Source organism: Adiantum capillus-veneris, chromosome 16, assembly GCF_014529385.1.
Source record: "Adiantum capillus-veneris isolate H3 chromosome 16, ASM1452938v2, whole genome shotgun sequence".
Classification (NCBI taxonomy): domain Eukaryota; kingdom Viridiplantae; phylum Streptophyta; class Polypodiopsida; order Polypodiales; family Pteridaceae; genus Adiantum; species Adiantum capillus-veneris.
The window spans coordinates 141,405,519-141,477,607 of NC_140946.1; the positions used below are offsets into that span (position 1 = coordinate 141,405,519).

Sequence of the window (72,089 nt, forward strand, 5' to 3'; positions counted from 1 at the left end):
GAGCAATCAATGTAACAAAGGACACATGCAACGTGTGACAGGGGTAGCACAATGCAAGACTGAGTTCGCGTGGGAGCACCTTCCATGCAAAGGGTTTTGGGTATTCAAGAGCGAGGAGTAGGAATCTGAGGAGATTCCTACTAATAGATGAAAGTTGAGTGAGTAGTGAGCAGTTGCTTTGTGGTAATTAGACATGGGGTGCAACATTTCCTACATAGTAATAGGTGCTACACATTTTCTCTCTAGTAATTTAGTGTAAGTGATTACTATATAGTAACTCATAGGTTGTAACAATGTTTTCTACATAGTAATAGTTGCTACAGATTTGCTATTAGTAATTTAGTGCAAGTAGATCGATGGATATAAAAATTTTCATTTTCTATATATAAAAATGTGTGTGAGTTAAATACTCCTCTCTCTCTCTCTCTCTCTCTCTCTCTCTCTCTCTCTCTCTCTCTCTATTTCCAACATCGAGTGGGTTCACTTGTTTTCCTTATAGACATGGGTCCAACAAAGTGGATTATGTTTTGGAAGCCCAATTTAATACACTCTATTCAAGACTTTACAGTCAGGCCCATACATATTGGGGTAGCGATAGATCATGCTTTCCTCACCTTTATTCTCTCATTCCAATTCAGCACAGCTTGATTGGCACAGACACCTACACATACCCGATACACTTTTTCTTCAAAGACTGATTCTGTCTACATAGATGGTATCTACAGACGCTTATGCACAGATGATCTAAGGAGACCTTTAGCCGGGGAGCTCACTTATATATTGACAAAGACATAGAATCATACCCACACATTGAGCATGGGCAGCGACAATGTTTTGGGAGCACACTCCAAATAGCTGGTATGATGAGGAGTGCAGAGAGATTTGAGCCTGCCTTCAAAGGGAGGTACTTCTAGAAGTCATTACTCATAGGCAGTCAAAGATTGTTGCTCGACATTTGGTACGACGGAAGAAGAGGGAATTTCTAGCTTGATTAGAGCAGGATTTATGTCAGTTGGTTTTGAGCCAGGTTTCAAGCGAGGCATGGCGACTCTTCCTTGAGCACTCCCCCCCACCGGTCATCACTTCTACGAAGGTAGGGGGTCAATATGCAATATCTCTTTACACAGTCTCAAGGTAGCCACCGATTCCAGATCCACTAGAGCCATGCCCACACACATGTGCTTTCTTCCGTCGAGATGGTAAAGAAATCCATTGACAAGATGAAGACTAGGAGAGTATATGATCACCATGGCCTAGTAGAAGAGCATTTTATACATGCCAGAGATTTGCTTGCAGAGCTTCTAGAAATGATGTTCAACCATGCCATGTGCAAGGTCCTACATGATACTTGGAGTTTGTCCATGACCGTACCTATCTTCAAGTTAGAGGACCCTATGGAGCCTGTGAACTACCCCACTATTATGATTGGACACACATTGGCACGATTGTACAAATCCATCCTTGAGCAACAATTGAGTAGCTAGACAAAGAGAGGGGATGTATGGGCAGCAAGATAGATGGGTTTCAGGAGAGGTTTCTCTACTCTTGATCATATTTTGATACTCAGAGCCATTATTGAGGAGGGGAGATTACGTGCGAGACTTCTCTATTGTTGCTTTGTGGACTTCGCAAAGCCTTCGATACAATGCCTAGAACTAGATTGATGCACATATTGTAGGAGACAGGGGTACCCAAAGAGTTGATAATGGCTCTATACAAGTCACTAGTGGGGCATGTATGCACTCCAGAGGGGAATTTTGATTTGGTTCACTGCACTGTTGGGATGAAACAGGGTTGCCCGCTATCTCCTACACTATTTGACATGTATGTGGATGAGGTTGCTAACTACATTGAGAGGGATGGTGATAGAGGAGCACAGATGGGAGGGACATGGAACTCGCTATTGCTATATGCTAATGATATTGTGCTAATTTTTGACTCCCCGGATGGGATGCAACGTCATCTAGATGCTTTATACACATTGGCCCACAATAGTGGATTGTCTATTAACCTGAGAAAACCAAGGTTATGGTGTTCAACACCACACCACAGTGGGCCATGAGGTGTGCACCTACTTCTACATATAGCCAAGAGATGGTGGAGTATACAGATGCATACACCTATCTTGGGATAGTCTTCAGTGGACCAATGTTTTCATTGAGGAGAGTAGTAGAGACTAGATTGACGAGAGCCTATGTGGAGAATTGGAGAAGATGTGTTCGTAGGTTAAATTTCAAGAACCTCGAACAAAGCAATGCCTTTTTGACACTCTAGTGGCTTCACCTATGCTCTATGGGGTTCAGATTTAGGGACTCAGCCCTTATTGGACCACCATAGCAGATATGGTAGCACTGATGGATGTAGATGTATGGAGAGGCCTCTAGTCTCTATGATCTCTCAAATGATTTGGACTAAGGCCTCAGTGCCACATGAGATTACTCGAGCTGAACTAGATACCAAAAGCACATTAATGCAGCCGGTACAAGGGTTTGTTCAATAGCACTCAAGGGGTTTTTCGGGACTACTTCCTTAACGCTGTTTCAACTTTGTTTGTTGTACTAATTTGTATAGCTCTTGTTTGGTAAGCTTCGAGATTTGGCAGCTACCTTTTTGCAATTTAGCACTTATGAAGCCTCTAAGTATGGCCTTGTGTACAATTCTAGGTTCCATTCACTAATAAGCTTAGCAAATGTGTGGTTATGCGCATAGCCCATTTCATTTTTTCAACTTGTAGAGGAATTAAAAGTAAAAAAAAAAACAAAATCTCCTCTAATTTGTGGAAATTCCCAAAATACTCCTAAAATCAAAACATAAATTCAAATACCCCCAAAATTTTAGTCTCTATGATCTCTTGAATGATTCGGGCTAAGGCCTCAGTGCCACATGAGATTACTTGAGATGAACTAGATACCAAAAGCACATAAATGCAGCCAGTACAAGGGTTTGTTTAATAGCACTCGACTAAGAAAAAAACCAAAATATCCTCTAATTTGTGGAAATCCCAAATACTCTTGAAATTATGAAATAAATTAAATACTTCCAAAATTTTGTCATAAATTCTTAAAATGCCCTTGAAAATTTTCAAAATTTCCCAAAAACCCCTAGTTATGAGATTAAAGACTATTGTCTATCAATACAAGATGCTAAAAAATAGAGTTTGAGTTGGTTATGTACGCTTAGAATTTAGCGTGGCAAATAATATCCACGCTGCCAAGAAACTAGAGCTACTCCCGCCACGCTCGAGCGACTGGAAAAGATGAGAGAGAGAGAGAGAGAGAGAGAGAGAGAGAGAGAGAGAGAGAGAGAGAGAGAGAGAGAGAGAGAGAGAGAGAGAGAGAGAGAGAGAGAGAGAGAGAGAGAGAGAGCTAGTGCTAGCGACGCGGCTGGAGTCCACCGAGAGAGAGAGAGAGAGAGAGAGAGAGAGAGAGAGAGAGAGAGGTTGGCATGCGCGCGTTGCTGAGACCAGACAAAGATCGACAGACGCTGCATGCTGCTTCGACTCAGAGCGCTACAGCCGCCAGCCCTCTTTAGCATCATTCGGAGAGAAGCTGTCCTTGCCCCCTCTGCAACCTCACTCTGATCGAGAGCTCGCTAGTGCAACTGCATTAAGCGCGCCCGGCGTTAATTATCTCCAGGTAGATCGAATCTTTCTGAATCTTTTAAAATTGAATCTTTTAACGCTAATCTTGTAATTTGTGGAAATTCCCAAAAGGCCCCCAATATTTTGTCATAAATTCTAAAAATACCTTTAATATTCTCCAAAATTCGCAAAACAAAACTTGTTTTTTAGATTAAATGTTTCCAAAGATTAAAAAATTCATAGCTTTTGATAAGAAGACTCTTTGTATATCAATACAAGATGATAAAACTAGATTTTGAGTTGGTTATGTAGCCGCATTATTGGAACTTGTCCGTGGCTACTTGGGTGCCTGCGGGCCCTAGTGTTCGGGAAAAAATGTGTTTTAGCTTAATATCGTGCCATTTTCAATTTTAAAAATTGTTGATTGAGGGCAAGGGGAAAGGAGAAATTCTGCTTCAAAATAGAGAAAAATAATGTAAAAACTCTAAAAAAGATCTAAATTTTTAAAATTTCCTCTTGGCAAATTCAAGAAAAAGAATTTTGTATGTTTGGAAAAATGTTTTTTCTGAACAGTGGTGCGGCCCCTAATCTTTATGGAAGTGTCACCCCCTAATGTACATAAGTATTGAAAAATTTGCATAACAATGGAATTTGTTATGAATAAATGTTAACCCTCACGGCACACGGACACCCTATGATCTATAAACGTTGTATTGTTTAGAGTCAGGTACCGGGCTTGTCGGACCAATAGGAACAGGGTAAGGGTGATCGCCGATGACAGGCGCACTCTAACTGGAATATTCAAGGAGTTAGTTGGCTAAGTATGGGCGCCCAAGTGTGAATGGGGTGAGCTCATATAAAAGCCACTAAACCTAATTTTTACTCATTCTCTCATTGTGCAATAGAAGCTGCTCTTGCTCCATCTCCACCTTCTCCTTCACCATCTCCTTGTGTGTGTGTGTGTGTGTGTGTGCGTGTGAGAGAGAGAGAGAGAGTGTGAGAGTGTGTGTGCGATCGAGCGTTGCAGCGGCACGATGACGGCAAGGCGGTCGAGCGCGGCGTAGCGGCGTCTCCCTCTTCTTCGCGGCGCGGGAATCCTTCATTCGCAACTACGCAGGAGGGTGAGTGACACACCATTCTTCCTTGTGAGCTTGTCTGTTGTATGACTGTGTGCTAGGAGCCTTTGTGGCTCGCACACGGCGCATAGCAAGTCCCTAGCCGTGACATTTTTGGCGCTGCTGCCGGGGAGCTGCTGCGCGTGAAGCTCCAATGGCGACCTATAAATTGTATTGAAGCTATTTTTTAGGCAGGAAAGGCGCGGCTTAAGTTTGATTATTGTTGTTATGCAAAAACAGTAGAGAAAGACACAATGTTGTTGACTGCATTCAAGTTTTCTGTGTTCTGTTAAGCTCTGTTTTGCTAGTTCTATTAAGCTCAGATTTCAGCTTACACAGTTAGCATTTCTTGCGTTTTCTGCATTTTCTGGTTTGCACTGCACAGTTCTGTCAAGTTTCAATTTTTTGCATTTTTTGCGTTTTCTGGTTTGTGCACAGTTAGGCGCACAGTTAGTTAATTAAGTAGGTTAGTAATTAGGTGAACCACTGATTAGCAGGTCAATAGGTAGGTGAGACAGTAAATAGTTAGGTGAGGTCAACGCGCACCAAAACGTGTTTCAAATAATTAAAAATAATAATAATAAATTAAAATTTTAAAAAAAAATTCGAAAAATAAAAACGTGAGTGAGGGGGAGGTTAGAAAAACGGACGGGTTGGTTTGTATAAAAGTGAGATCGGGATCGGGATCATTTGACCCAATCCCAATCCCAATCCCAATCCCAAGCCCAAGCCCAGGCCCAGGCTTTGTCTCTGTCTTATGATATAGGGTAGTCTCACTCCTATATATATAGGCTAGACTCACAAGGAGGGAGTGAGGAATGTGGGATAAGTCCTACACTCTCCTCTCCTTCATTGCACACTAGGACTTGCTATTTGGAGCCTAGTTCTCCAGCTAGGAAAAGACTGTTTCGGGCTTTTCTGGAGCAAAATAGAAACAAACGGTGGGCTGTAAAGCACAGCGTGTCCCTCCTAGCGATACGCTCGTTTCCAGCTATCCCACGGCCCATCCCACGACACGCTCTAAAAAATCTAGCAAAAAAACAAACAAAAAACACGCAAAAAACTAGTCACAAGGCCTCCTAGAGCAGCTTTTTGACACCTTAGGGTATCAAAAGCACATGCACTTATGCTCTGGGCGGGTGCTAGAACACGAGCATATTGAGGGTGCCTCTGTTCATACGAACACCCATTACCCACCCACGATAGGCTCTAGAACCTCAACGGGGACACAAGGTAGCACCACCCAAGACCCTAAAATAGCCGCTAGTGATTCCTCCTCCGACTCAGAAATCATGGAAGCATACCCTACCCAAAACACTGAGAGAGAAGGCCATGCACCTCCCGAAGCTCCACAGCCTAGTACTAGTATGTTTAGCCGTTTCATGGAAACATTAGGTAGAGCTACTCGCTCGGAACCTGATGCAAATGAAGCACACGAAGGGGGTGGGGAAGTGGACTCTCCTTTCACATCGCACGTGGACCCCACACCCCCAAAGAGTGTCCATGTGGATATCCTGCCAACTTCTTACCAAGAAGGCCCTGTTGAGCTGCCTCCTTCAGAAGTTCCCTCTAGAGTACCGTTGGTGACAAGTAAAACCACGGGGAGCAACATTGCTTCTACCTCACAAGAAACCGTTAACACGTCGACTCTAGAAGGATTGTTCATTAATGATCATTGGACATACGACCTCCACACTGAGGTGTTGACGGATCTACACTCTGGCCACGCCTACCATGTAGGATGGATAGAGATTGTACGATCCACCTCTAGTGCCACGAGCATCAAAGATCAACAAAAAATGATCTGTAATGTTATCCATGGCATTATTCAATCAGAAAGGCAAAATCGAGGGGTAAATATACTCTCAACTGGCCCCATGAGATTTCTGGATACGAGCAAGGCTCAACAACCTACTCTATCACAAATGGAGACTCCTCTAATGAGTCACATGGACCCATCTTACGTCATTTCACCTGGGGTCTCTATGCAATCTGAGCCTCCGAGCAACAACTTTAGCTTCCCTAACTTGGCTCAACCCTCTATTAAGGAAAACACAGTGCTCACTCCAGGGATAGGCCTGACAGAGAATGTACCGATGACATCTACGGTTAGCGCAGTGCCACTACCTAGTGTCGTAGTACCTAATATGGGGCCTCGACCGTATGTGCCTCCAGCCCCTTATGCACACATGGCCCCCACACCTCCAATTGTACCACTTGTTTATGCTCCTTGAGTGCCGCTCCCTAGCCCTTATCCGAGTGGACCTATGCCCGGTTATGTTCCATATCCTGCATCATCCACACATATGCCAAGACCGGTACCCGTCCCTCTCCCACATATGATTCCAAGAGTACCTCCACCGGCCCTACCTCCTCACATAGGTGACTTGGCAGCGTTTGCTCAAACCATAGGTCAATCTATCGCGGAAAATATGCGTCATGCATCTGATAGAGAGCCCAGAAGTAAGGCAGTACAAATTGCCAAACTCATGCAAAAATTCAATGGGGACGAAGATGCTAGAAAACACATTGAAGTGTTTGAACAAGTCTGTGATTTCTTAGGGGAACGCAACGAACTACATAAGTGCAATGCCTTAAGCTTGACATTAAGTGGGAAGGCTGGAGATTGGTATAGAACCCTAAGGGTGGACGAGAAAACAATCTACCCTACCCTTTGAAGATTGTTTCTAAAGGAGTACATACGAGAAGGTGTGCTTTGGGGTGTAGCATCTCAGCTACAGAAGGCCGAACGTAAGGAAGGAGAGTCAGTAAGGGACTTCATTAGTCGTCTAAAGCACTTAAACTCTCGCTGCCCTGTAAATGAGTGCTTCAACAATAACCAACTGCTTGATTGATTCATTCGAGGATTGAGGAATGAAGGAATCTATAATGGACTAGTGATTAGAGGTATCACAACCTGGGAAGATGTCACTGCCAATGCAATCCAATTAGAGGACAACTTGATGATAGCAGGCATGAGGGTGTCTACTGACACGAGATCCACTAGCTCACAAGCCATTGAGTATGAATCCATGACTGCAAAGCCCATTGCCAATGAGCCAAAGGTATTTGAGACATTCTTGACAGACCTCACCAAGGCAATCCAAGAGTCTCTTAAGGATAATCGACCCCCTCAAAATAGTCACATGTATCCAAGAAGGGAGCAACAATGGTGTTCCATTTGCTTAGGTCCACATAGCACTAGTGAGTGCCCTACGTTTAGAGTAAAATTTAATGGAACTTGCAACGCATGTGGTAGGTATGGTCACCAAGCTAAGGATTGTTTAATGATCAAACGTATGATGGCAAATAGACCACCTGTAGCCTGGACGGATGCGCCTCGAGCTCCTGTATTGATGCCTGCTCCACTGTTGAGCAACTACCGCAACACATGGTCCCTAGATCTCAAAATGTTGTACAAGCTACACCGCTACCACCTCCTGTGCTAGGACCGCAGCCCCCGCATCCAAGAGTCGCCCCTATGAACCAAGTGGGTTGCGAGCCATCTAATGCTTATGCAGATGGCTGTGAGGAGGAAATAGACACTAGTATTGCCTACGGACTTGATACATTGGAAGAGTGTCCTATATACTACATGGAAGATTGTTGGGGGCAAGTCAAGCCGGTTTATCAAGCTGCTGCTCTCGCATCCAGAGGTCAAAATATCAACACCCAGGCTAGGAGGCCACCTCTTCAATGCTACGAGTGTGGTGGACCACATCGGGCAGCGGAGTGCCCTATTAGGCTGCAAAAGAATGCTGCACAGATGCAAATGAATCAAGGGAGCACGTCTGCAATGCCAATACTCACATGTAATCGTTGTGGCATAGATCACTTGATTGCCCAATGCCCCTATAACCCAAATGCGCCTAAAATCACACCCCTAAATTTGGTCGAAATTGCTAGTGTGACATCGCCAATACCACCCGTCGCACCCGCTTATGCGATTACACGGTCCATGCTTCAAGGGCCAGGCCATATCCTCGAAGAGAGAGATACCGCGTCAGTTATCCAAGCAAAGAAAAAAAGACACGAAGGAAGAGGTCGCAGAATACGGGAAATTCAAAGCCAAGTTCCAAAACAAACATAGGAACAGGAGATGACCCCATGTATATGAATGACCTCGAGGATGATTCAGATTCAATCGAGACAATGGAGACTAGAACCAATACCACAAAGGGAAAGACGACAAAGAAAACCGTAACATGGAACCAAATGAAAACCGAATAAGAGAAAACCATAAAGAGCCTCTGAAAACACCACAAGTGTTTCCAAATCCAATCCAAGACCCCCAAGATAAACCGCAGGGGCAAAAAGGGAAGAATCGTAAAAAGAAGATTGGGACGTACCCAAACCCAGTAGACGAGATTGAGCAGGTGAAACATCTAAGAGGTTTAGTGGAGGAGACTCAAAGGAAAGAACCAGAACCCATGCATGTCAAAATTCATGACACAGTGTTTCCCACGCAAGTTCATCCACCCCACATGAACCATAGACCGTTAGCCATATCTAGTATCATCCAAGAAGGGAGTGAGGACGGGACATCAGAAAGTGAGCATACACCTTTCTTGTTGGAAAGGATGTTTAACGAAGGAATACCTGATCCCATTGAGGAATATGAGATTCCATCCTCACCAGTTCCTAGTCAAGGACCTACACCCTGCAAAATGCCAATGAATGTTGCCAAACTAGTGGACTTCATGTCTTCTGAGGTCCGAACCACGATCATAGCAAAGCTGTATGGAGATCCTGAGTTATTCCTTGCACTTCGAGCATTCCTTAACGGAGAGCTACAAACGGGATTACCGCAGTTTGCGCAAACAAATAGGCCTGACTCGATTATGATTGATGAGGAAAATCATGTGCAATCACTTGACTTAGATGGACACGAGTCTGTGATCGAGGTACCCATTAACGAATTAGGGCAGTATTTTGAAGGCGACGAGTCTAATGCGACCCTACCCATCACTACCAAGGGATTAACTATAAAGGGAATTCTTGATGGTGGTGCGGGAGTTAGCATCGTTACAAAAGATTGTTGGGAATCCATGGGAAAACCCCGCCTCAGTGTTACTAACATTGTGGTAAAGATGGCAAATGGTACCATAGCCAAACCTATGGGGATGCTCAAGGATCTTAAGATCAAAGTTCTAGGACACAAGGTACGACATACGTTCATTGTAATGGATTTCTCTAAACACCTTATGTCATATGAAATGATTTTAGGACGACCATTCATGAGGGAAGCACAAATGGTTCATGATTGGTCTAAAAATCATGTCTATTTGCAATTCCAAGACTCTGTCCTTAGAGTGGATTTGGTGACTGGTAAGGTACACCCCTTAGGGAGTAAAACCATTATTGATCATCGCTCTGACACCACAGTTCACTCGGCCCCACTACAATATTGTTACACTTGTAAGAAGGATACAGACATTGGCCAAGATTCTCCTTACATGGATGTGTTACCGGGTATGACGGAATCAGACAACGTAGACTGGGTACACCTAGCTGCAACCATAGATACCTGGGGAAATAGAGGAACCACTTGGGTCACACCAGAGGGGGAAGAGGTACCACAAATTGCACCTCTGAACATGATAAGTGCCATACATGCATCTTCTAAGGGCAAGGCAATTGTAGACCAATCTGACAGTGACACCGATAGCTCAATAGAAGACTTTGACCAACACGACTCAGACACTGACTCCCAGAGTGAAACGGATTCTGAATCTCATGAATTAGAGAGTGGAGCAAGTTCAGAGTCAAAACATTCGGAAGGACCGAGCACATCAACCGATGATAGCTCCTCTGAGAGTGAAGAGGACACCAACGAGGACTCCTTTAGTGAGCCATATCTAAATGCAAATCAAAAGCAGGTCTCAAATAAGAAAAAGAAAAACTTTAAGAGGCGTCGATATCGAGCCAATGTACGTGCTAGGATAAAAAAGAAGAGATCCTCAACAGAATGGCTCAGTTATATAGAAGCATGTGATGCTCATCGAAAATTGGTAGACGATTGGGGTGAATATCTCCAAAATGTTATGTGGTGTAGACCACGACCCCATGACATAGCCCAATTAGAGATCATAGACAAGCCAAAGTTGAGCCGCACTGCAAGGAGGCGTCAAAACCAAGAGTTAGCTCGACAACACAAGAAAGCAGAAATAGAAGCACAGACCAAAGCACAACCAGAATCCACAGACTTGCATCCTGCACCAGAACATTTCAAATCTTACACCACAGGGGAAGCAAAGGTTGTGTACACAAAAGCCCAAAGAATACCTATCGATGGGAATAATGGAATCTATGATGGTCCAGCAATAGTTAAAGAAATAGAATTAGCCGACCCCGGTGAAGAATCAAAACCTGTTTTTATTGCCCAAGACCTCACAGAAGTTGAAGAGGCGGTCCTCAAAGAGCTTCTCAAGGAATTCAAGGACATATTCGCTTGGACATACCATGATATGAAAGGTGTTCCACCTTCTGTGGTCCAACATACAATCCCTATGATTAGCACTGTGAAGCCCGTACAACAAAGACCCTACTCGATGAATCCTAAGTATGCAAAGATCATTCAAGAAGAACTAGAAAAGCTTATCAAATGTGGGTTCATATATCCTATTGAACACTCTGAATGGGTGTCTCCAATAGTTATCGTGCCAAAAAAGAATGGAAACTCAGGGTGTGCGTGGACCTCAAAAAAGTTAATGCAGCTACTAGAAGAGACCATTACCCCCTACCATATTCCGAACACGTACTCGAAAGAGTTGCAGGCAAGGAAGCTTATAGCTTTCTAGATGGGTACTCAGGCTACAACCAAATCACGATAGTGCTAGAGGACCAAGCTAAAACTGCCTTCATCACAGAATTTGGCCTGTTTGCATTTCGTGTGATGGCTTTTGGCTTAACAAATGCCCCTGCTACATTCCAACGATTAATAAACACTGCTTTTAAAGAATATTTGAGAGAGTTTTGTGAAGCTTTCTTAGACGACCTTTGTGTTTACTCTTCTTGGAAAGAACATCTATCATGTTTGCGGAAGGTGTTTGAAAAGTGTAGGTTATATCGTATCTCATTGAACCCGTTCAAATGCCAATTTTGGGTCAAGCATGGAGTTATTTTAGGGCATATAGTATCTAAGAATGGTATCTCAACCAATGAGAGCAAAATTAAAGTGATTCTAGAGTTACCACCACCAACCAATTACAAGGGAGTTCAAAGGTTCATGGGACACGTGGGTTATTATCGACGGTTTATTTATTTTTCGCTGAGATAGCACGTCCTTTGTACAAGCTTCTCATTGAATTTAAATGGACTGAAGAGTGTGACCAGGCCTATGAACAATTGAAGAAAACACTAGCAAGTGCTCCGATTTTAAGGACACCTAACTGGGATGTCATTTTCCATGTGCATATTGATGCATCAAACTTTGCTATTGGGTGTGTTCTCACTCAACCAGGAGAACATAAATTGGACTATCCCATTAGCTTTGCAAGCCATCAATTGAACGATGCTGAAAGGAACTACACCACTACAGAGCGAGAAGGTTTAGCAATGGTTTATGCAGTAAAGAAATTTCACTACTACCTTCGGGCAAACAAGTTTGCATTTTATGTGGATCATCAAGCGTTGTTGTATCTGGTAAACAAGCCATGCTCCACAGGAAGAATCACACGATGGTTGTTAATTCTTCTAGAGTTTGATTTCACGATTGTAGTGAGACCCGGTAAAAGGCACGTCATGGCTGATCATTTGTCTCGCATACCCAATAGTGAAGCCCCTATAGGAGTTGATGATGAATTACCCGATACTTCCCTATTCATAGTTGAGACTATGCCTGAATGGAGTGAGAACATTGTTAACTTTTTAGTTAATGGTTTTCCACCCAAGGAACTTCGTAAGGATATCGCTCGAAGGCTAGTAAAAGAATGTGAACCCTATTGTTTGATTGCCGGAACTCTGTATAGATTAGGCAAGGACGATATTCTTAGGCGTTGTGCCCGCGAGGATGAATATTTGTATATCTTGCAAGAAGCACATATAGGCATAGCAGGAGGACATTTTTCAGGAGACCTGATTGCTAGAAAGGTGCTGCAATCAGGCTATTGGTGGCCAACTTTATTTAAGGATGCATCACTTTTTACAAAAGGGTGTAATGAGTGCCAACGTTACAAGACCACACAGCGCAAAGAGAGAATGCCCTTACATCCTATTAAAGTAACCCAACCATTTGAAAAATGGGGCTTAGACTTTGTAGGTCCAATTAGTCCCACAGCTCGCAACACTCAATCTCGATATATTCTAGTTGCTACGGACTATGTAACAAAGTGGGTTGAAGCTAAGGCTTCACAAAAAGCTGACGCGAGGACAACAACTAAGTTTCTTTTTGAGAACATTATCACAAGATTTGGTTGCCCTTTTGAAATTGTTAGTGATAATGGTACCCATTTTATAAATGAGGTAATAAGAGAGCTTACCACGACCTTTATGATATCCCACCGTAAGTCTACACCTTATTACCCGCAAGCTAATGGACAAGCCGAGAGCACCAACAAGACTCTAATCTCTATTTTAATCAAGACAATAGAAGCTCATCACACTGATTGGGATTTGAAGTTGACATTTGCTCTATGGGCTTATCGTACTGCTTATAAAGTGGCTATTAATTGTACGCCATTCAAAATGGTATACGGCCAAGAAGCGGTTATGCCTTGGGAGTTTGTCATTCCTAGTCTTAGGGTAGCTTCGCAAGAAGGATGGAATGGTAACCCCTTAACCGAGTGTTTGTATATCTTAGAAAAACTAAACGAAGAGAGACAGTTGGCTGTGCAAAATGCTCTTGTGGAAAAGGATAGGAGAAAGAAGTGGTTTGATCGCCATGTGAAGGACAAGGACATCAAAGTTGGTGATAAAGTCCTTATGTATGGAGTACGGAAAGAGAAGAAAAAGTTGAAATATGATGGTAAAGGACCATTTAGAGTATGTGAAATTACCCCACAAGGTACCCTTCGTGTGGAAACTCTTGATGGAGTTGAAACCATTGGATTCCTCAATGGGAGTAAATTCAAAAGATATTATGATCCTTTAAGCCAAGAAGAACTACGGGCCATTCATCAAAAGAAGGCCGCCAAAGCACAAACCGAGTTAAAGAAGATACAAGCTCAAGCTGAGGCTAAGGAGCGACAACAACGTATAAGACAAAAATGAGAGGCTAACCTTGGAGTCACAAATGCATTCCACGTGAAAATTGAAGAGGATTGGTTGGACTCTAACACACCTCTACGATACCCTATTGAGTTAAATAGTGCCTATGGAAAAGTGCTATATAACGCCTTATTGGACACGGGTGCTAAATATAATCTGCTGTCCTATGGGGTGTGGTGTCAGTTAGGGAAGCCACCTCTATCTGAGAGTATTATCCAAGTCAAGGGTGTCAACAAGAAAAAAACTACGATTTTTGGAATCTGGCACACTTCTGTCATTTATGACAATGGAATTGTAGCTCAAGACTTTTTGGTCATGCCTACTGGAACTATGGAGGGTAATATAAACCTAGGACGCATGTGGATGATAGCCACCAAATGCACTATTGATTGGGGGACTGGGGGTGTCACAACGCAAAAACCAACTCTTATCCCTACCACTCAAGCCATAGTCCCTGAGATATTGCCTAAGGAAATAAAACCCAAGACATTGCATGTCCAGGAGGTTGAACCATACGTCCCCATAGCCCAACTCTCTAGATCTTCAACTGATGTAGTTGAAAGAAAGCTTGAGACACACAAGAACCATCCTAATATAACAAAGAAAGCATACAAGTGGGTCCCTAAAGCTTCTTTAGTAACCATGGCTGATGCTAAAAAACGGAAGCCTTGTAAGAAACGTCCCACTCACTCCAAGAAATGTAAGAAAACGTGGCGTTGGATTCCTAAACGACTATTAAAAGCCCAAGGATACTATAAAGGAAATGATCAAATCTGGGTACCTAAATGTAAAATGTGTCCTTCCCTATCGACAAATAACCCATATGAGTCAAACAGTGTAACGCTAAAGCCAACGGCGGACCGTGGGAAGGGAAAGATCACAGAATGCTACACACCTAGTCCAGAGCTAGTTTGGGCTCCAAGGCAAAACCAATTTATCCCACCTAGCTCAGGAAGGGGGGAGTTCCATGAAGCTTCTATCTCCTCATGTAATACATCCATAGAGGTAAAAGCTTCTACACAGCCTCCATCTATAGTAGTGGACCTCCATGAAGCTACAAAAGAATCCACACCTCCCAGTGTTCAAGGAGTACCTGATGAACCACTTCAAGTTCGATCCTGGGAGAGTACCTTACCACCCTTGCAACTTGACGAGGCACCTAGGGTAATAGAAAACTACTGGAAAAAATCCTTACCTATTACCAACTAGAACAATTGGTTTCAAAGGGTGACAAGCTCATTTCAAACGGTATGATCTACCCAAGGAAGGGGGGAGTGTTTGTGGACATCCATCATTCACTTGCTTCCCTCTCAACCTTTCTCCCTAACCTCTTAATCTCCGATCTTAGGGAATGTATATATAAAGCCTTATACTCACAAAAACAAGATAAAAAAGTAAAAGAGCAAGAGTCATAACACAAATCATAAAAACAAATTATGCACAAGAACACGACCCTTGTAATATTTGCACTCTAACCATCATCTATTTGCATGTAGAGATATGGCTAGTACGCTAGAGTCATCCACTCCTACCTTGGGTGAGAGGTACCCTCGTTACTTTTCACAGATATTTCACATAGTCTTTCTAGTGCTTGCATGTGAATGGGATTTGATAGGTACGCTAGCATGTGAGAGGAATTTTGAGGAGTTAGAATGGCTGATACGTCTCTTGACCACGTCTGATCCATACTTAGTAGAGAGCGTTTCTCCCATTGCACAAGCCTACCCTTTTGACCAAGATGACTATAGGCGTCTAGTGACCTTCTTAGTAAACATGGGCACCTATGATGAAGAAGAAAATTTACATGACTACACGGATGGCACATATGGTCTCATGGATGATGACTTTGTTTATCTCGACGACGAGGATAGGGGTTTAGCCTTAGGGTTTCCCCCCAACCTCTACAATATCCTATTTCCTTGACTCTTTAGGGGGAGTGCAAATAATTAGGTTAGGGTTCCTTATGTTTTTTGTTGTGTTCAATAAGTGTTGGTACCTTTTTCCACTAATGTGCCTCCTGGAGGTATTCCTTTTGTTTCCTAGTGTGTACAGGCGCGTGTTGCTATTGATAGGATTTGGACCTTCATGGAACCTTTCTCTCGTTCACACTTCAAATCAAGCGTGACCATCAACACAAACAGGTGTTTTATGTCCATTAGCATTGCCCTTATCTTTTTGCATCCATGTTTGTCTGCTTTGATTGTGATTGGTAGCATAATATTCAGCGCATTTGCTTAGTATCAAACATTTAATTCAATGTAATGTTTTGTCATAATCACTTGTCTAGGTTTAAAAATTAAGTAGTCCGACTAAGCTGGTTTGACCAAGCTAGGTATTAGAAATCTTCTCTTAATACCATGGGGAATGCCTTTCTAATACGCAATGGTTACTTAGGTTCTTAATCCGATTTAGGCAGCATTGTGTGAAATGTACTAGGGCTTTCTAGTGGGCTTAACCCTATTGACCTTTAGCTTAAGTATTATAAAGGGAGTTTACTAATGTGATGAGCCTGGGGAGGGTAATAGTGTTATATGACCCCCCAAAGTTACAAAATTAAAATGCTGAAAATGAACAAACAAAAAATCAAAGTGCCATAATGTAAAATTTTAAGCTGGAAGAGAAATCCCTGCTTAAATTGGTACTTCACTCACATGTATCGCCTATGGTACTAGATCCCTAGAGGTTCCCATTGTGGGCACTTTTCCTTGAAAAGCAAAAAACCCAAGGCATACAAAATAAGCACACACATCAAAATTGAATCAATGTGAAAAGACTTTGGGGGGTCAAAGAAAAGGTAATTAGTCAGGCAATGATTTCATGAGAAATTCCTTTTATCGTAGCTTAACTACAAGGTCTTCTAGGTATAGCCTCTAGTCAGCCCTCGAACATCAAATACTTGGCTCTCGCGATTAAACAACTTAATTGACCAAAAAAAATAAAAATTGAGAAGTTACCCATGGTATTAATAGTCGAGCTCTAGTGCCTTTTGACCGTTAAATTAGCGACCCCGGACATGTTTAATATTTTACCTTTACATCTGTTTATGCATTTGATTATATTGCAATTTAATGTTTATTGCTGACAAATTGTCTAAAATTCTGTTACCAATCAATTTGTCTGTCTAAAATTGCATATGATTTTTAATTGTATATGAGAATGCAATTACTGTGGCAATGTTGTTTGATTTTGCAGTGATTGAAGAAAGCTACGCACATCCATGTCGACTGCTCTTCCATCTCGACGAACGAGTTTCAACTGGATAGCTTCTGAGGACGGAATCTACATCAGGAAGGGGGTCATGTTAACCCTCACGGCACACGGACACCCTATGATCTATAAACGTTGTATTGTTTAGAGTCAGGTACCGGGCTTGTCGGACCAATAGGAACAGGGTAAGGGCGATCGCCGATGACAGGCGCACTCTAACTGGAATATTCAAGGAGTTAGTTGGCTAAGTATGGGCGCCCAAGTGTGAATGGGGTGAGCTCATATAAAAGCCACTAAACCTAATTTTTACTCATTCTCTCATTGTGCAATAGAAGCTGCTCTTGCTCCATCTCCACCTTCTCCTTCACCATCTCCTTGTGTGTGTGTGTGTGTGTGCCTATGAGAGAGAAAGAGAGAGAGAGACAGAGAGAGAGAGAGAGAGAGAGTGAGAGTGTGTGTGCGATCGAGCGTTGCGGCGGCACGACGGCGGCGAGGTGGTTGAGCGCGGCGTAGCGGCATCTCCCTCTTCTTCGCGGCACGGGAATCCTTCATTCGCAACTACGCAGGAGGGTGAGTGACACACCATTCTTCCTTGTGAGCTTGTCTGTTGTATGACTGTGTGCTAGGAGCCTTTGTGGCTCGCACACGGCGCGTAGAAAGTCCCTAGCCGTGACAATAAATTATCCCTAGGCAGGTCACACAAGTTTCCTTGAATGTGTGTCGTTTATGTAGTAGTGTCAATTTGATTATATATGGCACTCAAATTTCTTTAATAGATTGCTCTCATTTGGAGCCATCCATCATAACTAGACACAAGGGTATTCGGGGGGGGAGGGGGGGGGGGGGGGGGGGGGGGGGGGGCACACACACATACACTCATTTGGAGCCATCCATCCAAACTCTTCCACTCACTTGGCTAATTGTTGAAATTGTTTTAATTATGGGACACACACACACACACACACATACAGGGGTATTTTGACACTAGGGTCATCCATCCAAACTACGCCACTCATTTGGATCATTGTTGAAGTTGTTTTAATATATATGACTAAAAAGACTAAGCTATGCAAAATTGTGGGGTGGGGGGAGGAGGAGGAGGAGGAGGAGAGAAGGGAGGGAGAGAGACTCACTGACCTAATTGAAGCCATCCATCCATCCCTATTTGAGTGTCAATTTGATTATAAATGGCACTAAAATTTCTTTAGTAGATGGCAGTTATTTGGGGAGACACACACACACACACACACACACACACACACACACACACACACACACACACACACACACACACACGCGTGTGCGCGTGCGTGGAGAGAGAGAGAGAGAGAGAGAGAGAGAGAGAGAGAGAAGGGTATTTTGAATTTATGCTTTTTGTTTTGTGGTAGCTAGGCAATGGTTGCAAAAAAAGCATCGTATAAGGTGCGTTGGCCAAACTATCCGGTCGATGGCCAAACTATCCTAGCATATATCATGATAGCTTCAAGGCAGAGGAAAATCAAAAGTTCATACAATGGTGCTTGCCCTATGTTCTCAGAACCGCAAGAAACATCCCTTCTGACATGGAGATATTGGGTGTTTTGTTAATAGACATAGCACACTACTTTTACAACTATAGTAGAGATCATGGATGGTCTCTTCATAGTATTGAAGTTGTGATTAAGCTCTTACAATCATGGCGAGTATGAAAAGATGACATGGCGGGTGCAACTTCCTCACCACTTGAGCATGTTTTTGGTGCGTATATGGACCCAATATGCTAGTGTGGTCTATTCATATGTTTCCAATTAATGTTCATATTCTTTCATGTCTTATGAGAAATTTTCCCTACTTACAGTAAATGGTGAGATGTTAGATGATGTCTTGCGGCATGGCCTACATGATCGCTTTTGGTGCTACATATTTGAACGAATGGTCAAAATTTATAGTGGCATCAAGTCCAGTAACCTTAATAATGAGGCAACTTTTGGGCAGTTCTATTTGAGGAGTGTTTTTACAAGAGCATTCCAAGTGATCCAAGAAGACAAGGATGGGCTACTACCCAATGAGCGTTTCATTCAAGAACTCCATGGCTCATTACGTCTATCTTGTGAAGTGAACCATGAAGATCTTAATTGCAACAGTTGTTTTCCTTGGCACATAGATGGATTACTAGTTGTTTCTTCAAGTGGGAAGGCTAGATCCATCTGGGATAAATTCTTGAAGTATGGAGATCATGGGCCTTGTATTGATAATCTCTTAACAAAAGGGATTGCAATACCAAAGAAGAGACGTACATTCAGGGAGCCAAGCATACATGAAGCTACATATCTTAGGTCATTTTGGCATGTTGAGTCTTAGTCGTTTTGTATAAATGACGTTACAGTGTATAAGAAGGTGCTTTTCAGAGGAGAGATCTATGGTATTGGGGACCATGTGGTTGTGAAGGTGGACCAGGATGAAAACCTTAGCAATTGTAGAGGGCATTGGAAGGCAAGAATAACTACAATGTTTTCAATGCAACATAGAAATGAGCACATGTTGTTTTTTGGTGGAGAATATTATAAGCAATGCATTGTTGGTGATGAGACATCAGAGACTTTATTAATTGATAAGATTACATCAATGAGTGTACTTGAGAATAATCCTCTTGCTTCGAATTGGGATTCTATCAAACCCATTCACTCTTTACTCCACAAGTTTGTTCCTTTACAAATACCTAGAAGTCAAAAGTTGATTTCTTATGAGGTAAAGGATTTAAACCCAAGAGAAAACCTTATTGAGGAGGGATCCTATGGAAATCCTCCTTTGTGGTTGGAACTCCATGACATAATGAAAGTACTCGTGAAGGATGGAGACAGGCAATCCTTACAATATGCTGTAGTGCGAGAAGTAGATACTACAAAAAAGGAAGCAAGGTTTGCATTTTTGAATACGGATATGCAAAGCTCAAACATATGGATAGTTCGTGTAGAAGGGAACACATGGCAAAGCTGGAATGAATGTGTTTATCTAGCTCAACATTGGCTTGTCTTGAAACGAAAGAAGATCAATGAACATGGACAACACAGAAATTTATACCTGTCATGTGGCAATCTATATGAAGGCTTAAATTTGTAAGTGAAATTTTAAACTAATAACATTAAATCTTGTAAGTATCATTTATTTACTTAAGTACATCTTATTTCTTCTTATGGACAGGTACATAATGGATTGTCCACAATCATTGTTGGATAGTTTGCTCTCAAAGCCTCGAGATGATGCTTTGAAGATATTAGAATCTTTGTGGAGGGCCTCAAAAACAGAGGCTTAGAGAAATGTGTCTCATGAGCTTAGCATTGAGGAGCGTAAATCTATGATGTACGCTCAATTGTTCCGTGCTCCACCTTTAGCTCATCGAGATAAAAGTAAGCTTTATGGAAAAGAGTTTTTACGGAGACATTGTGATGACCAAGTGAGAGAGTATGGAATGCAACTCATAGCCTTGTGGGGGAGTGGTTTGAGAATGTAGAACCTACAAAGGATCTACGAAACAATGCAGCAGAGAAGAAAAGAATAGAGAACATTATCAAGGAAAACATAGGAACCATCAAGCCAATAGTTGTACAAGAGCCCTATATTTGGGAGAAGGTAGATATCTACAACTATTGTGTCAAGTCTCTTGCAGCAAAACGAAAGTGGAAGAAGAGAAAATCTAGTGGATCGACATCATCTACTGCTACTTCGGTAAGCTAATTTCATTGAAAATGTATATGTTTATTCTCTCAAATATGCTAGGCTAATATCTCAATGCTTTTAGGTTGTAAATGAAGATATGAAGGTGATTGAGACAATTGAAAATCATGAACAATTGGATGAAATCAATCGATGTGGATCTCTTTCAAAGCTTGTGAGTAAGACTATGTTTTTTAATTTATATGACATATGTTTGAATCTAAAACTTTTGTTTATTTTAAACATTTAAAGCTTGAGAGAGATTTGGAAGAGGAAAATTTAGGAGATGGAAATGAACAACCAAGAGTTTTGCACGTAACATATATGTTCATAAAGCATATAATAACTTGAAATTTTTAAATGGCATGTTGTGCTAACTTTGATGCATTTGTAGGATCAAAATAATGTGTACATTCGTACCTTGGGAAAATGTAAGTGGAGAACATGATATTTATGACATGTTTTTTGTATATAGTATTTGTAATCTATGTTTTAAGTATGGACTATGATTAATACTTGTGCTTATAGAATATAACAATTGTGTTACACTTGTGTTACTCCTATTAGGAGTATGAAACTTTTATTCATGACCATCTACTTGAAAAGTCATCAAATATTTCTACAAGTGACCATTCCATCCAGAAAATTGAGGTATTTCTTATAAAATGCTAAATATGCTTTCCTTTAATTATTGCATTTTAAAGGCCTTTAAATTTTTGTGTGGACTTCTTTGCTATTTTTAGGAGGTGGGCATGCACACATTACCATTAGAAGAGGATCAAAGGAAGAGTGCACGCAAGAGAAAGGTTATAGTTTGAGAATTTTAAATGCTTTTCAAAAACATAATCTTAACCAAATCATAATGAGTTCATTTAAGGAGTTTATTTTTTTGCTTATAGCCTAGCGCAAAATTATCGCAATTATTAGAAGATAAGAGAGGCCCAAGGTGATCTTCTTTGTTTTATTACCTTCATTGATGAGTTCTTATTTTGAGCTCTATTCATGTAGTAAAGTTTGGCTTCTTATTTAGGATGTGAGTGTTGTTGATACAAACAAATTATCTTCTCCATCAAAAGAGCAGGTTTGTGATGTGTACTTTATAAACATGTTTTACATTTATCAAATCATGTTAAAATATTTTCCTATGTTTTTTTAAATTAATCCCTTACTTTATTTCAGACACAATCATTGTCTAAAATTGACCAAGAGACGATCATAATGAAGTGGTTGGGAGCAAAGTCGGTGGAAGAGACTTATCGTCTCTTGAAAACCACTTATATGACCATGCGCAAGATGCCGGGTTTTTTGTTTAGAAAATCAAGTGAAATTAACACTACAATTATGTGTAGTGATATGGTCACTTGGTTATTTAAACAAGGCATAGTGTCTATAAATGCCAATAACATTGGGTGTCTATCTTTAAATGATGTCAACATTAGATTTGATTAAGAAGGCTATTCATGGACTTTTTGGAGATAATATAAATTTGATTCATTGAGCTTGTTTATTTTTTTAACTAGAGTCTTAATTTTGAGCACACACTCTCTCTCTTTCTCTCCAAGTTAATTATAAGTTCTAAGCATGATAAATCAACTTGATATTTTTAAATTTATTACTAGATTGTACATTTTTACTATTTGCTATGTAGCAAATAAGACGTCCAATTGCTATGTAGAAAATAAGACGTCCAATTAGCTAGATGGTTGCTAGATTAAACTAGGAGTGCAAACTAGCAATTGAGAGAATTTGCTAGTTGAGATCTAACTAGCAATTTCTCAGTCTGTGGTCATTGACTTACCATATACTTGCCATGTAGGAAATGTGTACTTGGTATATGGTAAGTCACTTACTATATGGTGAGAGACTTGCTACTTTAGTATCTAGCAAATTCTCACACTTGCTAGTTTGCACTCTTGCTAGTTTAAGCTAGCAAACATCTAGCTATATTATATTTTTTTGCTACATGGTAGTTGGTCCAAAGCTCCTTGTGAACTGAGACTAGTTTTTTGATGGGATGCTTGGAACCCACATCAAAGATGACATTGATGAATAGGATGAGATCGGAGTAGTTGAAGGCAGTTGCCTTGAGAGCACTTGGGACATGGTGCTCCAACTCATGGCCTCCATGTCATCCTTCTGAGAGTCGAACGCCAAGGATTTGAAGTCGAAACCTCCTGGCATTAGTGAGAGAGAGATAGATAGATAGATATAAGAAAAATAGATTTTATATTTGTCCTCATAGCTCAAATATGACCTATGGGACCAAAGTTACATGTGATATAGTATGTGTATGGCAGATGAGTGACTCTTGATACTCAAAATTATGGTGATGAGAATCGCAATGGAGAGACCACACTCTAACTGGGAGAGGAAAGTGTGTAGGTCTTATAAGTCATGGCTGAAAATGTGAGAGAAGCAAGTTAGGATGTGACCAAAAGCTGAGCACTCTAGTAGTGTGTGGTACTCAGACTCAAACTTGCAGTGAGCACAATGTACAAAGTCGATTTTACTCTTCTCCATTGCCCAAATGTCTTGCCTCACATCGAAGGGAATGACTACTCCATTGCCCGAACGCCCTGTCTCGCATCGAAGAGAGAGAGAGAGAGAGAGAGAGAGAGAGAGAGAGAGAGAGAGAGAGAGAGAGAGAGAGAGAGAGAGAGAGAGAGAGAGATTGATTTAGAAAACAAAGCACTAATAGGTCTTTTAGCGGGTTCCCGCCCTCCAAAAAACGTATTGAGAGGATGGATCAAGAACCATTGGGGTCCCATAGGAGCAGAGGTGGAGACCATCCAAGCTCTCCCTTGAAATCAGTACGTATTTGTTTTCCGAAACTCTCACATCGCCTTCAAGGTGCTAAGCGCTGGCCAATGGTTGCTCCGAACATCTCCCCTATGTCTATTCAAGTGGCACAGGAATACAACGTAGAGAGGAATTCTCTCCCCAACTTCTCTGTTTGGGTGGAGTTCCCGAATCTCCCTTTACACTTCCACAACCACCTTCGGGTCATAGGGGCACAACTCGAGAAAGTGCTAGGGGGTCGTCCTAGGGGAGATTACATTCCTGCGTGGCACCCACAGGCTCTCATGGAGATGGACAACTCAGTGGACCTCCTCCAAGAGATGGTGATAGCCTTAGATGATGGTGAGTTCTTTGTCCAGCCGCTAGTATACAAATAGCTGCCCAATGCATGTTTCCACTGTGGCATAAAGGGGCACTTCGTCCGTGATTTTCCTGTCAAGAACCCTAGACCGACGTAGAAACCTTCCACCCCTGTTGAAACCGTCAACAACGTCCAGAAGATTGAAGGCCCTTCTAGGAAAACCCCCCCCCCCCCCCCCCCCCACCCCCCCCCCCCCCCCCCAACCGCCTAAGGCTGCCAATCCTCCTGCTGAAAAGCAATCCAACGAGAGAAATAGACCCAGGGCCCCCAACAGATTTTCTATCCTGGGCCGGATCCCTGAGTGGGAAGATTTGGATGTGGAAGATTCCATAGGGCAGGAATCAAGTGAGGATGAAGACTCAGAGTCCCGTCTAGAGACACAAGTAAATAAGGTAGACAGAGAAAATTCTATCGACCTCAACAAGGCCTCTCCTATTCCCCGCAATAAAGAGAACTTGGTCCCCAAACCAAAGGGAGCCTCCGAGACTAGTGGCCTCCCAGCTTGACTCAGACCTCTCGACATGGGAAATCAAACGGACTATAGACTCTCTAAAAACCAAGAAAACCTTGGGTTTGGATGGCCTCTCGACAGAGTTCTACCAAGCCTTCAAGGAAGTGATGGCACCCAGTTTTGTTGTAGTCTGGGAAGAAGCAGTGATTTATGGCGCCCTCCCTGTACACATGAACACGAGGGTCATCAAGTTACTACAGAAAAAAGGTTTGAAAGATGAATTATCCAATTGGAGACCCCTAACTATGCTTAACTCAGCCTACAAAGTATTTGCCAAAGCTATTGCCCTTCATTGAATGGCTTTCCTCAGAACAAAAGGGCTTCATCAAAGGCATAAGAATAATGGAAGCAGTCATCGCAATGTGGGAAGGGATAGAACACGCTGAGGAATCAGTGCAGGACTATGTTTTCGTCAAAGTAGACTTCAACAAAGCCTATGACATGTTGAAATGGTCCTTTCTGCTCTATTGTCTAGTAATGATGGGATTGAACCCAAGGTGGTTAGATTTGTCCAAACTCTATTGGGAAATGCTAAAGCCAGAGTGGCACTCAATAACTCCCTTTCTGACCCGTTCGCTCTTAATCGATCCGTCAAACAAGGATTCCCATTGGCCCCCCTCTTATTTGCCACAACTAATGATTCCCTCAACTAGTTAGTCAAAGCCAAAATGGCCGAAGGTTCTATTAAGGAAATCTCCTTGCCTAATGGCAGACAACAATGCTTCTCACAGTTTGCAGACGACACCAATGGCTTCCTACACAACGATGAACAATCTCTCCGACAATTTCGGGACTGCTTAAAGATATTCTGCACGACATCAGGCTCCAAAATCTACCACTCTAAAACAAGTATCAGGGCTTCCTAGTTGGATTACTGAACGAGGTTGCTCCAACCTACGAGACAGAGTAATTTTTTGATTACTAGGAATAACATTTGGATTTAAAGTTACCATGAAGGAGAGATGGAGTTGGGTTACGAAAAAGTTCGTAGCCAAATTGAATCGATGGTTGGGGTTCCAAGCCTAATCTAGCAGGAAGTGTTCTAGTCATCAAACACTTCATCACCAGCTATGCATACTTTCTATCGTGCTGGAGACCCCCTGATGATCACCTAAAGGACCTCATTAGGGTTTGCAGGAACTTTCTTTGGATTGGGGACCCCCTCAAGAAAGGGATAGCCAAAGCTAAGTGGGAATTTTGTTGTCTCCCCAAGGAGCAAGGAGGGCTAGGACTAAACAACATCAATGACTGGGCTGAAAAGCTAGCAGTTAAGCTCATCCTAAGAGCCCTAGATCAGCCAAATGAAGAATGGGTCACTACAAGAGATTGTGTGCACTTGTGACGCTGTTAGCGACCGAAATACATTGGGTTTTTAGTGACTCCCCGACGTCGCTAAGAGCGTCGATACGGGAATGTCGCTATGAGCATCGCTATAACCGTCGCTATAGACGTCGCTATATAGAAACACCTATAGCGACGATCATAGCGACATTTACAGGCCACCTATAGCGATGTCTATAGCGATGCTACAGAGCCTTATATAGCGATGGTCATAGCGACGCCTAAGAGGAAAAACATTTTTGGTGGCAGGGCATTCATCAACCATATTGAATGTTTCATTAACTGATTCGCTTTTGAAAGAAAGTGCAAGCTTAGATATAGACCCAAAGTAGTCACCCACAAGACAATATAACCATTAACTCCATAATCCATAGTGTTTTTTGCAGAATAAAGATACAAAATTGACAAAAGTAAATTGATGAAAGTAAATCAATAACAATTGTACACATCATAGGCAAAATCACTTCATTGTTAAACTTTGCAAATGTAATAGTTACAACACCATTGTCGGTATTGAAAAAATATACATGGTTTTCAAAAAGACGAATAAACGTCATCTCATGACACATATGCTATGACAAAAGGAAATTAATGCTATCTAGCTATGGCTAGACTGATGTCGTCTAATCAGACGTGTCATTGTGTCCAAGCGGCGTATCTGTCCAATTCTGCAAAAAAAAAACAATAAGACAGCTTGCAATAAACATATAGCGACGTTTATAAAACAATACAACAAATAGATAAGGTTAAACCCTAATACTAACCATGCCGCCGCGAGAACTCAGAATGTCCATCAGGGCGTTTAAGCCCTTCCCGCCTGCGTACTCGCGCTTGTACGGTGTGGGGTCACGTCCTATCATCGACCACTATCAAAACATATAAAGAATCCATTATGTTAGAATTTAAAGATCCCTAAACCCTGAACTATCAAACCTAAAGAGCAATGCGAAAACACTTACAAAATCGGCTTCAAATGATGCCCACCTGCCTTTTACCAAGTGGTACGAGCTCCCTGCCTCTACTTGCACTCTGGCTGCCTCCTTTTGTTGCTTCCACTTGTCGGGATTCTCGCGCGCTGCTTTCTTCGCATTCTTCCAATCTTCTTTGGCCAGCCAATTTGGTCTGTTCCACCCATGCTTAATTGATTTTTGCACTTCAGAACGCTTGTGCTTGCAGTATTCGCGCATTCGAACCTTCATCAGGTCTTCGTTGAAGCGGTCATTCCGTGTGGAAACGGGAAACTCGTCATGAAGCATGCTAATGACTTTGTCTTTTAAATCACTTGGTACTTCACTCCAGGTGTTTAGTATATAGTGTCTAAACACCTGAGAGCAAAGACCGCGCATGCACGAGATCACCTTCTTGCCTTCATCATCCAAGATGATGCCGCCGCTGAAGTCGACGGAGTAAGGTAAGCCCTCTCGTTGGTGACGCGTGAACTTTGGTGTCCCGGCAGGGGTCTCTAGCAGCGTGTCGATGGGGGTACGGATGTCAGGTGTCTCCACTGGAGTCTGGGCCTTGAAGAGAGGAGTGTCGAGGAGTGACTCATGGAGGATTAGCTAGTGGTGTGTAGCCGCTAGGGACGACCATCTGCCGCGTAAAACCTGGTGTAGATGGTGATGCCGTGGCTGGTGTCGGGGCGGGCAAAGAAGGGGAGGGTAAAGAGCCTCGTCGAACATGAGGCGGTTTCGAGGCATCGACGGCGGCATCCCCACAACAACCGCCATCGCCACCACTAGAGCGCTAGTGCCTAAACGAGTGTGAAGATCGTCTCGTCAACACGAAAGATTTGGAGTGCGCTGAATGCTCCAAAACAGAGGGAGACGCAGCCGGAGTAGGAACGCGCGATGGTGCGCCAAAGCGATGATGCTCCACGTACCACTCTCTCGGCTAGGTTGACAAAGAAGAAAAAAACTACTCATCATCCATGCTTGCATTAAACACACGAACATTTAAACTTAATATTGAATGAATGGAGAAGAAAACATGGACAAGTAGAGAGAGAGAGAGAGAGAGAGAGAGAGAGAGAGAGAAAGAGAGAGAGGGGACTCATAAAGGGGGAGGGATTCCTCTATACAGAGATTTTTTTGAATTTATGTGAATTTGTAAAAGAAATGTGCTCCGGGTGCGATGGAGACTGAAGTTACATCGCGAAGGTCTGCTCATAGAAGTTGCTTTCCCCACCACTAAATCTAATTGATCGGGTGAAAGAGACGCTGAGAAGCAGTAGTAGTGCTTCTTAGTGTCTCTTTCACCCGATTAGCTAGATATAACGGTGGGATGAGCAGCATCTATATTGAGCAGACTAGCTTCGCGACTGTAGCTTCAGTCTCCATTCCACTCGGAGCGTAGTGCTCGTCGTCCCTGCTTGTGAGAACATACCTAGAGCATACGTACCTAGAGTGGACACAAAGACCATTAAATACAATGACGCAATGACGCAATAGACAAAAATGGACAAAAAGCCATGTGAATATAATATACATTATAAAACGGAGCTAGATTGTTCAAATACAATATTTATGGCTTTAAGAGGTCTCTCTCTCATTCTCGCAAAGCTCAGAATAACTTCCTATATCTATATAGAGCTCTCTGTTTAAACAGATGTCCTCCGTTTCATTTTGTAGATCCTTTGCATGCACCCCATAGAGAGTAGCAGTTTCATGCTCGTCTGGCACCACCTCAGCGGTTTCTGATTGAGCATCTTCTCCGATCTCCTCCATTGATGCCACTGTGATTGGCACATGGTAGCCTTCATACGTTCGTGCACTGCGAGGGGCTACCTCTATGACGTACCACCAGTTTGATGCAAATTTTGTAGGATGAAATAGCACCTGAATGGTTAGCATGGTAGTAGGAAAGTGTTTCTCAAACATGCACACAACCTCCGCAGCGTTTAGTTTGGCTAATGGTATAGAGTCTACGTTGATCTCCTTTAGTGATATCTATTGCACCAACTTCGCAAGTTTGTAGATTGTGTTACTGACGTCAAGAGACAAACATCCCTCAATGGCCACTGGTAAAATAAACTACAAAACAGGTGCATCAATGATACTAAAGTCCATGCACAAATTTTTTACACAATTCCCACTATGATATATTCCACTATGAACATACCTAACACATTTTATGCCAGTCGTGTGGCTTCAAACCGGTAAGCTTTCCTTCTTTAGTAAAACACGTTTGAAGCAAGTGCATTACACCAGTGGGGGTCTGCAAAGATTGAATGGTCTCTTTTACTTTGCGTTCTTGGGCTCTTATGAAAGTCCATGGCACTTTAGGGAGTTTTATCGATCCATCGGATGCTGTCCGCGGCCAATATTGCTCCATACGATCCACATTTCTAAGGTCAACCCTGGCTCCCAAAGTATCTTTCTTGCCGGTCAGATGGTCCAAACTTTGTCTGCATGTTGAGAAGAACCAGGAGCGCCTTCAATCTAGACACACGTGCTCCATCATACAATGGGGTATCGGCTTCACTTTTGGTATCATCATAGATAAGCCTTTTTGAATCCATGATCGTCTCAATCATTTCATCGATCTCGGGCTCAAACATTGCCTTGTTGGGAATGTGGTCTGCATGATCATCCCCCAGCTGTCAGAGGCTACATCTTGTGGCCTCACATATGCTGCTTGACCAAAGCGCCTACAAGCATGTCTATTGGGTTGCAAGATTGCTGCCTGCTAGCCAACGTCAAAGTCCGACGAGTTATAATTGGCAACAACTCGATCTATAATAGATGGATTGAACTCACCAAATTTGAGAACGTGCTGCAAAGAAACGCATCTTGTCTGTCGCACATCATGCTTGCATTGATTACAAGGACATAAGATCCTCGTTAAGAGATAGGTGTTTCGGTTGGACGGCCCCACATCCTCGTCACTACTCATAATGAGGGTAAAAACCTTATAACCTGGACAACAAATTTAATCTTCTATTGGCATTCTTCGTCTTCTCTCTCTCTCTCTCTCTCTCTCTCTCTCTCTCTTTGTTCACACTGTAAACTACCTCACATTCTCTAGTCATGTCCAATCCTCGCACACCTCGGTCTAGAGGTGCACGGAGATTAGAACCACCAGGTTATAATCTCGTCTTTATTAGTCAATGCCTATATTTGAGGGTACAAGAAATCTACACACCCACGTCTACATGATAGTGCATGTAGTGGACAAAACCCCTTTGCCTCTTCTCTAGCTGTAGCATTTCACAGCATCTTAACATCTTTTCACAGTAGATCTTTTCACTGTTTGTCTAACTCTATTTTTTTTACCGTAATCTTGAAGGTAGACTCTAATATAAAAACTCAATCCAAAATCTAATCTTAAATCTAACCTAATTTAACATGTGGGGTAAAAGACATACCAAGAGTTTAATAATCTCGCCTCTCTACCCTGTCGATCCATGATCCACTCCTCTCTTTCAAACCAGTCAGGTCTGGCATCTGTGCATCTGACCTCCGATGCTTCGTGTAGTCGCACATGCATCTCCTCATCCAAGCATCGTCAAATGTATTCTCCAGAGAGGAAACTAGAAACTCCTGATGTAGTATAGCAATAAGATAATCCTTGGAGGCTTTATCCTCAGCCCTCCACGAGACCATGACAGACTACAGTGTGTCCGAAAACTTGTCTATACAACTGTCGTATGCGGCCCATCACCTACTTCCCCTCAGGGGTCATAATGATCTCATCGGACATACGATTGATGAGGTAGGCGTATCCCTCCCATGAACTATAGCAACCCTGTCCGGTGAATGCTCAGTGTCCAGGCCTCTAGGCCACCCCGATGCAGTGTTCGTGTCACTCATCACCATCTCCGACGCAGTGGCCGGGACACCACTCTCAAACGCGTAGGCAGTATAATCCTTTGGTGTAGTTTGAGAAGTCTCATAATCAGGGACACTCCTCGGTGTGTCCTAGGGACTCTGCAACACATGAGATCCAAAAACGACGTGCTCCTTACCACAAAAACCACCACCGCTAGACTGGCGTGGAATTTCTAGTACGCATGTTCCATCAAACATAAATCTAGATCTAATTTAATCTTAAACTTAAAATAAACCTAAATTTAATCTAATCTAACGTAAATCTAAATCTAACGCGCGTAAATAAACCTAAACTAATCTAACATAAATCTAACTCAAAATAAACCTAAATCTAATCTAACGTAAATCTAAATTTAACTTAATCTTAAACGATAAAAAAAGGAAAATGGTATAACCTTTCTATCACCCAAGTGTGGTAGATTGGTTATGCCATTTCCCTCTTGAATAACAAGTCTTGAGTTCAACTCCTTGTCGGCTAGATCTTTAAGGTCTCTTGGGATAGTTTCCTACGACGTTAAAACTTTCTTCTTCTCGGATGTGTGTGTGTGCCAATCAAAAGAGGAAAATGGTATAAGCTTTCTATCACCCAAGTGTGGTAGATTGGTTATGCCATTTCCCTCTTGAATAACAGGTCATGATTTCAACTCCTCGTCTGCTATATCTTTAAGGTCTCTTGGGATAGTTTCCTACGATGTTAAAACTCTCTTCTTCTCGGGTGTGTGTGTGTGGTCGTGTGTTGTTCTCTTTGACCCTGGTTCTACTCACAATTTTATATCTATGGAGTTAGCCACCAAGCTAGGCATACAATCCTACGAGATGGGAGATGTCCTACCCGCAGACAGTGCCTTCAAAGGGAAAGTAGCTTCATTCACTCCATTAATTGGGAAATTGAGGCTTCATGTCCAAGGCTATGTGGACAAAGAGGACTTCTTTATCTCTCCTCTCAAGCATGAGGATGTAATCCTAGGGGCACCATGGTTTGACCGCCTGACTGCTGATGTTAAATTTCTTGAAAGGAGAATCTCCTTTAAGTTCAGGGAAAAAGACATGTATATAGATGCTAAGGAAATGGGTAACACTATCCCCATTGTACATACACCATCTTTCAACAAGTCAATAAAGAGCTCTATTTCCGTGTACATGATTTTTGTTAAAGATTCTCAAAATGAACTTAATGCTTTAACAAAAGAAAATAAAAGCAACCAAAAGGAATTAGAGTTATCCAATTTTCTCAAGGGGTTTCAAGATGTTTTTATTGACGACATCCCTTGTGAGCTACCTCCTAAACGAGGTAATGATGACCATGCAATTGAACTTCTTCCAGGAAGTTCACCGCCTAACAAACCTCCTTATAGATTTTCTCAAGCTCAACAAGAGGAGATTATGCGGCAAGTGCATGAGTTAGTTGAGAAGGGTATGGTTAGACCAAGCTCATCTCCATTTTGCTCACTTGTGCTACTAGTGCAAAAGAAAGATGGCACATATCGTATGTGTGTCGACTATAGAGCACTAAATAGGATCACTATCAAAAATAGGTTTCCCGTTCCACGGGTAGAAGACCTATTTGATAAGCTACAAGGATCGACCTACTTCAGCAGGATTGACCTAAAAAGTGGCTATCATCAAATAAGGATAGTTGATCAAGACATTGTAAAGACCGCATTTCGCACCACATTTGGTCTTTATGAATACATTGTCATGCCTTTTGGCTTGACCAATGCACCAGCCACATTCAACCGCTTGATGGAGAAGCTGTTCAGGCCTCATCGAACCTTCACTGCAGTGTTCTTTGATGATATTATCATCTACTCTAATTCATTGGAGGAACACAAGCAACACCTCCAGGTAATATTTCAAGTTTTAAGAGAGAATAAACTTTATGTTAATCGAAAGAAAAGTGAATTTTTCTTGCAAGAGATTCAGTATTTAGGTCATATTATCTCTCAAAATGGCATCCAAATGGATCCATCTAAGTTAGAGGTACTAAAAGGATGGCCTAAACCAAGGAATCTTCATGAACTAAGAATCTTTATAGGTATGTGTGCATACTATAGACGCTTCATAGAAACGTTCTCACAAATTGCGGGACCATTACATGACCTAACAAAGAAAAGCGTTAGGTATACATGGTTTGCTAAGGAGAACAATGCTTTCGAAAAGCTTATCTCTCAACCTGTGCTTACACTACCGGATCTCTCAAAACCATTTGAGGTCCAATGTGATGCTTGTGGTGATTGCCTTGGAGCTGTTTTGCTCCAAGAAGGGTACGCCATAGGCTATGAGAGTCGAAGGCTCGACCCTGTTGAGCAAGCTCTAGGCATATATGAAAAGGAACTCCTTGCAGTTCTACATGCCTTAGACTCATGGAAGCACTATTAATTGGGGACTCCTTTCATTCTGCGAACGGATCACCAAAGTCTTTAGTACTTCATGACGCAGAACAAGCTCTCCGACAAACAAATGAGGTGGGCAAATTTCCTTTCGCAATTTCATTTTCATATTGCTCACATTGCTGGCAAGCATAATCAAGTAGCCAATGCACTCTCAAGACGGCCGAGAGTGAATGCGGTTTCCATAGCAACTCACAATGATCTATCTTCAATGATAGATGAGTACGCTATTGATCCCGATTTTAGAGATGTGATTTCAGCCCTTGCATTAGGGAAGAAAGAAGAACCATTTACTTTACAAGATGGTTATCCTCTCTATGGCAATAGACTATGCGTTACTAACTCACTACGTGAGAAAGTAATGTATGAATCTCATGCTTCACCTTATGCGGGGCATAGAGGGATTCAGTCTACCTTAAAGGGAATTGAAACATATTTCTATTGGCCTACCATGAAAGTGAACATACAAGAGTATGTTTCCAAATGTGTGGTATGCCAAAAGACAAAATTTGATAGAGGGCAACAACGTGGATTGCTTCAACCCTTGCCAATCCCTAATTCACCATGGGAGAGCATATCTATGGATTTTATCTTTGGATTGCCTAAGTCTATCCATGGGAATACGGGAATATGGACGATAGTAGACAGGTTCAGTAAACAAGCTCATTTTATACCTGTCAAAAAGACTATCAAAGCCCATCAAATGGCAACCCTCTTCATTTCACAAATTTTCAAGTACCATGGCTTGCCAATATCCATAGTGTCGGATAGAGATCCTAGAATGACCAGTAATTTCTGGAAGGGTCTCTTTGAGAATTTAGGGACAAGGCTAAACTTCTCTTTGGCCTATCATCCACAAACGGATGGCCAAAGTGAAATAGCTAACCTAACCATTCTCGATCTACTAAAAGCCTATGTAACGGAAGTAGATCAAAGATCCCAATGGGAGAAGTACTTACCCTCAGTGGAGTATGCTTACAATAACACTGTACATACTTCCACAGGAAAAGCACCTTTCGAGGTAATTGAGGGAAGATCAAAAAGTCCCTTGCTACTTAAGGTACATGGGAAGATCTTCGCTGCAGATGAGTATAGCCGAGACCTACAAGAATCTTTTCAAAAGATTAAGGATGCTATCTCTATCTCATAGCAAAGGCAAAAGGCTGCTGCTGACAAGCACAGAAGAGCCCAAGCCTTTAAAGAAAACAATTGGGTCTTGTTAAAGTTTCCCAAGGCTCGATTAAGGCACACGACGGGCAAGAATCCTACGGGCCACCAAAAGTACTATGCTAAACTAGCAAAAAGGTACTATGGTCCCTTCCATATTCTTAGGCCAATCAATGAGATGGCCTATCAACTCAAGTTGCCCAATCATTGGCTCATACACAATGCTTTCCATGTGAGCCTAATAAAGCCTTACAAAGGAGAGCCACCTCAAGAACCAACTATTGAAGACCCACCGGAGATCGAGGACCAAGAAGAGGTGGTGCAGCCCGAGTCCATTCTCCGACATGAGGACAAGGTACTAAGAGGCGGTAAGACTATCCGACGATATCTTATTAAGTTTAAAAATTATCCTTTTGAAGATGCTAGATGGATGCAAGGCATACAATTAAAGGATAACCTAAACCTTGTCAATGCTTACAATGCTTCCCAAGAGTAAGCAAATGTACAAAATGTTAAAAATGAACAATGTTTTTGTCTTATAAGACTCTCTTTTTCTTTATTTGTGCACAAAAATGAAGTAGTATGCATGCTTAGATCAAGTTTGCGAAGACGACATCTCCCAAACACCAGGTAGAGCTTGTCACTCTACTATGGAAGACTAATAGGACTAATGTGCAGACATGCTTGCGACAGCCTCAGGCTCTCAAGCGCCAAATGGACTAGTCATCCATTGTGAAATGATGTCGTAGGGTAACATAGGGATCCTCTACCCGCTAAGAAAAGGACTCATGAATATACTTTATCTTCTCTACACCATAGTCGAGGACAACTATGATTTCAAGAGATAGGTAATGTCATAATAATCAATATCTAATTCTCCTAAATGATTTTCTCATATTAAACTGATCATTTAATGTGGGGAAGTGCCAGGGGAGAAAAGGCTAGAATATTGGTTAAGCTAGCAGACCGGCCACAGTAGGGATCCAAAGGAGGGAAAATAGGGATCCAAAGGGGGGGCCATCTGCAAAAGAGCCATGTGCAACAATGGGCTAAAAAGACCCTAAGGTTCAGCCCATTAAGACTTCCAAAATGCTAAGGTTCCAAAATTCAAAGGTTGTGTCCAAAGGTCAACCCTAGGGAAAATTGGATGCTTTGTGTGTGCCCTAAAAGTCTTTGCACATCCCTACATGGGAGGGGGCGAGCCCTAAAGGTAGGGGATGAGAGAGAAAGTCACACACACACACACACACACACACACACACACACACACACACAGGCTCCCTTTACACAAAGCGAATGAGCAACACATGTCAGCTCCCTAGGCCAGATGCCCACAAGGTGTGCCCAATTTCTATTGGATGACCCTTGAAGTGGACCAATGAGAATTAAGCTAGAGTAAATCTAGTTTAATTAATCTAAAAACATTTAATAAAAGAAACCAATGAGAATTAAGTCTCCTAGAAGACTATTGGGAAGTCTCCCAAGGGGTCCAATGAGCATTCAGGAGCCCAATGGCTTGCCTGATTCCTATTGGCCAGGAGGCAAAGGGGTCCAATGAGAGTTTAGTTTAATTATTTAATTACCTAAATCTCTCACAAAAGGGGAAAGGGGGACACATGTCAGAAGGCTATCACTTATGCTGCTTAATGGTAATTGGCTTGACTTGGGGAGGGCCAATGAGGCTGCAGGAAGAGCAAATAGCAAGGGGGCTCGCCCAAGAGAGAGAGGGGGCTGATTTTTGCAAGGATTATCACACACACACACACTCACACAAGCTCATGTGTGAAGAAAGAGAAGACTATCTCTTCCCAAGCTTTAATGGAGAACTCATCACCTACTCCAAGCTTGTGAGATAGAAGCCTACATCAACACTCTCTTGGCATGTGGATGCAAATCCAACCAAGATCCAAGCTTCAATGCATGCTCATCTCCTCTACCAAGCTAATTACTAAGCTATGCTAATATGAGTGATTATGTGAGGAGATGTACATCTTTCTCGTAAGATACTCCTTCTTCCTCTCAGTCTACTCTCATACCCTGCTAGCTCTCACCATCTTCGAAGGTGTGTGAGGTCTTGGGTCTGAGAACGGGGATAATTCAAGTTGTGTTTGTTAAGTGTTTTGCTTAGTGCATGAAGCTTCCATCTTCATAGCACTAGCTAGTCTTGAAGGAACACAAAGAATTGTATTGTACAATGTCTCTCTTGATGGGAGAAACCATAGTACAAAGCCTTTTGGAGGGGGGACCGGCTCCATGTAAATCCGGTCCTCAACTGTTGTCAATAGCTTAATTTCTCTCTCTTTTGAAAGTATTGTTGATGCTATCTAACTAGGTGTTATGCTTTTTGTTGCTCTCTACACCCAAGCACTCTTGTAATGCTCATTAGGAATCTATTCTAATGAAATGCTCACTATGTTCATGCTCATTTCCGCTACACACAAGTTATTAGGCCATTAAATGTTACAGGGGGCCTTGGGGGTGGGATCTGAATGGGGTGCTCTTGCAGCTACAAGGCAATGAGAGCTTCGGGGAGCTTGATGGTGCTTGGAACGAGTCCGAGGGGGGAGCGGTTGGCGCTTCGGATGGAAACTCAAGTGATATGGATGAGGTGGAAGAGTTCTTTGAAGAGCATCAAAGTGGGTGTTTGGATGCATTTGCTTTTGCATCAACTAGGTACTTTGCTTTTGATAGACAAAGATACGGGCTTATGATAGCTTCTATCGAAAGTGGCCAAACGATTACCATAAGTGCTCTCAAAGCCCATGACAAGCGAGGTGTGCTAGACTTGAAAAAATGGGCAAGAATGAGGGATTCACTCCACGTAATGGTTGACCAAGGTGGATCTTCGCGTCTTGTTATTGGGAATGGAAAGTTGATTGCATGTATAGAAGATTGGGAAAGCATTGTTTCCGCATGCCACTCAAATGACCATTTATGCTTGCGGGCAACGATGGCATCCATTGCATGTACATGGTGCACAAGTATTAGACAGCATGGAATCCCACTTGCTTATGTGAAGGAGTTTTTGGACTTGTGTGTTTGTGCATCATTGCCCGGGTTGGGGGAATTGGAGAGCCATGACACCACTTCCACAGAAAATTACCCGGGTTTACAAGACAGACAAAAGAGTCCCGGCAAGGATGAAGGTGGTGTTGAGGAACATACGGCGCTGATGGATCATATAAAGAATGTGACCAACGCTATTGCCATCAAGCACAAGGCTAGATTGGTAGAGCGGCAATCATCGTCGTCGAGGGGCTTCATTCAACTTGTGTGGCATCGCAATGGGGAGGCACGAAGAAAGGGCCACGATCATCGAAGACTGCGCACATCAAAGAAGTGTCGATGCCCGTTTACTATCGTCATTCAACATGTCTATGATATAAAGGAAAGTGTAAGGATAAGGGTTCATGTTGGGCACAAAGGTCATGTGCCGGGATCACGTGAGGATCTTTATCACTTGCCGGTGCATCCTACTGTGAGGAAACGATGCATGGAAGATTTGTTTGACGTTGGAACATGTCGCCATGTCGCAAAGATGAGTGTCTCCAAGGAGCTATTTCACTTCAATATGGCATTGCCTGGCCACAAACTGCATGATAAAAGTATCTTTCTTCATGGCCGTTTGAGCCTTGCGCGGAAGAACATCCCAAGTGAGAGCTAACCTATTCTTTGCTCTCTCCTCAATCCTCTTGCGATTTACTGCAAAATTTTGACTCACATCCTTAAAGCGCTGTTGGGCCCGTACCTGATCTCGTATACTTGACTTGGGCACGTCGTTGTTGACACTCCCTCGAGGCCGCCCTCCGAGCCTTTGAGGGATGAAGACATCCAGCCCATGTACTTTCTTTAAGTGTTGAATCATCCGTGATCGCTTCTCCATGAGAGTGTTCTGACTCGGACATGGTGGTTCAGCCCGACAAATCCTCACCAACTTACCCTCATTGATAACCTCAACATAAGGCGTCTACATCCAATACAATACAAAAGGCAAAGCAAGTCAGTGACAGATAAACACGGGCAATAAAAAATACTAGACAGAGAGAGAGTTGCACACCATGACGTGACAGGTAAACCCGGTCAATAAGAATACTAGACAGAGAGAGAGAGTTGCACAGCATGCCGTGACAGATAAACCCGGGCAATAAGAATACTAGAGAGAGAGAGAGAGAGAGAGAGAGAGAGAGAGAGAGAGAGAGAGAGAGAGAGAGAGAGAGAGAGAGAGAGAGAGAGAGAGAGTTGCACACCATGCCGTGACAGATAAACCCGGGAAACAAGAATACTAGAGAGAGAGAGAGAGAGAGAGAGAGAGAGAGAGAAAGTTGCACACCATGCCGTGCCAGATAAACCTAGGGACTTCTTACCACAGTTGTGGAGGTAGTACAGCTTGCCCCTTATTGTTTTGCTCTCTTTACTTGAAGCTTGGGCCGCTTTGAAGAGCCGACAAGGGCAAGAGCCTTATCCGCCGGCCCTTCATCATCTTGCCCCGTCTCCACATTCTTTTTAGCCTTATTCTTCACACCATCCCTCTTTACAGCAATCTTAACCTCTGGCACCTTCTCCAACTGCCCCTTGCCCGTGTGCCCTTTCACCTTGACCTAACCATTTTATCAAAGAAGAGGAAAACCATAAGATAAAAAAAGACAATTCATTGGCTTCTTGCACAACACTTGAGGGGCTTACCTTGTCAAGAGCAAGTTTTCGCTCGACGGGATCACGGACTTCCACCTCTTTCATCCTCTTCAACCTCTTCACATTTTGTTGCTCGGGGACCGCCGTACATTCTTTCTCTTTCACATCGGCCTTGGCCTTTCTCTTGTTCACCTATGACAATGTACTCAGACATAAACCCGGGTGCAAGGACCAAAACACTTGCAAGGCACACTTTCATTGCAATAGTCTGCCTAGGGCCGTTTGTTGCATACCTGTGTCTTGGGTGGCTCGGAGCCTGCTGTGCCACTCAACTTCTTTGCTTGACCACTCTTATGAACCTTCAAGGGACTTGATCCTTCAAGCACAATTATATCCTGCACACATTGCCACCCGTGAACACCTTACAACCGACACAATTTTCAAAAAAATTGCACAATAGCCGAGCACTGACAGGTAAACCCGGGCATTGACAGATAAACCCGGGCACAGTCCTACCATTTTAGTTTGTTGGTCCTCCTTTGTAGCCTTAGGAGCCTTTGGAGCCCCTGGTCGGGTGCTCGCTGTGCCGCTCACCTCCTTTGACTGGCCACTTTTTTGAGCCTTCAACGTGCCTGATCCTTTAACCAGATTCAAACCCTGCACATTTTAAACACCTAAGCACTTAACAGCTAGCGAAACTCGCGCACTGACAGATAAACCCAAGCATTTATCCTACCTGTTTTGTTGGTTGGATCATCTTGGCATGGCTCCTGAGGTACATCCGATGACAGAGGAGCATCTTGACCCTGCACAAATCTTACTTGCTTTGTTGGTTGGGCCTCCTTTGGGACCTTTGGGGCCTTTGGGGCCTTCTTCAAAACAAAGCCTTGGCCTTGCTCTCGAGGTACATCCGCCGACAAAGGAGCATCTTGGCCTGGTGGCATTGCAATCTTCAAAGGCGTTGCAATCTTTGGGGCCTTTGGAGCCTTCTTTGAAGCAACACCTTGGCATGGCTCTCGAGGTACATCCGCTGACAAAGGAGCATCAATCTTCAAAGGCGTTGCCCTCTTCAAACCCTGCACATGTGAACACTTGACAGCAGGCACAAATTTCCCTTAAACCACACAAATCTTCGGGCAATGACAGATAAACCCGAGCATCTACAGGAAGAGTCCTATCTGTTTTGTGCGTTGGATCTCCTTTGGGGCCTTTGGGGCCTTTGGAGCTTTCTTTGAAGCAGCACCTTGGCACGCCTCTCGAGGTACATCCGCCGACAGAGGAGCATCTTGGCCCTGAGGCGTTGCAATCTTCAAACCCTGCACACATTGGAACAAATAAACCCAAACGTCCACAGATAAACCCGGACATTCATAGGTAAAACTGGGAACTGTCTTACTTGTTCTAGCTGCTGGGCCTTTAAAGCCCCCTTCTTCCCTTCCTTGGTCACAACAACAGCAGGCTTGCATGGCTCCGGTTCTACAACCGGCAATGTAGGAACATCGTCATTGTTTGGTCCTTTCCCCGCTTTCTTCTTCCTTTCCGCGGTCACAGCAGCAGTCTTGACCGGTGAAGGCTCCGGAACAACATCGGGCTGAGGTACTGCAAGAAGGAGCTCCCCCCCCACCTCTTTGACCTCCTCAACCGGCGTTGGCCCCGCCCTCGACCGCGTGGCTCTCATCGCAAGCGGCTTTTTGGCTCCCCCCCCCCAGCCCTTCCAGCAGGCTTCTTTGGCGGAGGTGTAGAGTAGGCTCCCCTCATTCCCGTCCTCCCTCCCTTCTTCGCCTTGCCCACCATCTCTGCGCAAACCTGGACAGAGCTCCCCCTTGCCCGCGATGCTCTTGAAACCCCCTGGACAGACCTGCGTGATGCCCTAAAACACCCTCTCAAACCCCAAAACAGAGGTGGCAATGTTGAACGCCCATCTTGCAAGCTGTACTACGCGGGCGACATGGCGGGATGACCTGGAGGCTCCCCTCACTGCCTGAGGTGAGGTGAGGTGACACACCCCACTTCAAAATCATGGCGGGTGATCCCGTCGGATTTCCCCCCCCGTCATAATTCGTGCCGACGTGGATTGTCCGTCGCCATCTCACCCACGTCCGGAGGCCACGTCACCCGTCCGGTGCCACGTCGTCCCGCCATTCATCGCCCGGGTTTACCTCCTACCCGAGCCCGGCCCCGTCACGCGGACGATCCAGATCGTCTCGCCAATCGCGCCCCAATTCTGCGCCGTCGATCCCATGAACGAGCTTCTTAAATGTGGATGTGTATATAGTCCTGAGGCTATGCCACTCTTTAAACGAGGGAGCCTCATCTGCCTGTCGCATGCTAGACACCTAGTCTACCCGTCACGTCGTCATTCCCCTCCTTCAACTTCAGCGGGTTTGCTTGTCTGAATTGTTTTTTTCAAAATGGGCATTGGGTCACACCTACTCTCACATGAGCTGCAAGCTCCTTCTTCGCGTATAGCCAAGTTGCTGATCAAAAATGTACAAAATCTATGACACCATGCTATTAGATTATTGTCACGCTTGCAATGCACGTGCCTTGCGCCGGAAGGTGGTGGCAGAGGATCATAAGTGGAAGGATTCCTTTATACATCGGGGATTCATCCTTGGCACATATTTGCACTTCCTACTGGAGGTCTTTGAATACAAACACTTCAAACCCTGGGAATATGCCCCTTCCTCTCACTTTACAGCTCTGGCGCCTCCACCCCCGCCATCCTCTCCTCCCTCTTACGTCTTGCATCCTGCAGACTTTGAGAGAGCATAGGAATTATTAGAGAAGATTCCTTTACCTCTTGCCTTCTCCGCCTCCTTCTCCACTCTCTTCCTCCGCCTTCTTCTCCAGTCCCCCCTCCCCGTCCTTCTCAGTGGAGTTTCGCAGAGCTGTGTAGTAGGCTTGACTTGCCCTTGATGCCGCACAACTTGCACAAATGTGCTTGTGGTTGTTTCCTTCAGACACTCATTGCAGGTTTTGCCTTCTACACCCAACCTCATCGAGCTCCCTCATACCACGGGCCACGTCCACCTCCTTTTTATGCAGCTTGTACTTTCTCTCGTCCAATTCTTTTTTCTACAAAGGGGTATCCCCTACTGAGCTAGCCTTCTTGCAGTAGTCCCCGAGAAGAGGACCATCCCATGCAGATGTAGACTTGAATGCCATGATGGAGACTTCCAACTTTCTCGCCATCATCATGCATTTGGCAACATGACTGACCATCTGCAAGAGTTCAAGAGGTCGACAATAACACATGCAGGGTCATGCTTGGAGGAGATCTGTTTAAACAGCCCCAGCCCCTCCACAGTGTGGATGCATCACAAAGTGGCCAGCGCACACATCTGAAGGCCCGTGGCTCAGCTTGCAAAAACGCTCCCACGGCCCTGCATCTTATTATGGTCGAAGGCACCTGGTAGCATGGCCTTTGTGTGTGTGTGTGTGCACGCGCGTGCACCGCGAGCGAGCGCTTACGTCGATTGTTGCTTCGGTTCCTCACTGCAACCATCTCTTACGATCCTGACTCCCAACTTGCACATGTAGTAGGGCTTGAGATCATGTAAAGACTAAGAGGGCTTGAGATCATGCAAAGAACAGAAGAGGTGAATACAGACCATGGCCAGTATAAGCTTGAGGCCTTCTGCAGTACGTTTGGAGAAAGGAGCGCTTGAGATGCAAGAGCAAAAAGAGATGGGAGGAGGATTGAATACAGACCATGGCCTGTAGCCTGATGGTAACCTGCACTTCAAGGTACCTCGATGGAAACCCGCACCTCGAGGGAGTGTCCCGCTGGTCAATGCAGCCATGTCAAACGGTGCAAGGGGAGCCAGGTCATGCTCCACTTTGTCAAAATTGTTGCTCCACAGGTCGTTAGTAGAAAGGGAGGGGAAGGGCCATCAGGGATTTGCAGCCACGTGGAGGGTTACCCCTCTCTTTTTAATATAGGTAGATATAGATATAGATATAGATAGATATAGACTCTTTAATATAGATATAGATAGAAGTGAAAAATCCACTGCAGTATCCCGCAAGCCACTCACCCACCCGCAACTCGATCAAAGCTGCTCACTCAACGCGAGACCGTGTTGGGCGAGGATGAGGATGAGGATGGCTGTTGCCACGAAGGCCAAAAGGTTGAGGGTAATGGGAGCGCCAAAGGGAGGGGAAGGCCCTGGCTGCACACATTTGTAGCCACGTGGAAGGCCACCCCTCTCTCTTTAATATAGATATAGAATATAGATATAGATATAGATCGATATATATATATATATATATATATATATATATATATATATATATATATATATATATATATATATATATATATATATATATATATATATATATATATATATATATATGTATGTATGTATGTATGTATGTATGTATGTATGTGTGTGTGCGTGCACCTATCTATATTTACACACACGTTTATGGGCTAGGTCCTGTGGACACTGCACTCCTGTTGTCCAACTGAGGCAGCCGGTCACTACTTAGTAAAATTCCGCGACGGTTGAGCTCATGATGTCGGTAAAAGGCTTGTCAAAAGCTCCACAAACGTCCCTAGAAACAGCCACCACTTGAAAGATAGGCCGACTGCTCTACATGAAGAAAAAACGATAAAATTTGTGCAAGTTTTACGCTAAAATGACAGGTAAAGAGAGAAGAGCTAGTAAAAAGATTACCGGGCAATTCACAAGAAAGCTTTCCACGCGACCTAGTCCTATGGATTTGTAAAGAGGTGTGTGATTTTGTGTTGTACAAAACAATGAGACAAAAGTGAAGGTCTCTTTCTCATACGCGAGGGAGGTTGAGATTTCTAAGCCCTTTTTTTTCCATTGGGAGATTATATTAGAAAAGAAACAAGGTTACATCCTTATGGTGAGATAGGGGAATATTACAAAAACATAGAGTTACATGGAGGGGGGGATTGTTTCTTACTTTACTATAGTTGACTAAAATTACAAAGGCGTTGACCAAAAATGCAAAGGCTTCTTCAGGCATATTACAACTTAAAATGATCCTTCAAACAAAACATAGTTCGTAGTCACTGACGACTACTATTCACTAGTGAGTTGAGGACGTCTTGGAGGTGCGCGATGAGACGAAGGCCGTTGAAGTGCTGCCTTCTTAGTTTTTCTTCTTCAAACCTGTAGTCGTCAATCATTCGTTGTAGATGCGTGTATGAGCGATCCAACAGGACCACCTGTTGCTTGTTTATGTTTGCACTGTTGTAAAAGCCCATATAGTTAGTTAGGACTTTTCGATTGGCCTCGTATATCCTGCATTGGTCAAGCTTGAACTGGTTAACCTACAAGGAAAAATGAGCAAAGAGTATCCTCAGACTTTTAGTCTGGTAAGCATTATTAAAGATACTTTCATTCCTTTCAAGCCAGATTAACCAAAAAAATTCTCCTCTGATCATGTTCCAAATAACCAAAAAAACTGAAACTGAATCACCTAGAAGAAATTGTTTCCAGTTGGGGGTGGAGCCTAGAGCACTAATTAAAGGGTACAAAATAGTAGAATTAGTTGGACAGTTCATGAAGAGGTGAGGGATATCCTCTTCAGTTTGTTGGCACCTGTTTACAGGTTCCAGTGCCCATTCTAGCAGCCCTCATTTTGCAGCCTGTCCAAACTGCTTTGTGAAGGATGAGCCAAAGAAGAACTGAGTGTTTTGCCAGGATTCTTTTATTCCATATGTTCTGGAACTTGAAGATCCATTGCTTTCTTGTCATATCAACATTCCATTTCTTATTGAGAGTGGTGTGCACAAGTACCTGAAGGTTAGGTGGCAAGGGGATGATGAAGAGCACTGTCGTTAGCCCAGAATAGGACCTTGGGGGATGGATCATGTGTGGATGAGAGGGACCATTCTAGGCCTTTCAGGAAGAATGATTTCCTAGTATCTAGTAAACTTAGCTCCCAAGGTTGCAGTTGGTGGTATCTGAGGAGTTTGGAGTGGGTGAGCCATCTCGCTTCTGCTGAGTCCCATAGGTCCTTCCAAGTAGTTATTCCTTTGTTGTGAACGCATCTTGCAGTCCGAGCCTGGTCTTGGGAGGGATGGGGGATGGGGGGGAAAGACCACCATATTGATTCTTGAGCTCTAATATAGAGGCTGAACTTTGGTTCCCAGTTGATCCTCAGAATTGGTCTATACCTGTTCCAAGCTTTCCACAACGATTTGAGAAGATTCGATCCCTTTGCAGATGATTCAAGAGGTCCAAAGAAAAAGCTGAACCATGGGATATTGGCAACTCCTTGGACTCCTTTTAGTTGGAACTTGTCCAGGTTTCGAAACAGAAGGGAGGCCCATTCTTCATATGGTTGATCTAGGGCTCTTAAGACGAGCTTAACTGCTAGCTTGTCAGCCCAGTCATTGATGTTGTTCAATCCTAGCCCTCCTTGTGTTACCATATACATGTGGTAGTGATGTGTGTGAACACACTAGGACCGTCAGGGCATTTTTTCCCTCTTTAGGAGGTTTTTTTCCCCGTGCATTGTATATATGCCCATCACTCTAGGTCTATCTATTGTTTCCCTCTTTAGGAGGTTTTTTTTCCCGTGCATTGTATATACGCCCATCACTCTAGGGATATCTATTGTGTGCCTTGAGCTTCCTTCGTCTTCTCCAAGCTGTGTGTGTTTTCCTGCAACCCTAATTCCAACAATTGGTATCAGAGAAGGTTGCATCCTCCTGGGCTTAGTCGCCAACAGCTCCAACACACACCTACTCATTTTCCACGATTTTAGTGAGCGTTCGTAGGTCGATAAATTTTTGGATAAGCTCGTAGAGCTTAATCTGCTCAGATTTCTAATTCGGGCTCATTTCGGCCTCCGTTTCCACTACAGCCAGGTCTACATAGACAATTTCGTCATTTTGTGCAAATTTTTTGTCAGTGCCAAATACTGCATAACTGGCCCCATACAATCTACTTTGGGTTGTGCTATATAGTATGTGCTGGTGTCACTCAGTTTCACCTCATTTTTTCGGACAGTTTTCACATCAGGTGCATGCATTTTCCATGCCTGACAACAACACAGATGTGTTCAAGATGTTTGCTGCTGAGGACAGATTGGATGGGGACAATTACCCTATGTGGGCTTATATGATGCAACATGTTCTTGTGTCAAAGGGCGTCTGGAATATTGTGCAAGGCATTGATGTACATCGTGGTTCTAAGGATGTCGGCGATGTTGAGGATGTGGTAGGTCTTGCTACAAGGATTGCTGCTATTAGAGTTGTTTTGCCTATGACAGGACAAGCTCATTGGGATGTAAAGGATGCGCAGGCTCATGCATTGATTGCGTTGTTTGTGAAGCACACCATTACTCCTCACACGTTCAGTGAAATCTGCAAAATAGGCTTGCGATATTCTGGCTGGTCTTTATGCAAGCCTCAATGAGGCAAAAATTACATTGCTGCGTAAGAGTTGGAGTCGAAGATTATGCAAGAGAAAGATGATATGGACACTTTCCTTGCTGGTGTCGAGGATATCAATGAGCAACTTATTTCTGCAGGTGAAGTCGTTTCAGACAGTCCCTTGTGCAGACTGTTCTTGATGCCTTACCAGACTTTTTAGTACTTGGAGACTTATGGCCCAAGGAAATCCTGATGTTGTCAAGTTTGATGCATTGTGCACATTGCTGTTGCAAGAGTCACTTTCCAAAAAATATAGGACTACAGTGTGTAGTTGAACAGGCTTTTATTGCTTCTCAAAGAAAGGGTGATAACAGCAATGCAACCACTTCTTATGGTTTGTCTGCAAGTGGAAAATCACTTGTTCCTAATGCTTCTGCTAGCAGCAATTAGTCTGGAAATTCTAGTGATAAGGGCAAAAAGAAGATGCATTGATATTATTGTAAAGCTAATGATCACTTGATCAAGTAGTGTCCTAAGTTGAAGGCCAAAGAGGCTAAGAAGAAAGAGGGTGGTTCCACTGCAAGTGCTGGTTCCAATACAAATACAGCCATTGTTGAGTCTTCTGTGAAATGAGACTGTGATGCTGATGTTGATGCAGAATGCGATTTTAGTGCCGAGTTCACTTACAATCCTGTTGCCCATGATGCATGCATGTCAGTTGCTGCAGATTCACATGTGTGGTATTTCAACAGTGGTGCTACAAAGCACATTACCTCACATCATGAATTGTTCACCTCTCTCGAGTCTGTCCCTCATGGAAATTTAGTCACGTGCCAACAATGCCTCTTATCCGGTTCAGGGAGTTGGAAAGATTGTGCTTACTACTAAAAAATGGCAGTCCTTTCACACTTGTTGATGCACTTTATGTACCTAGGATCAAGAAGAATCTTTTGTATGTATCTGCACTTGCTAGACTTGGACTTGTAGTCAAATTTGTGGATGATAGATGTACAGTTCATGATCTCAGTTTTGGTGATGAAATTGTTGCATTTGGCCTTTTGTGCAGTTGGATGTATAAGCTCACTTTGTATGACAAGTATGGACAAAATTTTGCATATGTAGTTGCAGATTCAAGGGCTATTTCAGATGCAAAACTTTCGCATGCACGTTTTGGTCATCTGAATTTTGCCAGTTTGCTATGTTTGCAAAATCTAATATGGTTGCTTCTTTGCCGCCTCTTGAAGCACCTGTCAAACATGTTTGTGAAGGCTGTATTCTGGGTAAAATGCAACGTTCTAAGTTTCCAAAGGATGGTTCAGTTAGGGCCACATGCAAGTTGCAGCTTGTGGATAGTGATGTTTGTGGACCCATGCAAACTCCATCCTTGGGAAATTACCTGTACTTCATGACTTTCATTGATGATTACTCCAGGCATGCATGGGTATTTCCGCTTAAAACGAAGTTTGAAGTTTTTATGTGCTTCAAACAATTTCTCACTATGGCTGAAAATGTCTTGAAATGTACTATGGGCACCCTCTGTTCCGATTTAGGGGGGGAAGTATCTGTCTCATGAATTTAATGAATTTCTGGCTAGTCGTGGGATAAAACACCAATGTACAGTGCCTTATACGCCTCAACAAAATGGTGTTGCTGAGAGAAAAAAAGGTCGCTTATAGAAATGGCATGATGTATGGTCAAAAGTCAAGCTTTGCCGCATTCTTTTTGGCTTGAGGCCATCATGTGTGCCACTTATGTACTGAACACGTGTCCTACAAAAGATTTGTAGTCTATAACTCGATATGAAGCATGGCATGATAGAAAGCCTTCTATTGAGCATATGCGTGTTTTTGGCTGTTTGGCATATGCTTTGGTGCCACAAACACAACGCATAAAATTGGATGATAAGGCTATCAAATGTATTTTTGTTGGTTATAATGCTGAAAGCAAAGGTTACAGGTTGCATCATTCGCAAACAAAGCGTATTCTGGTTTCACGGTGTGAGTGGGATGGAAACACACACAATGCATCTATAATCACCGGACACATACTCTTGGGATGATACACACACACACACACACACACACACACACACACACACACACACACACACACACACACACACACACACACACACACACACACACACACACACACACTATGAGGAACCACTCGGCTTACAAAACCCACCTGGCCGAGACACGGAACACACCGATGGAGTGAGAGGAGAGAGACTATCCATTTGCCCACTCAACATAGACACACACACACACACCCAAAAACATCATCTCAAAAGAGAAAGGGTTTTTATGTTTAGATACAATTGATCTTGGGCAAACACCAATAAGGCAAATAGCTCACACAATATGGATGAAATATGCCAGATACAATCACAAATTTGAAGAGAGGCTTCGCTCACAGGAGAAACTTACACAGCCAAGACATCAAGAAAAAGTGAGGAATTTGGCAAAATGGGCAGTGTCATTGCATTCGGAGCGACCAAAACCCTAGTTTACAATATCAAAGCGCTCAAAACCGACCTCGGATGAGCAGTTTATGGCCAAAACAGGCTCCAAAAGTAGCAAAAACTCAGTTGCGGTTGTTCCTCCTCTTCTCTCCATGTTTTGATGGTATTTTTCTCAAGTTTTTCAGTGTCCACACTTCACTTTATCCCTTGGGAACCTTTGGCCTTTTAGTTGACCTCAAATAGACCCCGAACATGACAAAAACTGGCCACACAGTGCATCTTTGTCACCCTTCTACATCCATCCGTACACCTGGCACTCAACTTTTTCCAATAATGCATCCCGCAACCACGTGAAGTGGCCCCCAAATAAATTTCTCATGATGACCTTTCGCATAATCATCACAAGAAAACACGTTGTGTCCTCGCTTACCCATGTGCAAGTATTGACCCCATTCCACCTCCTGACGCCACTAGTGGCCTCATATAATGACTGACCTTCCCCTTTTGCAATAGCATGGCTCTAATGGCATCATCCCCTATTGATGGATTTATATAAAACACTTTCTCCCAATCAGGAGCCTGCATGCCTAACAGCCCCCCTAACACCTCTTTCACATCTTGAAACACTTCTTTGCACTTGTCATCCCATTGAAATGGATCATTCTTTTCCACTTGTTGTAATGGATAAAGGAGATGTGAAGACAATGGAATAAACTATGCCATGTACTTCAATTTGTGTATAAAGGTTGTCAATTGCTTTGTACTTGTAGGTGATGACAGAAGAATAATAGACCACCTTGTCTGAATCAGCCTCAATGCCATTTTCTGACACGTATGGCCAAATAACTTCACCCTTGGCTGTGCTAGATGACATTTCTTTGGATTTAGTTGTCCTCCACATTCATCATATCGAGCCAATATCATCTGCCGCTTCTCATGGTGTTCAACCCTACTGCGGTGTAGACACAGAAGTCATCCATAAAAGCTTTAACACAACTACCAGTGAATGGTTTCAATACCCAATTTTCTCTCTCTTGATAGAAAGATGGTCCATTTGATAACCCAAATGGAAATACCGTGTAGCAATAACAGCCCCATGGCGTAATAAAAGTTGTCTTTGTTCGGTCTTTAAGAGAAATCTTCAATTGAAAGTAGCCTGAAAAACCATCACACACATTGTACCTCTCATAACCTGCCACTGAATCCAAGATCTGATCAATGAATGGAAGAGGGTTCTTCTTAGTGGCTGCATTTAAGGGCTTAAAATCTACACAAATCCTCCACTTTCCATCCTTCTTTGGACTGACTACTACTGGACTCACCCATTCTGTGGTTTCCACTGGGACTATGAACCCTGCCCTCAATAACTTGTCCACCGCAAGGCTCCATTTGCTCTTGACCCATCCGTCTTAGCCTTTTCCTCACTGGCTTAGCACCTTCCTTCATATCTATATGCATCTCTTCTCCTTTGAACCCTCTAATCTCTTCATATGAAGTAATGAACAAATTAGGAAAACTAGCTAGCATGTGCAAATATATCTCCTTCTCCATAGCTGAGAGGTCTCCACTGATCATTTGTGTCATCAATTCCTGCTTCTTTGACAATTCAACCTTGGTTTGCATCAGCCCTTCAATCACTTCATAAGGCCCTTCACTTTCATCTTCAATCTCATTTGAAAATGCAACTAAACCAGACTCCTGGATTTCTTTGTCCATCAAAAGAAATGCAACATCAACATCCTCATCACTGCTAGTAGTACTATCACTGTCCTCATCAGTCACTATGGAATCCATTGGGTTAACCATCCTCTTCCACTGTCGCTTTAGCTTAGGCACCATCTCTATAAGCTACCCAAAAGTAACATTTGCTTTCCTGCTTCTCTATCTGGCATAACATCTAAGACGTAACATCTATGTCGGATCATCCATCTGATTGCTAATGCAGGCAACCTCCATCTTTTTCAAAAATTCTGCCACATCTTCATCACTTCTTCCATGATACTCCGGATAAGATAAATCCATGGCCATCCAAGTTTTGATGCTTTGAGAACCCCTTCTAACACAGGTGCAAGAACCCAAACCTTTTTACTGACCCAATCCCCAGAACTTCAATGAAGCTCATCTTTAGATAAGGACAAACACATGCACAACAAATGAGTTTTCATAGTTAATCATCGGAATTACAACAAGCAAAGGACATTCTAGTATCTCTCTTAATCTTCTTGGCCCGAACATAAAGACTATGCGCTGTTGGAAAAAAATCTTCCTGGACACATGAACATTTATCTGGATTCTTTGTGTTAAATAAAAAGGAGTGACTTGAGGTCGGTTTTGATCATCCATTAAAGCCAACCATGCAACTCCCAAGAAGGCACACCTGACTTATCCTCTGATTTTGCCAGAATTTCAGCAACATAACAGCATAAATGGATCAAAAGACCAAAAAACCATCCATCACAACTTTGAAAAATTTTGGCAGGGTTTCTCCATAAGTAGAGCACTGAGAACCCAAAATATAAACTGTACATGTATGCATAACCTGCCAACAATAGAACCTGAGCATCAAGTAGGAATCACTAGTACATAGCCTATGGTGAGGTCATGAAAAGGGTACTTCAGCCACCTGTATCAAGAAAAGGATCTCACATTTGAGAACCCCCCAGCTCAATAAAACCTCACGCTATCGACACCCTCACGAAAGCTTATGCAAATCTCGTATAGTCAAGTCTTAGAAATGAATATCTTCCAGACCAAGTCTTAAAAATGGCTAGGACTACCAAATAAAACCAAGTATGGCTCCACAAAGGCGTACAATGGCAGTATCCACAAGTAACATACAATACCAGACAATGGACTCAAACATGCGCCAACTGATGCATACCCACGTCAACTGAAAGTGACTCCCACTTGCGAGTGTATCACTCTACTCCAGCTACCTATACCTGTGTGAATCACCCGTACCTATACATGTCCCTATAACCTGTAACCTGTAATCTGCAATCTACAATCTGTACTCCCAAAGCTGAAGGTACTCGAAGAAGATTTTCAGTGGGGGCACCAAAAGAATGTGAGCGGGATGGAAACACACACAACACCTCTATAATCACCCGATACACACTCTTGGGATGATACACACACACACACACACACTATGGGGAACCACTTGGCTTACACAACCCAACTGGCCGAGATAGGGAACACATCGATGGAGTGAGAGGAGAGAGACTATCCATTTTCCCACTCAACGCGCACGCACACACACACACACAACCAAAAAAATCATCTCAAAAGAGGAATATTTTTTATGCTTAGATACAATTGAGCTTGGGACAACACCAATGGGGAAAATAGCTCACACAATATGGATGAAATATGCCAGATATAATCACAAATTTGAATAGAGGCTTCACTCTCACATGAGAAACTTACACAACCAAGATAGCAAGAAAACCTGAGGAATTTGGAAAAATAGACAGCACCATTGCGTTCGAAGCAGCCAAAAACCCCAATCTACCATATCAAAGCGCTCAAATCCGACCTTGGATGAACAGTTTATGGCCAAAACAGGCTCCAAAAATAGCAAAAACTAAGTTGCGACTGTTCCTACTCTTCTCTCCACATTTTTCTGGTCTTTTTCTCAGGTTTTTCAATGTCCACACTTTACTTTATCCCTTGGGAACCTTTGGCATTTTAGTTGACCTCAAACAGACCCCGAACATGCCAAAAACTAGCGACGCGGAGTGCATTTTTGTCACCCTTCTACATCCATCCACACACTTGGCACTCAGATTTTTCCAATAATGCATCCCGCAACCACGTGAAGTGGACCCCAAATAGTGTTCTCATGATGACCTTTTTGCATAATCATCACAAGAAAACATCCACTTTGTGTCCTCGCTTACACACGTGCAAGTATTGACCCCATTCCACCTCCTGACGCCACTAGATGCCATCTGATGCACCTTCTTATCTCATGTCTTCGGTCTGCGGATAGCTTCCTCGAGAAGTTTTACGTGCTACCAACTCCTCATTATTATAGGAAAAACATGCTGGTACTGGTGATAATGAAAATCAATGTACTATGTACACGCTGTCCTATCTGTACACATATGGGCCCCACGTAACCACTTGGCTCTGGAAAATGGGCAATTCTTTATTTAATGCACCATGCATGGGTATGTACATATGTGCAATCACTTCTTCCAAAAAACTCCTAACAATGGGATGTAGTGTTTGTGGAAGATTCTATTCAGCCCTTGCTGTCATGTATTAGAGATAGTACTGTAAGCTCACAGGACATTTATGACACTTTGTTTCCTCTTTTCAGTGGTGGAAGTTTGAAAGTAAATTACAATGAGGTAAATGTACATCCTATAGGGGTTTCTGAAAATGTTACAGCCTTCAGCCTATTACTGATGCAGATGTGCATTATGTACTTGATGAGGAAAGGGCTGAAAATGAGTAGGCTAGAGGCATGCCAAAATGGCTGGTGTATACATTGCGTGATAGTAAATTGGATGCACCTTTATCTAGTCATACTCGTTTAGGCTCTCTCCATGCATCTTATGCATGGGATTGTTATGCTTTGGATGTGTCTAGCTTACTTGATGTTGAGGAACCTCTGTCTTTGGATGAAGCACAAAATTCAAAAAATTGGATGACTGCCATGCAATCATAATATGATGCACTTATAGAAAATGACACATGGACTTTATGTGATTTGCCTCCTGGCAAAAAGGCCATTAGTACAAAGTGGGTTTACAAGTTGAACTGCAATCCGGATGGTGAGATTGCCATAAGGCTCTACTTGTTGCAAAGGGTTATGCACAACAAAAAGGCATAGATTATGAAGAGACTTTTTCTCGCACTTGTCGTATGACTACTGTGCGTTTTCTATGTGAGTTGGCAGCTCATTTTGGTTGGGATGTACATCAATCAGACATTGTTACTGCTTTCTTGAATGGTGACATATTTGAGGAAGTTTATGTAATGTAGCCTCGCGGTTTTGGAGTGCTTTTTTTTGCGAGCTTTTCATTTCGAGCTTTTTCATGAAATGTAAACCTATTTTGAGCTTTTTGCTTTATTTAAAGCATTTTTCCATTTTGTTTCAACATCTTTTACATTCTTGAAATTCACTTAGAAATATTCAATAGAACAATATCACCTCACATTGAATATTCACAGAAGTCTGTATTCAAACTTGCTCTCTTTAAATATGCTAGGCTATAGAAAGAGAGAGAGAGAGAGAGAGAGAGAGAGAGAGAGAGAGAGAGAGAGAGAGAGAGAGAGAGAGAACATTCAGAGAAGTCCGTATTCAAACTTACTCTCTTTGAATATGCTAAGCTATAGAAAGGAAGAGAGAGAGAGAGAGAGAGAGAGAGAGAGAGAGAGAGAGAGAGAGAGAGAGAGAACATTCAGAGAAGTCCGTATTCAAACTTACTCTCTTTGAATATGCTAGGCTATAGAAAGGAAGGAGGGAGAGAGAGAGAGAGAGAGAGAGAGAGAGAGAGAGAGAGAGAGAGAACATTCAGAGAAGTCCGTATTCAAACTTACTCTCTTTAAATATGCTAGGCTATAGAAAGGAAGGAGAGAGAGAGAGAGAGAGAGAGAGAGAGAGAGAGAGAGAGAGAGAGAGAGAGAGAGAGAGAGAGAGAGAGAGAGAGAGAGAGAACATTCAGAGAAGTCCGTATTCAAACTTACTCTCTTTAAATATGCTAGGCTATAGAGAGAGAGAGAGAGAGAGAGAGAGAGAGAGAGAGAGAGAGAGAGAGAGAGAGAACATTCAGAGAAGTCCGTATTCAAACTTACTCTCTTTAAATATGCTAGGCTATAGAGAGAGAGAGAGAGAGAGAGAGAGAGAGAGAGAGAGAGAGAGAGAGAGAGAGAGAGAGAGAACATTCAGAGAAGTCCGTTCAAACTTACTCTCTTTAAATATTCTAAGCTATATATATATATATATATATATATATAGATAGATAGATAGATAGAGAGAGAGAGAGAGAGAGAGAGAGAGGGAGAGAGAGAGAGAGAGAGAGAGAGAGAGAGAGAGAGAGAGAGAGAGAGAGAGAGAGAGAGCATTCAAAGAAATCCATATTCAAAACAAAGCTTAAGAAGGTGTCTGCATTAGTGTTTGATATGGATGTTAGAAAGAGTAGATAGTTCACAAAAGCATTGCAATCAAGATCACTTCAAGAATATGCACAATAAAACCCTAGATGTCCAATGTCAATATTCTTGAAACAAAAAATAGAGAGTGTGTTCAATAATTGTTTCAAAAACCTATGGATGTGATACTAAACTCTCTTTTCCACATATGGACCACAAACCACCTTTTTGAGACACTCCTCATAGACTATGTCATCCCCCTCCAAGCACAAATAATATCGATAAACCTCACCACATGCTTTGCCAAGACCTCCACATCCTGAAAACACATCTAGTACATAATCTGAGTCATCCGTGAAGGTCACAAGGAGCCATCTACAGATGAAAATTTAAAATATGTAAGTCATTTTTCAACTATAAATTAAAGCTCAATTTACATTAAAATGATTATCTTCTCACCTGTAGAAGTCGAGTGACCTCTCTGCACCACCTGTGATGGGTATATCAAGAACAATGGTGCGTTTTTGATGCTCCTCCATTAAAAATCTTCGTGATGCAGGAAACATGTGAGGAGAGACTTTCTCCCCTGCCTCCCTATTGTATGTGGGTATAGCAACATCCGCTCGACAAAAAATCCCACCGTGAGATCAATTACCTACATATAAGCATACATTGTACACACTTGAATCAAAATCAACTTAATAATGCAAACTTTCACAACAACATGGTATTTTGATTCACCTCCTCTAGGGTATCTGGGTGTCTATATCCCCCATTACACATGAGAGTCCATGTGCGATGAAGTCGTAACCTAGCCTTTATAGCATGGGTAATAATCTCTCCAATATGTTGTGCAAGACATAGAGTCACGAAAAAGCCTTCATCTGCCAAGAAAGGTTCTGCTACATTCATCACACCTTGCACAAGAGAAGGCAAAAATATATTCCATTGTGGAATCTTTTTGCTTAATCCACCTTTGAAAAGATGTTTAGAGTGAGTTTTTCAAGTGATATGGATCAAAACAAAAAGCATAACAAAAACTTTGAGTAACCTGCTCGAATTGGGCCTAAACCATCCACCAACAAAGAAGTAGGAAAATCCGCAAAGATAAGACGAAACACCTCACGACAAGGTACTCCACAATGGTGATACAAGCCAAGACTTTGAGTGCTCAAAAAAGTTTTAATGCTACACACAAAAACGTTTATTGCTTAGTACACCATCCACCTTGAACATTCTATTGATGTTGATAACACAAGCCACAAAACCTTTCTTTAACCTTTGAATGGCAAAATCATCAACATTAGCCATATCAACTAGAAGAGCATCTACCACAGTCAAAAATTGAAAGCCTACAGTTTTTCATTAAAAAATTATCTTAATTACAAGTAATATAGAATTGTTTTGCACTATCAAAAAAATAAATATTTAACAAGTAGAAACTTACCGGTATTTCATGAGGTTGGTCGCCTTGATGAAGTTGGTCGCTCCATGAATGACTCAACCACTATTGAAACGCTTTTTTCACTGCTTTCTTTAGGCATATCAATCTTTAGCCCTCCTAATGAATAGGTTGTTTTGTTGTGGTCACCCATGTTTGACCCACTTGCATGATTTTGGTGCTCTCTTTGAAGAGGTAGTGAGTGATTTCTTTCTTGTGTTCTTTGTGAGCCCCCATCCATGGTCAAGTCATGATTGTGATCCATGTCTTCTAAGTGCTCTAAAGAAGCAAATTGTTTTTATCTTTGTCTTTATTCTCTTCCAAAAACTCTACCACAAGAAAATTTTAATGATATAAAATGAAAATTAATTTAGCATTTACAAACTCAAGTCATTTATAAAAAACTAGAACATAGTTTCTTATGCATTTTTTCATGCATGAGAAAAAGAGAGAGAGAGAGAGAGAGAGAGAGAGAGAGAGAGAGAGAGAGAGAGAGAGATCAAATGCTAACGAGTTCAAGGTTGGTGGACTTGAATGATAATAGGAAAATTGAATATCCTAATAGAAGAATATAATAATAATAATATGAGAATAAAGAAATTGAATATGAGAATTAACTTGATGTAAAAAGAAAAAGTGTTATACTTACTTGCATGTAAGTCTAGTTCTTGCTTTGGGATCACCCCCAAAGGGTAGTCCAACCACCATGGACAAATTCTGCACTCCCACATAAAAATACCCTTCTCTACCATAGAACCGGGATACATGGTATTTTCATCCTCTAGCTTTGACCAATCTTCGGTAACCATAGGCATAGTAGCAAGTGTACCATTTAAAACACATTCACACATCCATCTACACCATAACAACATTTAATCTCTTGAGCAAAATAATTTCAATAAGAGCCAAAGACTTTGTTGGTTCATGTAATTTCACCTGTATAAAATCCTTTTACAACACTCTTGTAGCTTAGGCATTTTGGAAGAGTCCCCGGCACTTTTAATATCTCCTAAAAGTTGAGGAAAAGCTTGCAAGCCATGATTTCTTAATTGCACCTATGGTAGTCATTCAAATTATAAAACAATGCAATAAAATTCTCATTTATTAGAAAAAAGTGACCAATTTAGAAAACAACCTTGAAAAAAGCTTCAAATCCATCTGGCGATTTGATCTCTTTAACCTCCAACCTTCTTATTATTAACAAAACTTCATCATGCATGTGAGACCAATAAAATTCTTTTCTAATGTAAGCCCTAAAGTGCTTCACATCACCAAAGTAGGAAAAGACTGGATCTTTGGCCTTTGTAAGACTCATCATCTCCAATATATATTTTTTCCTTCATTATAGACCAAAAATATATCAAAAACTTAAACACCATCTTATATAAGTATATTCATATACCATTCATGTAGAATTTTTTTGCTCAAGTAGAAATTTAACTCTCTTTTAATGTCACTATTTTCATTAGAATTAAAAAACATAAACAAATAACTAGTAAAAAAGTATTGAAAAGTGTGATACCTTTCAGAAGGTAGTTTCGAGGAGCACAAAGCATTTAACTTGTCTCGTGTGATTTTTACCATGGATGGATCATCCCACTTCATATCAAAGAGCAACTCAAAAAATTCCTCTCCATGAACTGGGTTGGCAATTGTCAAAAACTTATAACCTCTATCCTTCAATCGAGCTTCTTATTGTTTAGTTGCCTTCCGCAATCGCCTTTCAAACTCCACCTTATCTAATCCAAGAGCTTTCAATTTTGCAGTTTCCTTTGAAATAAATGCATTAAAATCATCCTCCATAACCACAACTACATTCATTGAATGAATCGTAAACAATCTTGAAAAATATATATAGTTAATACTCAATTCAACAATTCACCTTCCAAACTAGTTGAGAAATCAACACACAAGGAGAATTATACCAAGGAGGAACTCCTTGATATAATCTACTCTCAACTGCCATCTCTATCTCAGCCCACTTTATGTCCTCTTGAGTGGACGTGCAAGAATGCTCTCTTTATTTGGCGATACCAAATTTTTGGAACATGTATATCTCATGTCCAAGATTTGGTTTCACTGTTGATCGTGAAATGCTACAATAAATATATAAACAAATGAAAAATAATAGTTTAAAGCGAGATTAATTTAAAAATACAAAAAGACCACAAATTTACAACTTACACATTAGTGGTGTCAAGAGCAAGCAATAGTTCGGCCTCTTTTTTTTTCTCTGCTTCCAAAAACTGGCATCTCACACTCACATGATATTCCTCATTATCATGCCATACTTGACAAAAGAACATCAAATTAGCCAAAAAAAAGGTACAGCTAAATCTTGAAAACAATTAGTGTGTCGATGTTAATTCTTACCTTCTTTTATGTGTCGCATCCATGTTTTCAGCCGATGGTTTCCATCCCATACCAAAAAGAGACGCCCTCGAAGCTCTTGCCACTCCTTATTGAGCTGATTATCAAATGAAGAGGAGTGACAGGCATGTAAGAGCCGAAGGAATCTTTCACAGACACCAAAAAAGAACCCATTGTATCCAAGTAAGCAACATTGTCAAAACTAGGAATCAACCAAGATGCAGAATCTGTAGCCACTCGTACAACTTCATGAACAACCAAACGACATAAGGGTATAAGTGGAGGGTTGCTTCTTCGTTTTAAGTAAAATGACTTAATAAATCCTTCATAATCCCCAATGGGATTTTTTTTCCCAAGTGTCAAGAATTTTGGGCCACATCATCCTCACCTATCCCATCAGACTCTGTTAAATCTTCATCTTCAGCATCCTCACCTGTTTCAACCTCCATTGTCAGCTCTCGAGAATCTCCTTTTACATCATCCCCACTCTCTAAATGGTTAGAACCTTCCTCCACGGAAACTTCATCATCAACAAAGATGCATTTTCTACGTCTCTTTCCCCCTCGTTTGAAACGAGGACTGCGAGTAGCAACTGCATGAGAAGATGCCTCTTGATCGATTGGATGCCTTCTCTTGGAAGGACCAGATCTCAAGGTCATGCATGGAGAATCAAACGTTCTCTTGATTGACTTGCTGCCTCGTCTTTTGGGAGCCATAAATGTCTACATCAATAAAGATTTGAAAAGGCATTATACATCATCATCATTCAAACAATGGCTACAATCTGCAACACTTGTTAATGCCGCTACATTTCATAGCAAACACCATAATAACACGCATTTTAGTGAACTTCTATCGCATTTGAAAAGCCCCAGCCTAAATTTGTGTAAACTTGATAGAGTGTACCAAATTTGCTCCAGATGCCGATCTCCAAATTTGCTGCCCACTCTTCGGATTTGTCTGCTGCAGTGCTAAAAAAAAACCTAAGTTTAGTGTGATCCCACCTACAAATTTTGAAATTTACCTCTAAAGTTTATATCGGAAGGTGAGAAAACCTACAAAATGTTGAAAAAATTCATGTAATTTGATTTAAAAACCTTCAAATTTTGTCAATTTACCTCTATTGTTTCTAGTTTGCCAAGTTTTTGAAAAAAAATTACACTGTTTTCAACAATCAAGGGGTGTGTTTTGCTCTAATGACCTTGACCTCTTTGTCAAAGTTACTCACAAGGATGCTAACTATCATCCTCCAGAGTCTATGTTTACGGCACTTAGAAGAGCAAATAAAATTGGGCTATTTTCTCAAACGATAAAGAGATAGATACTTAGAGCACACAATTGGCCTTGGACTAGAAGGAGAAGCTATATTAGCAAGCACACGAAAGTGTCGGCCAATCTGCAGCTCAGAAGCAAGAGGTGACCATTGAGGTGCTAAAACAAAGAATAGCTGACAAAAACTGACATGAACTGGGAGAGAGACCACCCACGAGACAGTAATCAACTCGTGGTACCCACAAAACTCCGCAATTTGGATGCAAAATGGATGAGCAACAGCACCATCTTACATCAAGAAGTCGAGAGAGAGAGAAAGAGAGTAACAGATGTGTTGTCCGGTTTGCAAGTCCGTCCGCTTTGCAGGTCCGTTCGCCTGTCAAATGATGCCAACTACGCCTATCAAATGCTGTCAAATGCCTGTTTGCCAATGTCCGCCTGTTTGCCAAATGCTATCAAATGCCTGTCCACTTTGCAGGTCCGTTCGCTTGTCAAATGCTGTCAAATGCCGCTTTGCAAATGTGCTGCCAAACGCTCAACTGCACCTGCCACCTGCGCCTGTCCGCTTTGCAATTCTGTCAACTGCGCCCATCAAACACTGCGCCGTCTGTAAAAGGAAACAAATGAAGCTCCTCAATCGTCAGCGCGCGCGCTTACGGTTGGGGAGCTCGCGCATGAGGAACACCAACTCCAACATAAATAATGAAGCATGAAACAAATCAAGCTCCTCAACCGTCAGCGCGCACGCTGACAGTTACAGAGCTGTGGGAGCATGGGTGCGGGGGAGGAGGAGGAGGGGATTGTACCTCACGGCTTCACGCAGGGGATGCAGCAAGTCCACCGAGCAGGAGCTCCTAGCGAAGCAGGGTAACCAAAAGTTGCCCTAGGTTGAAACTTACACCTAAATTAAAAATCCCTCCAAGACAAATCTGAACCGAAAATTTTACATTACTAGCAAGTGTATTCCATGTATTTTTAGCGAAATTTTCTCCTTCTTGCACTCCCCTCAACCGGCTACTTTGATTTTGCAACCGGCTCAAGGCTAAGCTAAGGCACACATTTCCCGAAGCTCAGTGAAAAATCATTTTCACAAACATACAAAAATCCCTCCAAGACAAATCTGAACCGGACCGGAAATTTTACATTACTAGCCAGTGTTTTTGCAAAATTAAACTATTTTCCATGTATTTTAAGCGGAATTTTCTCCTTCTTGCACTCCCTTCAACCGGCTACTTTGATTTTGCAACTGGCTCAAGGCTAAGCTAAGGCACACTTTTCCCGAAGCTCAGTGAAAAATCATTGTCACAAATATACAAAAATCCCTCCAAGACAAATCTGAACCTGAAATTTTACATTACTAGCCAGTGTTTTTGCAAAATTAAACTATTTTAAACTCCCCTCAACCGGCTACTTTGATTTTGCAACCGGCTCAAGGCTAAGCTGAGGCACACTTTTCCTGAAGCTCAGTGAAAATAAGCTCCCGGTTTTCAAGTCAAAATTCGAAGCTTTTGTCGGTGAGTGACACTAAAATCTAAAATTTTCGGTGCTCAAAATCCAAGGGGGATTTTTACAATTTCATACGCTTAAAATACACTGTCTTTTCACCTACTCATAAGAAGATGAACTCATTAACTAAAAAACTTGAGATTTGTGCCAAATATTATCGAAAATTGTGGTTTCTTTATACACCACTCATAAGGAGGTGAGCTCTGTAACCATCGCTTGACCACTTATAAAAGGAAGAATATCTTGAAATCTTAAATTTTTTTAACAAATAAAAAACATAATAACGAACAATTATGACACTTGCATAAAAACTTACTTAAAAACCATTTGTCCATGTCCGTCTCCATATATATTGACCTCTTTACTAACTGCTTATTTCTCTATGTCTTCTCCACCTTGTTAGCATGGATGAAAGAGCATCCATCATCACCTGGACAATAGGTGATCAAGAACTTGAACGAGAGGTTCAACTTAGAGATGGAAAGCTCCTCCTTAGTGCATATTTCTTGCAAAGTCTACTACCACCTTACAGACAATTTCAATCATTGAATGCACTAATACATTTTGGATCTAAAGTCGCCCTTGTTGAAACACCATCTCACTTTGATATGGAGGGCCATCAGCATTTCATTCTTGATGCCTCTTTATCAAAAAGATATGCTATGGTGCATACAGACAAGGAAACCAATGATGTGGAAGACTCAGAGGATACAAACTTATTGAATGCAAGCTCTTTTTTATGATGAAGCTACCAAGATACCAACCCAAGGAGATTTGCACACAAATTTGCAAAAACAGTAGGAGAATTATATTGTCCTCGATAGCAGCAGCGGTGATGAGAAACTGTCAAAAAAGGTGAAAAGTGTGGTGGACTGGATATTATCCTTTTCAACATCTCACCGATTGAAAGACCTAATGAAACAATATCATGGGACTGTGAAAGTGGAAGAACTACCTAGAGAATACAACGGGAATCTGGTGTTTGAACTTCCATCAACTTTTGGCAAATGTAAGTCAATGAGCGGCATGGAGCAGAAATTTGATGGACATACATGGACGCGCCCCCAAACAACCAACATGTCCCTCGGGTGTCCAGTTCGGATGAGTTATTGTTTGGGCTCCTTGGAATGTCATAGAAATGTTTGTCAGTTCTATTTAAACAATAAAGAATTCAATAATGCATATTTTTATGGATATTTAGATAAACCAATAGGAAAAGGTTACCTTGCTCAGGAAGACAGGACAAAGATTACATGTCATTATTGCCGAACGGGTTGTCACTTGTCAAGCTATATGTCCATGCATAATTTACTACGTTTTTCCAGGGGATTGCAACATGTCAAGATTGGTAGTGCATGTAGGCCACCATGAGCATGATGTGCAGAAAGGTACATCTCGTGCTGCCATAGAAAAAATCCGAGGATTAGTCCAAACAGTGTTGAAGATTGATAGGTCTAGTGGTCCTTGAAAAATTCAAATGCTTGTGGCTCGTCAAGTTCTGATGGATTCACTCATTCTTGACAAGGGACATTCTATGGGAGATGCAGAACTTCAAAACTTTCTAGAAGAGATGATGCCACTTGTGCAAAACCAAAGGTAAGGATACATTATTTTTGTTAATATTTATCAATATAGTACTTAAAATTCTTTTTTCTAATGCATAACAGGTTAAAGAGTATCATTGCTTCAGAAAAACAACAAGGGTCAGTGGTAGTGGGAGATGGATTTGACAATATTCTCTTACTGAAGAAAAAATGTTGTTCCCATTTTTTCATGGGAGTCGTTTTCCTGGCCAAGGAGGACTTCATGATAAATGTTTTGTTTTTAAGATGTCCACCAAAGGTCCCGGTTCAGGAGTTGATTTAATAAGACGCATGGATCGTTCTGGTCAAGGAGACCTGCATAATGCTTGGGTAAATTTTGACTATACGCATCGTGTTGAAGGATGGTCAACCATGTCATGCTCAGTTTATGACCCAAGGTGATAAATTTCTAGATGTATATAAAAGTGATAATTTAATCATTGACTAATACGTCTTACCATGCATACTTTTTGCCTCAGCATGAAGAGCTTGATGGTTAGTGCAATATGTGAGACCAAGGAGGAAGATACAGAGTCACAAATATTGTTTTGGAAAAGTCTCAATTCTGTTATGATTGAGAATGGATATTCAACTGAAAATTTCACTGGGTGTATGGCAGATGAGGCAGGTGCCAATTGGAATGCTATTCGAGCAGTCTACAATGGAGGAGCAGACAATGTAATGGAAGGTCGTGAAAGATCATGCTTGTTCCATTGGGAGCAAAGTCTCCAAAAGAAACCAAGAGCACTCATTCCAAATGAAAAACAAATGGAGCATATTTCTTTGTGTGAAAAATGGCGAACAAGTAACACTTTGTTGGAAGCACAAATGCAAGCTAGGTCAATAAAGAGATGGTGGTATGAGAATGGTGTTCCAATAGAGAATCTGGTGCCTTTGAAAAATTGGTTCTCCTGGTGGGAAGATAGAATCTCACATTGGGGGGGTATTTCCATAAATGTGAGTTTTTTTTTTGGTATAAATCTCACAATTATGTAGTAAATATTGTGAGCTAATGTTGTGAACTAATGTTTCTAATCTTTCAGGATGACTTGAGCCCATGGGATCGTGCTGCTATCCCTACTACAAACATATCAGAGAGTATACATGCAAGTTGGCTTTCTGGAGAAGGAGGAAAAAAAAAGATCACATTGTATGATGCTTGTGTTACAGATGTCATCAACTCCTATCTTCAATGTGCAAAGCAGTTGGGATACTTGATTGGACGATACATAGGTACTAGACTAGACATACACTCTCTCTTGAATAGAGCAAAATCAAGGTTGACTCCAACCCCGGCTACGGTGACTCGTGTGCTGCATGGAATGAATGATAATGAAACTAACTTCCAAGATCCAATTTTACATGGTGACAAAGAATCGATGCAAAGAAAGAAGAGGTCAAACCTTGGCAATAGCTCACACCGACCAGTGTATATCATGGAGTCACGAGATCGCTGCCAACGCGGACGACCACGAAAAATTAACTTCACAAATAAGAACAATGTAACTGTGGATAACTCAGCTAGATTGCAGAAAACTTTTGTGGAAGAAGAAGGACCAACTTACAATGAAAGTACAAAATATCACAGCATTGGTAATAAAGATGGTGATGGTGGTGGTGTGGATAGTGCACCTCAAATTTTAGAAGAGGATATACACAGGTCAATGTGGGCCCTTAGGCGCATGCCAATTCATTGTCGTAGAAAATGCATTCGAAGAGAAAAAGGAAAAAAATGTATGAATGTAATTGAGAGTCGAAGGCCTGGGTTGGTCGCACCATCATTTTGGTCAGAGCGCACATACGATGGAAAAACATTTGCTCAATGGATGTGGTTTTGTAACCACAATGTTGAACACACTTGGAATGTTGACAAACAAGTCAATCACAAGCCAGATACACCTACAACATGGCCAATTCAACTTGGTACCATGATTTCAAAGGAGGAGTATGCAGGCCTTTCAAAGGCAGGTTTTCAACTATGGTGTGTAATAGTGCCAAGAGAGGGTGAATGTATAACCACTCCTCCATCATGTAAGAGGAGTAAAAAATGGAGGCATGGAATCTCAAAAGAAGCTGAAAAGCACTTGGCTGCAGCTAAGAGTCTAAGTGCAACATTGATAGAGGAAAAAGAAATGGTGGCACACAATCATGTGGTTTTTCGTCTTCTTACTAGTGAATGCTATGATGTCCATATACGAGAAGATCCTACATGCACTTGTTTAGATTTTCAAAAGAGGGAGAAAGATAAGAAGGCATTTCTAGCCTGTAAGCATATTTACTATGTTTATATATACATCCTGGGCTTGGAGTGCCATCAACACATGGCAATGCATCAACCACTTCTCTCTAAGAAATATTTAGCCTTTATACTTGCTCAGCCTCGTCTTCTAAGTCCAGTTTCAAGATAGTGAATAGCTATGCGATCTCAAACAGATGCTCAAAGTTATCCCATCGAAAAGTATTTTGGCAACTTAGATTCCCCTACTAATTACCAAAATGCATTGTAAATTCTATTTTGTTGTAACTTTTTTGTGAAACCCATTATGGTATCCGGTGAAATTTTAACAAGAAATATTATTTTGAGCTCTATCTTTCTAGGAGAAATGAAGTATTAAATTAAGGTACCATGCCCACATTGGCAGGTCCATTTGTTGGGCACATGGTTTAGTGGTTTTTTATTTCACTACAAAGTGTTTTGGCATTTTAGTTGTCTTTACTAATTATCGGATCACATTTATAAAGCATGTTTTATTCTTATTACTAATTAAAATAATTTTAATAAATGTATTGAAGGATTCTTTGTATTTGTGGGCTTACTAGCAACAACGGTTCTATCTTGAACCATTAATGTTGGGTATTATATCCATATTTTGTGGTTAGTGTTTTTTAAAATAGCTTACACTAAGTGGTGAAAAGCTCATTATATATGATGAAATATGCAAAAGCTCTAACTAGGAATTATAAGGCTCGAAATCACAAGCTCGCAAGTTTATAACTCCCGTGGTTTTGTCAAGAAAGGACAAGAGGACAAAGTGTGTAGATGTAAGAAAGCTTTGTATGTATTGAAGCAATATCCTCGTGCTTGGTATGAGAAAGCTGACACTCATTTGTTCAAACAAGGCTTTGGTAACAGTCCAATAGAAAGCACATTGTATGTAAAGCGTGAGGGTGATATACTTCTCATTGTGGTTCTTTATGTAGATGATTTGCTAGTCACTGGACCAAATGAGAGACATATTGCAGAATTTAAGGCTGATTTGAATGCTACTTTCAAGATAAAAGATTTGGGGTTGTTGCATCATTACTTGGGTATACAGTTTAAGCAGTGTGATGGTGGTATTGCCTTGTGTCAAAAAAGTTACATAGAGACATTGCTATGTAAGTTTGGACTTGAAGATTGCAAACCTATTGCCACTCCCATGGAAACAGGTTTGAAATTGAGTACTCTTCATGATGTTGGTGATCCTGCAAATGTCACTCTTTACTAAACTATTGTTGGATGCCTCATTTATGTATGCAACACGAGGCCAGATATTCAGTTTGCAGTCTCACAGGTCATCAGATTTATGCATCGCCTAGGGTCTAAGCATTGGCAGGATGTCAAGCGGATTTTTCGCTACCTTAGTGGAACTTTACATCTTGGCTTGTTTTATCCCAAGGGGGGGATCATTACCGTCAGACTTACATGCTTTTTCGGACTCAGATTGGGCTGGCTGTTTTGACATGCAAGTGTACAAGGTGGTTTTTGTTCCATGCTTGGCAGTTCATGTATATCATGGTTGAGCAAGAAGCAACCTACTGTGGCCACATATAGTTGTGAGACAGAGTACAGGGCAGCCTTCACAGCTACAGTGGAGTGTGTATGGCTCACACGCCTTATGGCTGATTTGGGTGTTGGATAGGACACTGCCAACACTATCTACAGTGACAGTCTGAGTGATGTGTTGCGAATGCATCTTGCAGTCCGAGCCTGGTCTTGGGAGGGAGGGGGGATGGGGGGAAAGACCACCATATTGATTCTTGGGCTCTAATATAGAGGCTGAACTTTGATTCCCAGTTCATCCTCAGAATTGGTCTTTACGCGTTCCAAGCTTTTCACAACGATTTGAGGAGATTCGATCCCATTGTTGATGATTCGAGAGGGCCAAAGAAAAGGGTGAACCATGGAATATTGAATACTCCTTGGACTCCTTTTAGTTGGAACTTGTCAACAAGGTTCCAAAACAGAAGGGAGACCCACAACAAGAGGTACTTCATATTAGCGACGCTTGCAGTGTGACGCTCAAAAGTGAAAACCCACGGCGTCGCTATGGTCGTCGCTAGTTTGCTTGTAACTTAGCAACGCCCATAGTGACACTGAGTAGCGTTAAATGGTAACCTTACATTTGAACTACATTTCTACTCAAATGTATATATTTTTTATCAAAGTTTTAACCTAGTGTTCATTCTCTCTTCCCGTCATAGCCTTTTTCCATACAAACACCTTACCCTTCTTAGATCTTTATGCATTTACATCATATTTCTCTCTTCATGCTAAATGTAAATAGTAAACTTAATTCTACTCTCTTAGTTTTTTTATTGCATATTCTTTTAACTAATTACCTTTACTAATTTAAATAGCTATCTATATCCCATAATTTGTAAATAAATAATTTATGGGCACTTATCTTACCCATCTTCTCTCACGGGTAGGGTTAACCTTGTAGGCCTTCCCTTCCCCACCACTATGTGACCCAACTCTTGGATCATTTACTTCTGTTGGTCAACAAATCTTAAATATAATGTATATCGCCAATAAGTCAAACTTTATTGGAGCCTACCTCATTTGTTTAAGGTGGATTCTCTTTTGAAAAGAGCATGCTACACCTTGGATGCATGCTAAAGGACCCCCTACAAGGAGACTTGGTTCAAAAGGTGTTTTGGATGCATCTTGAACGCCTTAGCTCATGGTTATACTTGAGGAACACTCCAAAATCAGCTTAAACACTTTGAGAAGGTCAACTTTGCCTTTTACAGCACCCAATTCTGAGTTACAGGCTGAAAGTTATGGTGAAAACAAGGTGCTGCGGACACTGTTACTGCTGGTCAAAGTTACAATCAGGTAAACCACAAAGGTGAAAATTTTTCTTGACTTCTCCAAAATTCTAAAATACCAATGGGGAGTTAAAAAACCACTTGCATGTGGAGGGGTCGGCTCAAGATGCTTCCAGAGACACAACAAACAGGATGGGGACACTCTGCAGGAGCCACTGGAGGGACATCATGGTGGGGCCCACATACATTATCAACCCTTATGGAGCCTCCATGACTTAAAAGGCTATTTTTAATGAAAAAATAAGTCCCTTATTTGCATAATTGAAGGAATGGTCAAAAGGGAACCTAACTATGGTTAATTACCTACCCTAGTCAAGTTTAACCTAACCCAAGGTCTTGTACAGCTATAAAAAGGCCCTTTGGCAAGCACAAAAACACACACACCTACTCCATTGCTGAAAATAAGCTCCTCTAAGGTTAGGGAAGCCCTAATCTCTCTCTCCTCTTGTCTCCCTATCCATTTCCTAAGCTGGCTATCATAAGCGGCACCATAGAGAGAGCATCAATATGCTATTGCTACCATTCTCTTGCAAACATTTCTCTTATCATACTCATCCCTAAATAAGGATTGTAGATTCTATATGAGAGCAAGGATATCAAGTTCAATGATCTATCTCATGGTTTGATCAACAAATTGTTGCAATTGGGGTGTCGTCGTCACACTTTTGCCCTAAACGCATGTAAAATTGGTAAGCCTATCTTGGCAGCTTCTCATATTTTGTGCTCATTGGGTTGCTTGTTTGTTGAGAAATTTTTTTGTGCACCATGGTGTCTATTTTCTTGGCTTCTCTCCTTATGTTGTGTGTAAGTAATTCTTGGGGCTGCATAGATGGAGAAGAGCTCTCTATGCATGCCGCCTTATGTGTGTAAGTAGTCTCTTCTTTTGGGAAAGGAAAGGAGTTGTCAAGTATTTATGCATTATGGTGTTTTGAGTTTTGAGGTTTTGTGTTTGCTTTTCTTAGAAGTATATGAGCACTAATATGGTGAAGGTCAATCTTTACATGTGAGTTTGTGCAGTGTTCAAAGGGATTGCTTGTGTGTGTGTGTGTGTTGTATATGGTTTGTTTTGGTTTCCTTCTTTCTCCATAAAAGAGGGTGGTGCCCCTAAGAAATATGCGTGTGTAGGGTCTCACGGAGTGGTTGTCTGGTGGGAGCCTTGAGTTGAGCCCCATCTCAAAAAATCCGCTCTCATAAAAGTGGTGCCCCCACTGAGGAACTTTCCTAATTGCCTTCTATTCTCCTCATGAACAATAGAGTTGCACCATATGCTTTTCATTTTTCACAACGCATCAGAATTAACATTTGTGTAGATCGTAATTTTTTTTACCAACAACGCATTGTTTTTATGTTTGGAGCAGAAAGACTGGGTGAAATCTTGGCATCTCCAAATCCCATCATTCTTCCATTCATTAATTATGATGATTCATTTGATGTCCATGTTTTTATTTTGTTTTGAGGCAGGGGCAAGAGGCGCTTAGATAGCGATCCACTCAAAGGAAACTTTCTTCAAGAGAAAGAAAAAGGAGAACACATTGTCACATGAACCAACCTGGAGCTGCTTCTCCTTTTACACCCATAGCTCGTCAATCTGTGCACATCATAATTGCTACAAAATTTAGATTTCAAGCAACCATTAGGAGAATTTTTGGACCCACTCGCCTTAATGAAATTAATGCCTCAATCAACCCTTTTATTTTGCCTATGATAAATTATGAACTAACACTTGATGTATATATTTTCATTTTGATGTGATCACTCATCGTAGTCAAAACTTTGTGGTACACAAACCTCCTTGTATTGTAAAAATGTCAAGCACTTTTCCTACCTTTCATTCTAAAAATGGTGAGGATGCACAAGAATTTCTGGATAATTTGGAGATGGCACACCTCATCTCTGGGAGAGATCAAGAAGAGGTAAAGCTGCGTGCTTTTCCACTCGTTCTCAAAGGGGAGGCTAAGGCATGGTAGGAGGCCTTGCAACCTCAAAACAAAACCAATTGGGAGAGGCTACGTGCAATTTTTCTTGCCAAATTTGGGCAAGGAGATACTCCAGAGGGTCTTTGGAATTGTCTACTTCAACATAAACAGGTATTCCTTGAAGACTACCCATCTTATGAGGCCGTTTTCCTTAACCTATGGGATAGATGGGAGGCTACCTTACAAAACCAAGGTGGTGCACCAAACTTTCTAAAGAAAGATAGGTTCATGGCTGGCTTGTATCCAATTTTGAAGACCAAGGTAGAGTTAAAATTCCCATCAACATTTGAGGAAGCACGTGAGGTGGCCATGGTCAAATTCTAGAAGTTCAATTTTCAAGCACATAGAACAAGGGACCTACATGAAGTCATTGAGAGGGATTCTTCACCAAGCATGGGAGCACAAGTTAGGGGCTCTCTTGCCCAAACTTCACAAATAGGGGAAGGATCACAACAAGAGATCTTGCAAAGATTAACTCAACAACTAGAGAGTCTCACCTTGAATCTAGTGCAGGGCCTACCCCAACAACGACAACCAAGAGAAGGGAATCGCAATCAACGACGTCAAGCACAAGAGTTGAGATGCTGGAATTGCAACGAAGTTGGTCATGGCATGTATAATTGCCCTCACCCTCGAAGGCTTCCAGGGGACATATACCCTCCTAGACCCCCTCTGCTCATGGTGCAGCAAGAGCATGCTCAAGCCCCGCAAATTCTTCGTCGACCACCACCACCTCCAGTGGCAAACATCCCTCCTGTCCCACCAGTGGAGGAAGAGAGGGGAGTAAATGTCATAAAGCTGGAAGAGGAGATAGAGGTGAGCCCTATACATTTTGATGTTATTCCAGCAGAAAAGCGCACAAGAGCACACAACAAGGATGAAGACACAAGGAATGAAGAGTCAGAACCTACAAGGAAGGAGAGGAAGAAAAAGTCAAAGAAGGAGGAAGGAGGCAAGAAGCAGAGGTCAAGGCGAAGGGAGATCGGCATCAACGATTTTCCATTAGGAAAGAATATGGAACCCTACAACATCTTAGAAGATTTGCAAACTCAAAAGCCCAATATTTCTTGGCCTCAACTCCTACATCTATCACCCAAGGTGAGAAAGCACTGGTCCAAACTTGTAAGCACAAGACTCCCAAGAAAGAAAGAAAAGGTGACAATAAAGGCATTGACTTCAAAGCCACAACAAGATGTGGAACCTATTGTAGATGCTTATGTAACGGGTAGGAAGGTATGCAATGTGTATGTTGATGGTGGAGCACAAATGTGTGTGATCACGGAAAGAGCCATGAATAGACTAGGGCTTGAAATCACTAAATCCTCTAATTGTCAAGCTAGGCTGGCCAACAATGCAAGTGTGAAGTGCCTAGGGATCATCGAGAATGTAAAAGTTTCTGTATGTAATATAGATGCACGTGTGGACATGTATGTTATGCCAGCCAAGGGGGAGGGCTATCCCATCATCCTAGGGAGGCCTTGGCTCATTGTTGTGAATGCAGATCAAAAATGGGGACGAGGACAATTGATTCTCAAAAAGGGGCAACATGTAGTATACGATTGGCATGAAGGAAAGCAGCTCGACATCAACTATGAGACCACGGCTGATGAAGAAAGTGAAGAGAGTTTTGGCTCAAGCGACGAGGAAGGTTCAACCACTACATCCAATAGAGAAGAAGAATCATCTTTGGAGGTAATGGGAATCATCTTCAACACATCAAAAACTCTATCAATAGAGGTTGACCCAACAAAGGAGAAAACAAAGGATGACAAAGGTGACCACAAGCACTTTGAAGACTTTGAGAGGATGCTTGCAAAAGATCTTACCCCTGAGGAGAAGCGGTCCTACATCGATATGCTCAAGAGGTATCCCAATTTTTCTATCACTGATTACTCACAAATTAGAGGTGTGGATGTTATAGAGCATGGCATAGAATTAAAACCAGGTACTAAACCTGTGGCTCAAAAGCTAAGGCACCTAGGAAAAATACAACAAGAGGCACTTTTGACAGAGGTTAACCGACTCCTCAAAGCTGGTTTCATTTACCCTGTGTCTAACTCTGAGTGGGTGTCCCCAATTGTAGTAA

The 72,089-nt window shown here is 42.0% G+C and overlaps 2 protein-coding genes and 2 pseudogenes across 3 annotated transcripts; 1 reads left to right on the plus strand and 3 right to left on the minus strand.

Annotated features, from left to right (window-relative positions):
* Window positions 1–24,569: 24,569 nt before the first annotated feature.
* On the minus strand, window positions 24,570–41,162 carry LOC147439974 (uncharacterized; annotated as a pseudogene). The gene is made up of 13 exons (XR_015184443.1): window positions 40,899–41,162; window positions 40,454–40,806; window positions 40,226–40,387; window positions 40,012–40,145; window positions 39,566–39,909; window positions 39,475–39,486; window positions 39,346–39,395; window positions 39,123–39,224; window positions 38,881–39,021; window positions 38,562–38,789; window positions 37,946–38,164; window positions 26,579–26,680; window positions 24,570–24,635 (listed from the first exon to the last, which is right to left on the minus strand). The product of XR_015184443.1 is annotated as an uncharacterized LOC147439974 (transcript).
* LOC147439975 (uncharacterized) lies at window positions 30,460–37,644 on the plus strand. The gene is made up of 3 exons (XM_086484506.1): window positions 30,460–30,524; window positions 36,664–37,502; window positions 37,586–37,644. The coding sequence occupies exons 1-3, from the start codon at window positions 30,460–30,462 to the stop codon at window positions 37,642–37,644; spliced, it is 963 nt and encodes a 320-aa protein (XP_086340632.1).
* Window positions 41,163–54,949: 13,787 nt separating the features above from the next.
* On the minus strand, window positions 54,950–56,254 carry LOC147439976 (uncharacterized; annotated as a pseudogene).
* A 2,677-nt stretch (window positions 56,255–58,931) lies between these two features.
* LOC147439977 (uncharacterized) lies at window positions 58,932–59,288 on the minus strand. The gene has a single exon (XM_086484442.1). It carries the CDS (start codon window positions 59,286–59,288, stop codon window positions 58,932–58,934), a length of 357 nt encoding a protein of 118 aa, XP_086340568.1.
* Between the last annotated feature and the right edge of the window lie 12,801 nt (window positions 59,289–72,089).

Bases quoted from the DNA above. Each gene is read 5' to 3' on its own strand.
- LOC147439975 (XM_086484506.1), top strand. From the start codon at position 30,460: ATGCGGCCCATCACCTACTTCCCCTCAGGGGTCATAATGATCTCATCG. The intron at 30,525-36,663 runs GTAGGCGTATCC...TAAATGTTACAG, and splicing joins TCGGACATACGATTGATGAG to GGGGCCTTGGGGGTGGGATC. The intron at 37,503-37,585 runs GCCACGATCATC...TATGATATAAAG, and splicing joins TGGGGAGGCACGAAGAAAGG to GAAAGTGTAAGGATAAGGGT.
- LOC147439977 (XM_086484442.1), bottom strand. From the start codon at position 59,288: ATGGCTCCCAAAAGACGAGGCAGCAAGTCAATCAAGAGAACGTTTGAT.